Here is a 72,089-nt window from a genome sequence, read left to right as displayed (position 1 = left end):
TGTAGGAAAATATGCAAAATAATCGAAAATATGAAAAGGCTACTACTGTGGAAGGGTTATCATTTATTAATTTACTTGTATTGATCCTATAAACAATTTAATATAGGGTATAGTTTGCCCACCAATTTTGGAGCTCTGGCTCATGGACTAAAAACCAAAAAGAACTGAACCAGTTCCCATTGGGAACCACCCGGTGGAAAAGGGGTCTCTGTGCAGACCCGAGGAGCCTCGTGCCCCCACGTACCGGACCTGCCCACCTAGAACTATAGCCTATAAACCCAGAACCCACCTCTCCATCCGAACCCGGGTACGAAGCGTGATGAATACCCACCACAGCTCTATAGGATATCTGATTGGCTCCCAGGCAGGGCATAGGCGTTAGGGTTATAGGGTTAAAGGGATATTTCACCTTCAAAAAAGCTTTTGGACATTTTATCGTCTACTCAGGCTTTTGTGAACACCCCAGACAGTTTTTAAGTTGTTTGATTCAGTATTTAGATATTTGATATTCATTTTAGCTGCCCCTCCCCCTTCCTATACAAACAATACAATTGTAACTTCAACCTCCATTTTAACCATAGATAGATTCATCAAAAACACCCACCCTTTTTTTTTGGTAACTGATACTCCCAATTACTTTTTTCATTTAAAAAAATCACACCAGTGTGAACCAAGTGGTGCAACTCCCGTCTATTGGTTCTCTGTATCGTTCCAATTTGTATCGTTCCAATTTCTTCTCTGTATCGTTCCAATTTCTTCTCTGTGCTCTGGTGCCCCCTATTGGTATAAATAAGTAACATACCCGTGGTAAATAAATGGTAAATGGTGCATTTATATAGCGCCTTTATCCAAGGCGCTTTACATAGATTGTGCATTACATTCACCCATTCATACACCGATTGCGGCGGAAGCCATGCAAGGTACCAACCAGCACATCGGGAGCAATTTGGGGTTCAGTGTCTTGCCCAAGGACACTTCGACATGTAGACAGGAGGAGCCGGGATTCGAACCGCCGACCCATGGATCATTGGACGACCTGCTCTACCTCCTGAGCCACAGTCGCCCCGTGCTCACTTATACAGGTACACATACAGGTACCTACCTACCTAGGTACATGGACGTTGCTGGATGTAGAAGTGGTTGCACCACTTAAAAAAATATATATAAAAAGAATGAATGCAAAAAGTAATTTAAATTATATTCTTAAAACGATAATAATTAAAAACCAAATGTAGGAAACCAAAAATAAAGGGACCCATAACAATGTGTCCATGACCCACAAATAATGGGACGCAGTGTTTGGGATTTGGGAACCAGTAGTGTAGTGTGTCTAGTGTCTGATGCAGGAGTTATCAGTAGAAAAATGGTGGAAACGGAAACATGGCTGGTGGGTGGGGGGGGGGGGGGGGGGGGTTGGCTGGCACTCATGGGCCCCAGGGGACATTGGGGATGTGTGTGCGTATGCGGCAGCAGCACCAATTAGACGTGACAGCTGATAGATCGTTATCGTACCAAACGACGAAAACAAACTAGTCAGCGAAACCACGGCGACGTTGACAAACTGCGCCACTAGCCCGGCTGGCCAATCAGAGCGGAGCTGGGGGAATTCTAACCAGCGAAAATGCCACCACACACCGACCCTCCCTGACCAATTACACTGCCCGGAAGGTAACCGAGTACTTGTACTCGCGAGTATACCGTACTTGTGTAACAAGTTTGAGGTCCTCTCATACTTTACATGAGTATTTCCTGCAGTGTTCTTCTACTACTATATCTCAGAGGCGATAGCTATATTCTCTTTTTTTACTCTACTACGATTATTAGAAATCTTCTATTACTTTGCATGATTTAGATTCAGATCTGAAACGGATAATGAGTCAGTGAACACACACACTACTGTGCCTATAAAAACATCCATGGTGTCGCACAGTGCTTCGCGCCGCTTTGCATGATCGGATATTTTCACATCTTAAAAAATTGTATTGTATTATTTCTTCGTGACATTACTTACTACTACAAATTTTGCTTTTTTGAAATAATAATTAAAAACTAAATGTAGGAAACCAAAAAAAAAATACAAAAATTAAGTGACCCACACATTGGTCCCGAGTCCCGACCCAGTGTTTGGGAACCAGTGCTTTATCCCATTCTGACCGGGCACCCATTTTGGTGTCAGCATCATGGTGTGCTTTAGCTATTGAAAAATAGCAGATCTACAATATACGAGCTTGTAGGTCTGCTATTTTTTGAAAAATCGAAGAACGACTGACATTTCTAGAATCTGATCTCAGGTCAGAATGGGTTAATACCTTGATGCCAACCGATACTTCTGTGCTTTAGTAAAATTCTGAATGCTGGCCTTTTTATACTTGAGTAGCTTTACTTCTACCTTGTGGTATTATCGCTACTTCCACTTCTTCCACCACGTCCCAATTAGAGCAGAACCCATGGATGTCATTGGGGACAGTGGTGTGTGTTTCAATGACTCGTTATCCGTTTCAGTCAAAGGTTTGAAAAAAGTATAAATGTCACCAAAATCCTGGAGCTCAATTCATGCTCCATGTACGTGTGCTTATTGTCGCTGCCAGCCTGGAAACCTTGCATGTCCAAATCACTGTTGATTTCGCCGACTACAATAATGACGAAAAATGTCCGTCGACTATACTGAAGAAAACGAAATAGAAATTAAATAAAAACTATGATGACAATTCCGTCAACCAGAATAAGTGGAGAAGAGATCCGGTAGAAGTAAAAGAAAAGTCATCTTATGCCCTCGCGTGTTAATTGCACTCTGAAAGAAGTATCTACAATAGATCTACAAGCTCACAATGCCTCACGCTGCGACGCGTTGTGAGCTTGTATCTGTTGTTTTCGGCACAAGGCCAAGTATATATACTGTAAATTGGGCATTACGATCAAGGACTGCCAAAAATATATTGTTTTGTTGACTAAATCAACTGTAGATTTAGACTAAAACTATACGAAAACTAAAACATTTCAGGTGACTTTAAAATGTGACTAAAACTAAATGGAATTTTGGAATTAAGACTATGACTAAAACAAAATCAAATCAATGTGCTGTCAAAGTCCGAATCGGTCCAGAAATGACAGAGTTACCGTGTCGTGGTTCCCTTGGGCAGGGGCCTTGTCCAGAGCCCGGGCAGAGGCCTTTTGTGGCGGTTCTGGACAACCGTGCAGCGCCCCAACCGGGGCACTGCACTCCCTGTAGGGGTGTGGAACGTGTGTCGAATTTGAAGTCGGTGGGGCGAACGGTTCTCGAATTACGTGCATTACAGCCGTACACATATACAGTACATACGTACAGACATGGTGCATTTATAGATAGATTATATATAAATGGTGCATTTATACAAAATACAAAATATAGAACCTTGATCTAAAACAAAATGTGCAATGCATTCGCCTCACACACGCCAATCTGGGTATGCACGCACGCACGCACGCACGCATGCACGCACACACACACACACACACACACACACACACACACACACACACACACACACACACACACACACACATTCGCCAACCTGGCATCATCGTCATATCTTGCTCAATGGCACTTCAACAACAATAACCCATGAATCGAACCGGGAACCTTTCCATTCATCTCCCTATACAAAAAAGGGAAAAAAGAAAGAAAAAACATCCATGAATTCAATCTATCAGAAGAGCAGATTTGAAGCGATACAGTTGTGGATTTGCATTTTCTGTGCGGGTCCTTGGCACAAACGAGGTTCTGCAGCCACCCACTGAGCAATAGTCGGCTATTAGACATCCGTCTAAAAATGTTTTTAGCGGTCTAGGCTTATAGCTTAGACGTTGATTAGCCATTTTTTTTAACTTGATATACTATAGACCAGTTATAACTTATAACCCATTATTAGATGGTAATTTAGATGTATTTTAGAGTCTAATAGCCTCAAAAATGCTCAGTGGGCTACATATCAATTGGGGGGTCCTTGACATGAAAAGGTTTGAGAAACAAGTGCCCTAGAAAAGATTTTGCTGCTTGAAATTTCCCTTGAGATGAAACACACTCATCTCATTAAGGACTAATTAAACCTAGCAACAAATCATTAACCCAAAACCACACTACATACGGAATCCACGGATCAATCAATTCCTTGTGCGTTTTGTTTAAATTGTGATAGTGATTTTCTGTCAACCAGAAGTAAAGCACTTTTGCAAGTTTTTGACCTTTCGAGGGAAAAGCTTCAATTTGACACAAAATACAGTATTCATGTTGTACTACACACCCAGTGGCGGAAGGTAACTAAGTACATGCAATTTTGTACTTTAATTGAGTATTTCCATTTTCCAATACTTCTACTCCACTATCTCAGAGGCAAATAATTGTACTTTTACTCAAACAATTATTGCGACCAAAGGTCGCAGTTTACTGTGAAAACCTGCATCTCCCGTCAGTTTGTCGGTTGGTTGGTGGGTCACGCCTCCTTATATGGTCATGCTAGGTGTCTTTTTCGATCCGGATATTTCTTTCAACACTCAAGTCACCAAAGTATAGTCTTGTTACCACCAGATCAGAAAAATCGCTAAAGTTTTTGTCATATATGCAGACCTGGAAACCGTCATACATTCATATCTTCACCACTGGATTACTGTAATTCACTAAACTCGGGTATAGAGCAAAAAAAAAGAACTCTGCGGCATGCCTACTCACCAACACTACAAAACGTGAGCATATCACACCTAATGGTAAATGGTGCATTTATATAGCGCCTTTATCCAAGGCGCTTTACAGAGATTGTGCATTACATTCACCCATTCACACACACATTCATACACCGATGGCAGCGGAAACCATGCAAGGCACCAACTAGCACATCGGGAGCAATTAGGGGTTCAGTGTCTTGCTCAAGGACACTTCGACAGTAACTCTGGGGGAGCCCGGGTTTGAACTGGCAACCTTACGGTTACCATCCAGGCACTCTACCCCTGAGCCACCGCCACCCCACCCCACCTATTCTAGCTACTCTTCATTGGCTCCCTGTGAGCTGGTATACAGAATTGATTTTAAGATCTTATTGATTACTTTTAAAGCTCTTGGTCTATAGCTCCCATATAACAGACTTGCTGGAACCCCATAATCCTGTCTGTGCACTGCCTCAGATCCTTGGATAGGGCCCTCCTAGTTCCTCCTGCAACACGTCTGGTCACTCGGGGTGACCGGGCCTTTGCGGCTCGAGCACCTTTGCTCTGGAACTCCCTGCCCTTAATTGGCTCTGAGGCTATAGCAGAGGCAGTGTCTTCTTTTAAAACGCTTTTAAGTGTTTTGCCTAATATTGTTCTTAAATCATTCTGACCGGGCACCCATTTTGGTCTCAGCATCACCACCGAGTGGCGCGATACGAGCTTGTAGGTCTGCTATTTTTGAAAAATCGAAGAGCGACTGACATTTTTAGAATCTGATCTCAGGTCAGAATGGGTTCATCAGACCAGTGTGTGTCCGGCGGAAACCTCGTATGAATCTGATCTCAGGTCAGAATGGGTTCATTGTTTTTGATGACCTGTTATTTTTTCATGTTTTATTGTTTCTGATGTCTTGATGTTTTGTTGTTTTGATGTCTTTTATGATTACTGTTTTATAACCTGTCTGTAAAGCACCTTGTAACTATATGTATGGAAAGGCGCTATATAAATAAAATTAAATCATTTATTCATGCGCCTCGTGACATCACGCCTCTATATGGTCACGCCTCCTGACATCACGCCTCGTGACACGTCACGCCATGCACCATATATGGCAATCTCCATATGAAGATCACGATATCCATGCATGGAAAAGACTGGATCATCACCTAGATCTGCATATATGGAGCCGGCCAGCAACTCTACAACTGACCTCAAACCTCAAATGCTTAGATATCTATATATGGAGCTGACCTGTTCTGACAATCCATATGTTGATCCTACCCCACCCGTCCATCCTCTTCGATGTCTCCCTTTTGACTGATACCTGATAATCAGATACATTCAGATAAATAGGCCTACTGAATCAAGCAACTTAAACATTGAAAGTGATATATGCAGTAGGCTACTTGATACAGACATACAGTACTTGAGTAAACATACTTAATTACTTCCAAACACTGTCCAGTAAGTTAAAGATAGGGTTGTAGGTGAAGATCAAATTTCAATTCAAAGGAGCTTTATTGGCACGAGAAGATCAACAGGAACAGCTCCACAAGTCGAACAATAAAACTTCTGGGAACTCAGATTAACGTTATACAGAATAGATCACTAGTGTTACTCTCTGCTGAGATCAGTGGGTTTATGAAGGGAAACAGCGCTCCTTGGTGGACATGCATTGTAATCACCAGAACGATATAGTTTTTTGATTGATTGAAATATTTATTAACAGTTTGTAGAATTTACAGTACATTTTAAGCACAAACTCAATACAAAGACTGTTAACTGTGAGTGGACGACCCAATTAAGCATTACACTTGTACAACTTACAACAGGGTCCACATTGTTCAATTCATCAAAACATTTAGAGACATACAAACATTTAGAGACATACAAATAGACATTTCTATGTAGCTAAAGAACAGAACAGGAATTCATCATCACGACAGTCATTGGGGTCATGTGATCAGTGACATCACGAAGATGTACTTTGTAAGCCAAAAAGTACATCTTTGTGATACCACTGATCACATGAGCCAAGGTTCTAGACCTCCAGCTCTAAGCTAAATAGAATGGGGGGACTTTTTATTATTTCCACACAACAATTTATATATATTATACACTCAATATAATGACATAGGTCAATGTTGAAAATGAGTGGTGTTGAGATGATCTGTATTGTATGTATATATTTATGCAATGCTTTTATACTGAAGGACTATACCGGAAGTACCGGATATGCCAATCAACTCACGAGTATATAATGACTAATAAAAAACACTCGTATTTTCATGGTTACGAGCTGAAGGTATTGCTGCCTCCTGAGTACTTATTTACGTTCCTCCATTATGAGTGTTTAGCCCGACTAGCTCCAGGCATATCTATACCTTACTGCTGCAATGGCAGCTCTGCCAACAAGTGGTATATTCCCCTTTAAGGGGGTCTTTGCACTGTGTTGGACTCCTAATGTGCCATATTGTCATGATTTGAGCCAAATTCCAATACCCAAAATCTCGGCCACTCGCTCACTCACACTCGGTCACTCCAGCATCGCAGTGTTACAGTGAAATTAGTGTCCTGCCGAAATATGTGACCATCTTGTGGACTTCACATAACGTGGCTTAAATACCACTAGGTTGAACTCTGCTAATAAACAAACGTCAATGATTTATGTTCGGACAGACGGACACTGACATAGATATGTGATTGTCTACACATGATGGTCACATATTTTAGCATGTCACCAATTTCACCGTAACACCACCATGCTGGGGTGGCCGAGTGTGAGTGAGCGAGTGGCCGAGATTTGGGGTATTGGAATTTGGCTATAGTCAATGCAGTGGTGTATGTACTTGTAGTGCTGCACATGCTCAGATGTCCTCTAGGCCGCACACAGAAGCCTGTGTGAACATAGATATTCCGTGCATAGATGTGCCACACGATGGTAGGCCTCAGGCCTCAGGTCTACCGTTCTGACATTTAATTTAATAATATTTGCACTACTGGGCAGCTGACAATATAGCTCTCCCTCTCTTTATACATACATTACAAACATACACACACACACACACACACACACACACACACACACACACACACACACACACACACACACACACACTACAGCATTACAGCATTTACTACACTACTTTTATTTGAAAACTTGATTTAGGCTAATTTATACACTATAACGGTTGAGGAATAGTAATGACAATTAAAAGAACAGTCTCAAGTGGTCTTTGTTACACGTGTACGTGGATGTTATTTGACAGATGTGCTCGGGTAGGATCTTCAAGCAACATAGAGATGAGAAAGGAGAACACAAGTATTATATTGTCTCAGTTCAACCCACGAGAGAGAGAGAGAGAGAGAGAGAGAGAGAGAGAGAGAGAGAGAGAGAGAGAGAGAGAGAGAGAAGAGGCGAAGAGGTGAGGGGGAGAATGAGGAGAGAGGAAGAAGAATGCAGGGAGCTATCTGTGTGCAAAGACCTTGACAAGTTTCCCAGAGTCAGAGAGAAAACATTAATATAATTGCACAGAATAATGATCAACCTTTATATGAAAGGAATGGTAAATCTTAGTGAATATAATTGGTTGAAGAAATGCACACTTTGACAGGCTGGAATGGTTTAGGCTTAGGGTTAGGGTTGACAAATGACGACAGAGTACAGCATCTTGCAATGCGTCGTCTGGTCCACAAGATTCGATACACCACCAAGATACCCATGTACCTGTCAACACCAGAGGGAATTAAACCCAGATTCGGCACAAACAAGGGACTAAATTACTCTTTTCGCTCCTATGCCACCAAAATATGGAACGCCCTACCAACAGTCAGTAAGACATGCGAATCCCTTGACTCCTTCAAAACCGCCCTCAAAGCGCACCTACGGACGGCTGCAATTCGAAACTGGCCCCCGTAAAATTTGAATCCCACCGACCCCTTTTTCCCCTCACTGTATTATGTTTTAATTTCCCTTTTCCCTCCTTCATGATGATTTCCTCTTTGGCTATATAGAAGTGTATATTTGTACGTCTCTAAATGGTATGAAGAATTGGTCGTCCACTCACTGTTAACAGTTTTTGTATTGAGTTGAGCTTGAAATGTATGTAATACTGCAAATTATGCAAATACTTAATAAATACTTCAATCAAAACAGAACCAACACAAAGTAAGACAGGCCCTCGAATAGCCATTCTCGGGTCAAGATAGATAGATCTTTATTTGTCATTGCAACGTGTACAACGAAATTAAAAGTGCCAACCAATCAGTGCATCATATCACAAAACAACATACTGTACAAGCTAAAACAAAAACACACATGCCTTCTTGTTATTGCACAACCCCAGCAGCACTAATGCACTTGTAAACATGTAATTTCAGCTGTTATCGCACAACAAACCCTTATTGTACTTAAGATAGCAGAGAAACATGAGTCAACATGACTTAATCTCAAGAGGCCCTGTGGGTGCTATATGAAATAAACACAGTAGTATAAAATGGAAATTATTACTTTGTAGATATGAATTAATATTACAAAACATTTCGACCATTTGAAAATAAGCGATCTACAAGCTCACGCAAGCATAGATCTGCTATATTCAAAAGATTTTAATACATTTTGAATACCTGAAATTGGACATTCTGCATAATTAGTAGTACTTTTTGGAACTTTAAGTAAATTTTTATGCCAATACCTTTTGTACTTTTACTCAAGTAAATGTATAATTCTACATTGCAGTATTGATTATTTTTACTTAACTCATTTAGACCTGAGATTCTACAAATGTCTTCTAAAACATGACAGTTTGTCAGTGGTTCTCAAAGTTTTTCACGTGGACCCCAAAAACTGTAAATGTAATTGGCCACCGACCCCATCTGAAAAGATGTTGTTCCAGGGACCCCTCCAGACCCCTCTAGCCACATTTTCGTGATTTTTCAAAAAATAGCAGATCTACAAGCTCGTAGCGCTGCACTCGGTGCTGCACTATGAGCTTGTAGATCTGCTATTTTTCAATACCTGCTTAAAACACCAACAGGGGTTCCCATCCAGAATGAAGGAAAACAATTGAGTACTTTTTTCCACCACTGTTAGTAAGAGTAACAAACTGATACTTCTTCCACCCCTGCTTATAGGAGACCAAACGGAAACCCTGCATGGAGGCCTGCCCGTTCTGGCCAAACGATTATGTAACACCTCACCGTTACCACGGAAACGCACCACAAAGGAGGCCTCTGTCAATCTGGGGTTTATTCAACTTCAATGTGATGAACAATTAAACAACTACAAACTCCGTCTTCCTGCAACTTTGTCCTTTCTCATTTAGTGTAGGCCAGTGGTTTTCAACCAGTGGTCCGGGGAACCACCAGTGGTCCTTGAGGAGGTTCCAGGTGGTCCCCAGCTAAATGATGGAGAGCTGGTATAACCAAATGGACCCAACTCTTGAGAGTGTAAAATAGAGTGTAAAACCCTTACGGGTCCATTATTTGGACCCTTGGACCCAAAGGGTCCATTTGGTTTAATTTTACACTCTCAAGAGTTAAACATCTGCATTACTTAATACAAGAAGTCTACACAATTTGGAGAATGTAAAATACTTGTTATTTTTAATGAACATTTGCCTGTTATCTCTACACATCAATACAGCATGGAATTGTGGACACAATCTTATCCAACAACAACAAAATATTCGTTCGTTTTTTTTGTTCTTCAAGGCTAAATGTCATCAAATGGTGGTTTGTGGCTCAAATGCTAAATAAATAATGGACCTTTAAGGGTTGAAAACCACTGGTGTAGGCTAATAGACAGCCAACATTTGAATGATTGTATTGCTTGGTTTTATTAAGCGTTCAAAACCAGCATTTCACAACACCAAATGAAAGCAGCACACCATGCATGCAAATGTCCACTTCTACTCCGGATTTGAATCTGGTTTCATGCTTAAGCACGGCTCAACCGGTTTCACCGTTCAGGTAATAGAGCCGGGCCTGCCCTGACCTGATATGGATCTTGACCAAATCAGGTCAAAATCTGTGTTAGATCCTGTGTCTTTGACACAAGCTAAATGTCTTAAAGGTATATTCAGTGATTTCACTTAATTCAAATATCACTTATTTTTTTGTTTTGTTGTGATAATCCTCCCTACTATAGAGTGTGCTGGCCATATAAGGAGTTCCTCCCTGTCCCCAGTTAACCCATGGGGGTCAAAAAACCTTAGGTTTCGTTTTTGACTCTCTATCCTGATTGGACGAAAGGCTGGGTCCCACAGCCAAAAACGAAACCTAAGGTTTTTTGAGTGAAATCACTGAATATAACTTTAATAGAAGAGCATGGAGACAAAATATAACCACCCCAAATTCTATTTAACATACACTGCATACAGATTGAACACATTTTAATTGTATTCATTAAACAAAAGTTACATAGTTAGACTTGAATACGTACTAGACCTGTACGTACGTGCCCATTGGCCACCGGCCTACTTGAGAAGTGGTTAAACTCATTTTAATGCTATATATTCTTTTTTTTCTCTTACACTTTTATCCCCAAATTGCAGTAGGCTATATTCGGACATGGACCCTTATGCACCAAACTGCAGTAATGACGCCCCCATCAACCCCCACCTGAATACAGTTGAATACTATAGGGACTCTCTCCAGAATATAAGATTTATGTTTTATTTTGTATGTCAAAATGATTCAAAACATTGTAATTTTTTTGAATATCCAATAGGTATAAATGGATCAAGTGGTTAAATGGTTTTCATGCTTGATTAACTAATTTAGCTGCACGGGGAAGCCCCTGGAACCCCCTCAAGAAACTCTGGTTTCCCCACCCTGCATTGAGAACCACTTTGCTTTGGCTATTTGATATGATATGATATGATATAGTACTTTATTGTCAGTTCACACTGAAATTTGTCTTGCGACACAGCAGCCAAGTATGCAGAACACATATACAAAACACAAATAACAAGACAATTTACATACATAAAGACATGAGCAATATCCACCGCCTAGATTATCCTGTGGCTACTACATCTCCTGATTAAGCCTCAAGGTCGACTGGTGGACAAAGGACCTCTTTAGTCTGACCTTATTGTATGCTGGTACACCATATCTCCTTCCTGAAGGTAGCAACCTATATTCTCCATACAACACATATTATATTATTAGTATTAGAGGTGATATTCCTTGCTAACCTTAGGATGCTGTTATCATACGTGGATGTATAAAGTTTCTGAAGTTGTTGTCCAACAATCTTTGAACAAATGTTCAGTTGTTGCAGCAGTTGTGACTTTAGGGCTGCAGACAAACATCCATACCAGGTGGTACTACAGAAGGTTTGACATTTGAGCAGTTTTACTTGGGCACTGTAGGTATATTTTGATGCCAATACTTCTGTCCTGGCTTTCACTCAAGTCAATATTTGGATTTAGAACTTTTACGTGTTAAGAGCCTATACTGCAGGACTATTACTTATTATGTAACATCATTTTTACATTGTGGTACTTTTACTATATAATTTGAATGGAATAAGTGGAACAACTGCTTGTGTATAGACTAGTCAGGATATTGTGCAATATTGCCTGACATGCTACATTCCTGTGCAAACATCTTTGAAAAGGAATGTTCCACAGAACTTATACACACCCACCCACACACACCACACACACACACACACACACACACACACACACACACACACACACACACACACACACACACACACACACACACACACACACACACACACACACACACACACACACACACACACACACACACACACACACACACACTTCACTGCATGCTGAGAACTCCCTGCATGACCTCACACCCAAATGCAGGCAAAACCTCACTTACTTTTCCATTTATTAAGAGACCCATAATATGACCAGACTTCAAACTATAGCCTATACTGGATTCAGTGGACTGATGGATTCTTATTTATCTATTTATATTGTGTTTCTTATTAGGCAATTTCCCTTTTTTCGGTGTCTACATTTTCTGGGTTGAAAACATGTACCTCGTTTGTAATGTAATGTAATGTAATGTAACATGTAATTATTTTCGCTCCTATGCCACCAAAATGTGGAACGCCCTACCAACAGTCATTAAGACATGTGAATCCCTTGACTCCTTCTTTCCCTTTTTGCTTCCTATATGATGAATTCCTGTTCTGTTCTTTAGCTACTTAGAAGTGTCTATTTGTACGTCTCTAAATGTTTTGATGAATTGAACAATGTGGACCCTGTTGTAAACAAGTGTAATGCTTAATTGGGTCGTCCACTCACAGTTAACAGTCTTGTATTGAGTTTGTGCTTAAAATGTACTGTAAATTCTACAAACTGTTAATAAATATTTCAATCAATCAATCAATTGCATTAGGCTATTCAAGTTTTTTTTTTTCTGTTCACAATTTTACAAACGAATTGAGCCTCCTTTTTTTGTCTTCTACAAAATAATAATAATAATAGACAGCATTTTTATTCCCCTTTTTTGACTGGAAAAGAAGCGTCCCGCCTTCTTTGTGCGTAATCTGCGTAATACACTTTTGCCGTACCACGGCGGTCGCGTGCGCCGCAAATAGCCGATCTGCAAGCTCACAACGCGTCGCGTTCGCGGCGCGTTGTGAGCTTGCAGATCTGCTATTTTCCTCCCCACCCCATCGCGCCACACCGATTTACGGCGAAGTGTTGCAGCGTGACACTGGACACCTTGCAGCGTTGAAGGAACCGGACTCGCTGTTTATCTAAAAAAAATGTGTTTGTTTTAAGACCGTGGGCGCCGAATGGACTGGGCGAAACTGATTTTTACAAGTTATAGCCTTCTGACCTTGTCATATTTGTATTGTATTCTTTTTTTTTATCAGGCTTTGACAAGAGTTAACTAGTCTTATTTAGGCTGCAGCGATGCCTGGGGGAGTTTATTACTACTCCATCTGTAAGAGAAGAGTCAGAAGACACAAGTAGAGATTTAAACCCAACTAAAGAGGATATACTTCATTTAAAAGGTAAACTTATCTCTTAAATGTTTTTGTATTTTTTGTGATTTGTAATTAAAGTTTGTCATTTGTATAATGACAATGATGGTATGTTGCCTGGTGGCTGGTTTTTTGATTGATTGATTGAAATATTTATTAACAGTTTGTAGAATTGACAGTAGGCTACATTTTAAGCACAAACTCAATACAAAGACTGTTAACTGTGAGTGGACGACCCAATTAAGCATTACACTTGTTTACAACAGGGTCCACATTGTTCAATTCATCAAAACATTTAGAGACATACAAATAGACATTTCTATGTAGCTAAAGAACAGAACAGGAATTCATCATATAGGAAGCAAAAAGGGAAAAGATACATATACAGTGAGGGGAGCGGTGGGGGGGGGGATTCAGATTCTACAGAGGCCAGTTTCGAATTGCAGCCATCCGTAGGTGCCCTTTGAGAGCGGTTTTGAAGGAGTCAAGCTGGATTCACATGTCTTAATGACTGTTGGTAGGGCGTTCCACATTTTGGTGGCAGGAATTAAGGTCCACATCAGGGTACGTGGGCTGCGCAACTTTGATGATGGAGAGGGCAACTGTATGAACTTGAACATTAAAAAGACAATATAATAAAATATAGAACTATATTATAAAAGACTGAAGTAACTAAAGCAGGCCATGTTTGGAGTTGTAACAGCTGAAATCAGTATACATCAGTATTGGGAGATAACCACATTAAGTGAAAGTGCGGGCCGCTATAGTTGCCCATATATTATGGTCCACTCACATGGACTGACACGTTGCTTAATTTAACGTTGTTTTTCTTTTGCCTTTTTCCTTCTTGCCAATTATTTTGTACCTCTTTTTCTCCCCAATTTAGTCGTTTAAGCCAATTCATTCCTGAGTCCCCACACACATTTCTGTTTTGTCACTGACCGCATGCTGTCATACCCTACTCTGACCTATACTCAGTGGCGTGCACAAACATTTAGAGGGGCAGGTGCTCAAGTGAAAAAAGGGCACCTTGTGCTGCGCATTTTGGGGCGGGAACCCATTTTGGTGCTTTAGCTATTGAAAAATAGCAGATCTACAAGCTCATAGCGCGAGTGGCGAATGGCGCGCTATGAGCTTGTAGGTCTGCTATTTATTTTTTATCGAAGAACCACTGACATAGAAACATAGTTTTAGATTGTGGGGGCCTAAATAATATAGTAGAAGCGTTTTTTATCAAGATAAAAAGTAAGAAAAAAAAGAAAACGTTTTTTTTTTTTTTTTTTTTTTTTTAAGAGCACATTGCCAAAAGGGCAGGGGGTGCTCTAGCACCCCCTAGTGTCTATCTGTGCATGCCACTGCCTATACTGCACCTGCCAGAGGAGCCCCCACCACGAGAGCCTCCGTCTTACTCCTCCCGCCCAACACTCCCCCATAGGAGTACATGCAACGACAAATATCACCCCTCATGTGCCCGGCTTCCCTCCCCGACAAAGCCGGATGCACCACGCTGGATTAGAACCCACAACCTCCGTGGTGGTGGGCAGGGGAGGGGTCATCGTGGTGGACATTTTTGACAAGATTCCATTTTTTGCCATGGACATAGCCTACAAAATGAGTGGACAATAATAATTATGACCAGACCAGAAAGAAACACATAAAGAGATATAGCCTCGAATGAAGGTTTGTAACTCTGAGTGTATATACAGATGGAACCAAATGGACCCTTATACGGATCCATTTGGCTCCAACACTCTCAGAGTGAAGGGGGGGGTCCTTGCAAATAGAACTTTTGAGAACCACTATTGAACTCCTAATATAGTGTCGGACTCGTAGTATGCGGCAGCGGTGGCCGAACGGTTTGCGGAGCGGTCTTGATATCGGAAGGTCGCTATAGTTCGTATCCCTGGACCGGCACGTTAAAATTACCACCGCTGAAGTGCCCTTTATGGACAAGGCATTGAACCCCTACCATGAAATGTTCTATGAGCAGGGCCTGGCTGTAAACACGTTCTTGAGCTTAGTCCAGTTACCCTGGGTAAACATAGTACCTTTCCTTTCCTTTAGTAAATAAGTGTCATATTCTATAGAAAACCTGGAGACTGACATTCAGTAATTGTGTCTTATATGATCGAAACGAGAACATCATAATGGTGAAGAAAATGTATAATTTGCCACAGACAAGACCAAGTCTTTGCCACGAACACATTTATCGGACATATTGATAACCCCTGCGCCATTATTGTCTCCACCAGCCGAAGGCATGGGGAGAGTATGTTTTGCACTCCGTCCGTCCGTCCGTCCGTGTGTCCGTGTGTCCGTCCGTCCGTGACCAGCTAATCTCAGCCACCGTTAACCCGGTCGATGCCAAATTTTGCACACACACTCCCTGGATGCCAACCATGAACCTCTGCCCCAAACTTTCCAGAACGGCCTGTTATAGCGCCACCAGGAGGCCGCTTTGTGCAAAACAAGTTTTTTCACAGTACACCTACAGATTTTGTCCAAACATCATGCAAATTAGTACACAGTCTCTCTAGAGCCATTCAACGAAACGGGTCTTTCAGATTTCTCAGACTCCATCCTGATTGGTTAAGATTGGCTTCCAAAGTTCACAGGAGTGCTCAGTTTCAAACAAAATGCTGCAAATCATGAACACATTGCGTGATTTCCCTGAAATTGTGCACCCACATTCCCACTAGGCCGAGGACGAAATGCCACATGAACAATTTCAACTCAGCCTCAAGGTGGCGCTATAACTGGCCCAAAAGTGTTTTTACCTCTAACTGCACGGATCTGTGGATAACCTGGTGGAGACCTGTGCCCAGAAGGGCACTTTTTCTAGTTGTTATTTGAATTTGAATGACACGCCCAAAATAGAGAAGCAAATTTGAAACTTGTTAATCCACTGTTAACATTTGTGGTTTTTCCAGTTCCACAATGAGTGACATAACAATGCTTTTATTTTCTTGACAGCAGTCGACTGGCCCCCAGGGGCCCTTCCTATACGCCCCTCCCCCATTCCTTCGGGCCCCTCCAGCAGGCAACTGGCCCCTGGCCTCAGCTAGGGGCCCCTCCTCCTCCTGCTCTCCATCATGGCTACAATCTTCATGGAGAGAATCAGCCGTCTCTTCATCAATGTTCAGCAGGTAACAAGAGTTATTAGATAGTTATTATCAGGGGAGGCCCGTTTCAAGACCAAATATGAGGCCTCCATATACCTATGACATCATTATTTTGTTGATACAGCCGTATATTTATACGAATAGCTTGACTGTTCAATATCACACGCAGCCATTGCTCTCGACAATTAGCAACAACACCTTTCCTCATCCTGTCGTCCCTTCACAATTAAAGTGTTTCCCCTTTACCTCCCAATGCTGCACATTTTACCATGTTATTTACATAAAATAGGTGTAACTTTACTAACTTAACATTAACATTGTGGGAGAGAGCAAGGCAGTGAGAGAGAGAGAGAGAGAGAGAGAGAGAGAGAGAGAGAGAGAGAGAGAGAGAGAGAGAGAGAGAGAGCCAAGAGTGGTGGGGGTTGACTGACACCTGACGTTCAGTTGGAGCTTTGAGGCCCCCCTGAGGGTGGAGGCCCGTTTCAATTGAAACTGGTGAAACATACTTAAGGCCTCCCATGGTTATTATTATATAGTTATTATATTCTGAATGTAAACAAAGCAATGCCGGATGGCGGACGCACGTCTTGTATTCCATCAACATCACTTCTCCACCTGTCACCTGACCTCACACCTGACCTCACACCTTCTCCACCTGTCACCTGACCTCACACCTGACCTCACACATGACCTCACACCTGACCTCACACCTTCTCCACCTGTCACCTGACCTCACACGGCCCAGTGAGCCCAACTCACCGTAAACCACATCCATCTAGCGCATTGTTGCTGCTTTACACAAAATGACACTTTCCAGCTGCATTCTCACCAACAATGAAACACACATTTTGACCTTTGGTTTTAGACATAATTTATTCAATTCTGTTTTTTTTGGGGGGTTTTTTAGGGCCCCCTGATGTCCAAGGGCCCCTGGACAGATCCGGCCCCTGGTAGATCCGGCCCATAGTTTTTCTAAAAAAAAAAAAAAAAAAAAATCTTTGTATTGTAAAGCGACTTTGATTACCTAGAAAAGCGCTATTATTTGCTTTATGACCGTGTCCAATCTCGCATCTGATTATTAACAATAATAATAAATAAATAAAAACTCATAAAACCAATAAATAACCAAATACTAAATGAATTAACTAAACTGATTTACAAACTAAAAGTAAAAAAGCTAATTAAAACTAGTAAGGTGCAATTCTGGGAAATTGCAAGTGTAGTTGCTCCATAGACTAAGGGCTGTATTTTGCGTGTCTTAAGTACCAGGTCTTATTCCCTATAACTTGAGTAAACTAAAGACCTGGAGGCGTGATCAATGCCATTTGGCTATTCTGAGTGGCCAAAGAGCATTGATCACGCCTCCAGGTCTTTAGTTTACTCAAGTTAGGGAATAAGACCTGGTACTTAACTTAACCCATTCTGACTGGGCACCCATTTTGGTGTTGGCATCATGTTATGCTTTAGCTATTGAAAAATAGCAGATCTACAAGCTCGTATCGCGCCACCGAGTGGCGCGATACGAGCTTGTAGGTCTGCTATTTTTTGAAAAATCGAAGAACGACTGACATTTTTTAGAATCTGATCTCAGGTCAGAATGGGTTGATCAGACCCAGTGTGTGTCCGGCGGAAACCTCGTTATGAATCTGATCTCAGGTCAGAATGGGTTAAGACACGCAAAACACAGCCCTAATGGGCGAAATGCACATTTTGCAGGTGAGGCAGGTGCCCCGCATGCTGACCGAGGCGGTGCCCTCCTCCTCCATGCCCGGGACGCTGCCGGACACCGAGGTGCCGCCGTTCTTCCGGGAGCGCCACATCCACGGCGGGTACCGCCCGCTCCACCGGCGCTGGCGCTACTACTTCCTGTCGCTGTTCCAGCGCCACAACGAGACCCTCAACATCTGGAGCCACCTGATCGGGCTGCTGGCGGTGGCCCTCAGGCTGTGCCACCTCGCCGAGACGGTGGACTTCTTGGCGGACGCCCACTCGTGGCCGCTGGCCATCCTCCTGGCGTCCTCGGGGGGCTACATGGCGTGCAGCGTCACGGCCCACCTCCTGGCGGGCAAGTCGGAGCTGTGCCACTACATGTTCTTCTTCCTGGACTATGTGGGCGTGGCACAGTACCAGGTAAGTGGTAAATGGTGCATTTATATAGCGCCTTTATCCAAGGCGCTTTACAGAGATTGTGCATTACATTCACCCATTCACACACATTCATACACCGATGGCAGCGGAAACCATGCAAGGCACCAACTAGCACATCGGGAGCAATTAGGGGTTCAGTGTCTTGCTCAAGGACACTTCGACAGTAACTCTGGGGGAGCCCGGGTTCGAACTGGCAACCTTACGGTTACCATCCAGGCACTCTACCCCTGAGCCACCGCCGTATACAACAACGTTGTAATAGTTTGGGATATTTTTTTTTTTCATTTCATTTTAGTTTTAATTACCGGTATAGTTTTGAATATTTCAATTAGGTCGTTTTTAGGTCGTGGATTTGATCGATCTATTTAGTTTTAATTTTTTGAAAATTACTAATAGTTTTAGTTCGTTTTTTAATAGTTTTAGCATTAGTTTTAGTTTAACTTATATATTAGCCTATATATATTATTTGTCAGGTCCAGGACTGAAAAGGTAAGTATTGAAAACTTAACAAAAGATAGCATTTAAAATGTATTCAGTTACAGATGAACCCCCCCCCCCCATCATGTTATGCATCATGTTATGCTTTATCTATTGAAAAACAGCAGATCTACAAGCTCATAGCGCGCCACCGAGTGGCGCGATACGAGCTTGTAGGTCTGCTATTTTTGAAAAATCGAGTGTGTGTCCAGTGGAAAACCTCGTATGAATCTGATCTCAGGTCAGAATGGGTTAATGTTAATACAGTCATCCTGGTTGTGGTTCCCAGTACGGCAGTGCGGTGGTGCATTTCTACTACGCTGTAGAGGAGAGCTGGCACCGGCGCGTCGTGGACGTCTTCATGCCGGCCGCCAGCGCCCTCTGCTGCCTGAGCTGCCTGGGCTGCTGCTACGGGAAGTACCGCAACCACAGCCTGCCGCCATGGGTGCGCAAGGTGGGTGTCAATAAGTGCTTTTACTCAAGTACTCAGTGGCGTGCACAGATAGACACTAGGGGGTGCTACATCACCCCCTGCCCTTTTTGGCAATGTGCTCTTAAAAAAAGAAGAAGAAAAAAAAAGGTTTATTTTTTTTCTTAATTTGTAGTGTGTGGACCATGCGGTGACATTGATCAAATCTTGATAAAAAACGCTTCCACTATATTATTTAGGCCCCCACAATCTAAAGCTATGTTTCTATGTCAGTGCACTGGTTCTTCGATAAATAAATAAAATAGCAGACCTACAAGCTCGTAGCGCGCCACTCGGTGGCGCGCTATGAGCTTGTAGATCTGCTATTTTTCAATAGCTTAAGCACCAAAATGCGCTGCACAAGGTGCCCTTTTTTTTCACTTGAGCACCTGCCCCTCTAAATGTCTGTGCACGCCACTGCAAGTACTGTTACTTACTCTCAAGTGGACATGAACCACTTTGACCCCAGCATTACTTATTGTGGTTAATACTAGATCAACAAGCTCACAACATGTCACGTAGCTTTGCTTTCCCCACGATAACATATTATACTGTATATATATTTCTTTGGAAATAAATATTTGTACATTGGTGACTATAACTATAATCTACCTGATTTTGATGCCTACAAAATAAAAAAAAACAAAAAAAGGAAATAAACTTTTGTTTTCTTTTTTCTTATAACTAGTCAACTAGTACCAGCAAGGTCGACTAGTGGATTTACTAGCCGACTAGTAAACTAGTCGACTAGTTGCTTAATGCCCTATAGCAGGGGTACTCAACTGGCGGACCGCGGTCCGCGACCGGACCGCGGACCACCCATGCTTTGCTCTGGATCGCATTAATATCTTGAACTGAAAAATAGCCGATCTACAAGCTCACAATGAGTCGCAATCTGATATTTTCTGCGAAAGGTTTCCCCACAATACGGATGGTGGGTCAGTGTCTCAGTCAGAGGAGGGCTGTGGGTAGTTCAGAAGCCTGCTTAGTCAGTGATAGAGAGGACCAATTATATGAACATAGGTTTAAAATGGTTGAAGTGCTCCTTTAAAGGAGAATTCCAGAGTAGCCATTTTCTTTTTTCTTCTTCCGAATTCTGATGATAATATATCCACAAGTAAGACGCGCAAACGCGGGAAGCGAACGCAGCTCGTGTGTGTGTGTGGTTGTTTGTGTGTGTGTGTGTGTGTGTGTGTGTGTGTGTGTGTGTGTGTGTGTGTGTGTGTGTGCTACAGCTGCACCCTGTGTGTGTGTGTGTGTGTGTGTGTGTGTGTGTGTGTGTGCTACAGCTGCGCCCTCTGGTGGTGGGCGGGTGGTGTCACAGCCGGACAGACAGACAGACAGACAGACAGACAGACAGACAGACAGACAGACAGACAGACAGACAGACAGACAGACAGACAGACAGACAGACACACACACACACACACAGACAGACATGATCTGCAGGGTCTCATAGTTAGTGCTCACTGCGTTCGCAATTAACCACTGGTAGAGGTGAGGTTTTAGTAAAAAGAATAAAAGTCATACTTTCTTCCACTAGGTGGGGCAGGTGGTTCCGTCTGCATTGGCATACGTGTGGGACACCAGCCCCGTCTTCCAACGGCTCCTAAACTCCTGGAACGCACCACGCCACCAAGACCACGCCCACCACCACCAAGACCACGCCCACCAGGAACAAGACCCCGCCCTGCTTTTCCACTTCGGACAAATCAGTTTTTTCCTGCTGTGTGCGTTCTTCTTCACCAACCCACTGCCGGAGCGCTGCTTCCCCGGTCGCTGCGATTTCATAGGTCTGAATTTTTTTGTTTTGTGTTTATTTTCTTTAATAGCAAGCTGAGGACTTTCACTACATTTCAAATATAAATATGGTACTGTTGAGTTGATTCCACTACTGTCTGTAGGAAGAGGAGGACAAGTATTAACCATATTTAAATTAGAGTGAAAAGATCTATAAGCTAACGTGTCATTTAAAATAAAAATACATTTCAGATTTTCTTTTTTTAACAGTTTGACTGTTTTTCACGCTTAACCCGCATTTTAATCAACCCCCCTTCACTGCCGAGATTGTTGTATTACCTTTAGAGCATACGCTGAATTATTTGGGCTTTTAATCCGCGAAAATCCAGCAAAAAAAGCTCCCGTGGTTTGTTATGATTCGAGCGTATCATCCACCATCTTGGTGCACCCGGAAGACGCACACAAGACTGGTCTCAATGAGGCGTTGCACCCCATGCATTTCCATTGGCCTCAATTTCCCAGAAGCCCTAGCAGCCCACAGCATGTGACGATTTCCGGTTTCGTCATCAAAGCGAATGCATCTAGTATCTTTCTCCGCGACGAAGACGGATTTTCTATTTATTTATTACAATACAGCGGATTAAACACATAAAACAAAAGGCGCGATTAGCGAGGTTGGCAGCGACAGTAACCTGGAGTAATCCATTCCCGGCACGGAAACTTCTACACAGCAATATATATATATACTGTATATATTGCACTTTTATCTGATTTGAAAACACTTGAATACTATATGCACTTTGTTGTCCACGGCTGCAGGTCAGGGTCACCAGTTGTTCCATGTGCTGCTGGTTCTGTGTACCATGTGTCAGATACACGCCTCCTACCTGGACTACACCGGACGCCGGGCGATCTACACCCGTCTCCACGCCGATGACCAGGCGGCCACCCTCGTCGTTTTGTACGCCGCAACGGTGGTGGCGTGCGCGCTCATCGCGACCTTCATGATCGGCAAGGTCAAACGAGTGCTGGACAACAAGGTCAAAACCAAGTGAGGGGATTGCAAGACTGTGGTACGATGCTCACTGTTGTTGGGGTCAGCGTGGGGTCTGGGGATCACTTTGGGTCCAAATGGACCTGTAACGGGTCTGTAACTCTGTGAGTGTACGAATGGAACCAAGCGCACTGGCCTGTAGACTCTCAAAAAAGGTACTGTAAGTGATATTTATTGGTTGAAAGGTAGTTATATTCAGATTATAGAGGGTTTGTCATAGGCGGAGCTTGAACTTGACGCCTGGGGGTGCGACTGCTTGGCCAACGACACCCGATTTTTTTGACCTTTATTTTATTATTTTAGCGTTTTTACAATGCCCTAACCCCTAAAAATGAGTTATTTAGGTAGTACAGCAGCTCACACACATACACACATGCACTACAGCCATACAGCGAGTCATCATATCATGATAAGAGAGATGATTACAAACTACAGTCAGAAGTTAACCCCCTGAACCCCCTCAAGCTCCACCCATGGGGTTTGTTCAGTAACAGAAGTCTCCCCGTCTCTCCAGCTCTTCAATAAACAGAAAATACATCAATCAGGAGAAAGTGCCCATTTATGAGCATCAATTTAATAGTGTTCCACTTCCAATTTCACTTTCACTTTATCTTGTATTATATGTTATGAGTTCCTCTCCTGATTGGATACAATTGGTATCCCTGACCTAAAAATGCAATTTCAGTTTGCTAAATGTTGAGAGACTGGTAGACCCGACTGAACATGAACAAACACTCTATAGCAATGATGCTTACTATCAGAATATAGAGATATTTAAAGGAGAATTCCATACTAAAAGGCTTTCTTACCTTTCTTTGTAGTTGTTACGTCTCCCCACCAAAGAGGTCCAGGTGTTATTTTGTGCAAAAGCTCCTTATTGGCTATTTCCCCTACCATAAGCCCTAAATGAATTGCATTGCATTGAATGGGAATTGAATGGGGCTATGGGGTGTTGTGCTAATTCGCTTATTTCCATCGCTCAAAATTATAATTTCTTTGTATATATCCTCTCTTCATAATGTAAATAATATCCCAAGCGGCACACTTTACTACTTCTTTCGATGGAAATAAGCGAACTAGCATAACACCCCATAGCCCCATTCAATTCCCATTCAATGCAATGCAATTCATTGAGGGCTTATGGTAGGGAAAATAGCCAATAAGGAGTTTTTGCACAAACAAAACACCTGGACCTCTTTGGTGGGGACGTAACAACTACAAAGAAAGGTAAGAAAGATAAGAAAGCATTCTAGCATGGAATTCTCCTTTAACATCAAGTGATACTAAAAGGTGTCCAATGGGGGTCCATGGACAATGCATATCAAAATGGGGTCCTTGCAATGAAAAAGTTTGAGAGTCACTGAACTAGCTTATTCATATTATGTCTATGTGATATAGTCAGATGCCTGTAACTTTAATGCTCATTTTGTACATTTGTATTTTGTGTGAATTCTCTCACAGTAGCTTTCAAAGTTGGACTAGCTTTTCATACTACAGATTTGCATCCTTCACCTAAAATTATATTTTTCTATAATAGCAAAATGCTAGACACTACTAGAGGGCTAATACTACTATATGTATATGTATTTTAATAGAAAGTCTGTATGTATTTTGATAACTGGTTGTAATGTAATTAAGAGTTTCGTACATTCAGCTGTGACCTTTTCTAGAAAAGTAACCACTTAAGCCCCACAAATCCATAATGGTTGAGCGGACACCCTCAGGGCTCTTTACAAGAGCTGTTATTGTGGGGAAACTAAACGTGCTCTCAAATTTGATGCAATCTGCATCAAATAGAGGAAATGAAGCAAACAATGTGGCGGGTGAGGAGGAGCTAAACACAGTTGGAGACGGAGAAGGCATATTTTACGCAGTGCAAAGATGTCCCGTTTCCGTGGATAGACGTGGTCGAATGAGAAGACCGAAGCCCATGGTCGAAATGAGGACGAGTACATTAATCAATTCTGACCTGAGATCAGATTCATACGAGGTTTCCGCCGGACACACACTGGTCTGATGAACCCATTCTGACCTGAGATCAGATTCTAAAAATGTCAGTCGCTCTTCGATTTTTTCAAAAATAGCAGACCTACAAGCTCGTATCGCGCCACTCGGTGGCGCGATATGAGCTTGTAGATCTGCTATTTTTAAATAGCTAAAGCATAACATGATGCCAACACCAAAATGGGTGCCCGGTCAGAATGGGTTAAGGAGAATATTCTGTCTGTCTGTCTGTGCGTGCCGTAAACATGGAGTGCTGTCACTGTGTGGAGACTTAGGCCAGGGACTTTTTGTCTCCACCAGGCCAAAGGCATGTGGGGAGAGTATGTTTTGCACTCCGTCCGTCCGCGTGTCCGTCCGTGTGTCCGTCCGTGTGTCCGTGTGTCCGTGAACAGCTAATCTCGGCCACCGTTAACCCGGTCGATGCCATATTTTGCACACACACTCCCTGGATGCCAACCATGAACCTCTGCCCCAAACTTTCCAGAACGGCCTGTTATAGCGCCACCAGGAGGCCGCTTTGTGCAAAACAAGTTTTTCCATGCCATATTTTGCACACACACTCCCTGGATGCCAACCATGAACCTCTGCCCCAAACTTTCCAGAACGGCCTGTTATAGCGCCACCAGGAGGCCGCTTTGTGCAAAACAAGTTTTTGCACAGTACACCTACAGATTTTGTCCAAACATCACGCAAATTGGTACACAGTCTCTCTAGAGCCATTCAACGAAACGGGTCTTTCAGATTTATCAGACTCCATCCTGATTGGTTAAGATTGGCTTCCAAAGTTCACAGGAGTGCTCAGTTTCAAACAAAATGCTGCAAATCATGAACACATCGCGTGATTTCCGTGAAATTGTGCACCCACATTCCCACTAGGCCGAGGACGAAATGCCACATGAACAATTTCAACTCAGCCTCAAGGTGGCGCTATAACTGGCCGAAAAGTGTTTTTACCTCTAACTGCACGGATCTGTGGATAACCTGGTGGAGACCTGTGCCCAGAAGGGCACTTTTTCTAGTTCTTTCTGTGCTGTGCCTCTATGCCCAAAGCAACAACGTGTGCAGAGGGGGAGAGAGAGAGAGAGAGAGAGAGAGAGAGAGAGAGAGGTCCTCCAGTCCCCGAAGGCACGAAACATGCACGTTATGAGTATAATTTTAACACCATAGATCTAACTGTGTAGGCTATAGTTTATGAATTGAATACATTGATAAAATTCCCCTGCTGCGTTTCCTTGCTGTGCTTGACACAGCCAGTGTGAAGGCAAACCGCACTAAATTAAATATGTAAGAATCCCATCTTCTCCGCCCGTTCGCATCGAGTCTACCGAATCTACCGAGTCTAGTCTCACCGGTGAGAATGTGACCTTAAAGTGACCTCCAATTCACTTAAGCTTTACACCAGTCAGATTACGACATTCACTCAAGTGAATATTGTGCTAAATACACAGAGGACTTCAAATTGGCATTTCAACCATTCTGTAGTTTTACAAATCACCTACAGTAGGCCTACCAGTTTTTTCACCTGTCTATATCTGCTGCAACATTACCTGTCTATCTGCTACATACAACATACAGTATGCCTGTCTATCTGCTACAACATTACCTGTCTATCTGCTACATACAACATACAGTATGCCTGTCTATCTGCTACAACATTACCTGTGTATCTGCTTCTAATTACGGTTCGTCTAATGAATGTTACTCATCAACAACACACACATCCCTGCTTCTGGTGACTGATATTGTCCTAATGAAGACACATTGAAAACACACGTCCCTGCTTCTGCTGGTTCTGGTGAGGTGATTGATATTGTCCTAATGCTACTCATCTAAAAATGGTAAATGGTGCATTTATATAGCGCCTTTATCCAAGGCGCTTTACAGAGATTGTGCATTACATTCACCCATTCACACACACATTCATACACCGATGGCAGCGGAAACCATGCAAGGCACCAACTAGCACATCGGGAGCAATTAGGGGTTCAGTGTCTTGCTCAAGGACACTTCGACAGTAACTCTGGGGGAGCCTGGGTTCGAACTGGCAACCTTACGGTTACCATCCAGGCACTCTACCCCTGAGCCACCGCCGCCCCGATTCTAAACCACACATCCCTGCTTCTGGTGACTGATATTGTCCTAATGAGTAATCGAAACATTGATAGACAGTAGACACACATCCCTGCTTCTGGTGACTCTGATATTGTCCTTCTAATCCTGGTGATTTAGGGCAGATTCACACTATGATTCCGTGTGCGCACTGGCGGCCACTTGGGCAGCTATTTTAATCTTGGTAATTTAAGTATAGTTTGATACCAATACACATACATAAGGTATTGCTACTTTTACTTATACTGTAGGTAAATAATACATAAGCACATAATTCCACCCCTGCTTTGTCTGTCTATCTGTTTGGAGTTTCTAATCACCTCTGCTTTGTCCAGCTGTTGGAGTTTCTAATCTTTCCCTTTTGTATGTGTGTTGGACTCTGACGCAAGCGACACCCAACACTAACTCTGATTGGCTCCTATACTCACTTGCAGGTTGCCATGGTGATCCCTAAAGTAAACACCCATTCTGCCAGTAGGTTTCAACATGTGTGAGAAGAGTGTACTACATAAATGCACATGTATGTATATATACATATTCTCCCCAGATAGTTATTCAATACAGTTACAGTAACATGCAGGCCTTCTGTCCAAATACTTCATTGATGTGACTGTGCAAGCTGTACCGAACAATTTGGACAATCTGGAAATTGTATTCAATTGATTTGTAATTTATTTATTTGTAATGTTATGAAGTAGCTAGGCTATATTGTAAAAAAAAACAAATGTAATAAATATAGGTCATATTTGAAATAGAATCCAGTAAGCAAAATAAAGGAGTTTTTTTTTAATGCAATCAACACCACCGTTAGTGTGTGTTTTTTTTGGTTGATCACAGAAACTCTAATCTACATCCTGTCTGAAGTGAACTGTAGCTGTTATCAGTTTTGGAAAGTACGTAGGTACATTTATAGCCTACACAAGTACTGTATATGTTGTGATTTGGGTGACCATCTATAAGGTCTCTAGAAGTCTCCATCTAAACCTTGGAGTGATGGGTGAGGTGAGGATCCGTCGAGTCGCGGAATAACTTCTTACGTTTATTACACACACAGAAATATATACAGTAAGAACAGTGGATCTATGACGTCCCTAGCAGATTATGGAAACAAAGATAACAGAATGAGCAGGAACTAGCATGCATCTCATATCATATTGCACATACAGTCAGTACCTCCGATACAGTAGTGAACAGTCATCATGCCATGGTTATTTATGCTCATGCAGATACATGTTTTGTCACTGAGTCAGGAAGCAGAGGTCATAAATCATAACACCGTACTCAAGTACAAATTTGAGGTACTGCTACTTTACTTGAGTATTTCCATTGTGTTTATACTTTATCTAGCCTACTTCACTTTATCTCAGAGGCATATTGTGGTATTTTAAGTATATTTTGATGCCAATACTTTTGTACATAAGTCAAATTAGTTTAACCGAGTACATCTTCCAGCACTGGATGTTAAAATAAGTTGATCACATGCGTCCAAAGTGAAGTTTGGTCCGATACTGCCCTCAAGTGGACATTAAGTCAACTTCATGTTGGACAGTCAGAAGAAGCAGAGATATACCATATTTAACTAAGCAATGGTGGAAAGTTGGAAACCAACCTAGTACTTGAGTCAAAGAATACTCCTGGTCAAATATTACTGAAAGTTGCAGTGTCACATTTTCTGTCTTTTGGAAAGACCTGAAGTACTTGCTTTTTATCAATGCATTAATGCATTTGATCAATGCATTAATGCATTTGATCAATGCATTAATGCATTAACGTGAGGAATTACCCCCTAAAGTGGCACAATAAAATGTAATTTGGTCCAATCTGTACGGTAGAGTATTCAATAGAATTGGGGTGGTTGTATTTCGTCTCCCTGCTCTTCTATTGAGACATTTAGATCATGTCTCACCTAGACACATCTGACACAACTTTTGACTCAGATTAAATTTATCCCCTTAGGCTGAGCAAGCAGGCGGGCTCTATTAGCGCAATGGTAATGGTCAATGGTTCACATCCGGGCTAGAAGAGGAAAGTTGCATAGTGCAGATTTAACATATATATTTTTTTGAATAGAAAAAGTGTTTCCCCTAAAATAAACAAATAAGGTCAAATATCAATTTTCACTATATTTGAAACAGAACTAAGTGGATATTTCATGGTCCCTTCCTAGAAATGTACAATATTTTGTCTTTTAAATATTGGTAGAGTGTAAGTCCTAATCTTAAAACAAACACATGAATGAATGAATGAATGGATGGATGGATGGATGAATGAACAATTAAAATGTACAGATACTCAAAACATATATTTAAGTACAGTACTCAGAAATGCATTACTTAGATGACTGTCCACTGTATGCAGTGAGCAGGCATACAGTGTGCAGACTGGTAGAGTATTCATAGTAAGTCATGATGACTGTCCACTGCATGAAGTGAGCAGGCATACAGTGTGCAGACTGGTAGAGTATTCATAGTACAGTAAGTCATGTGCCTCACGCCTCAGTTCCTCAATAAAAAAGCTGATTCAGCACAATAATATTGGACGCCGTCCCACATTCTCTGCTTCCTGCAGAGAAACAATGGACCTGTTTCTCCGTCCACAATAAAAGTCACGCGCAATGAATCTATTAACCAGTGAACAGTGTTAACAAGACTAAATAACTAGTAAATACATCTTTTCTACGTTTCCTGAAAAGTACGAGTTTTGAACATAAGATAATTCTGACCGACATGACAAATGCATAGTCATAGAAGGTAATAGGAAAAGTGGGCACCAAATTATTCTGGATTATTCTATTACCTCAGAAGAATGGGCACTAGGGGAAATCTAGGCACCAACACAGGAATACTTTGAACTCCAACAACCTTTATAGTTTGAGGTTAAGGTTAGGCATATTCTGTGAGGTTAAAACTAAAATGGTAAATGGTAAATGGTGCATTTATATAGCGCCTTTATCCAAGGCGCTTTACATAGATTGTGCATTACATTCACCCATTCATACACACATTCATACACCGATTGCAGCGGAAGCCATGCAAGGTACCAACCAGCACATCGGGAGCAATTTGGGGTCCAGTGTCTTTGCCCAAGGACACTTCGACATGTAGACAGGAGGAGCCGGGATTCGAACCGCCGACCCATGGATCATTGGACGACCTGCTCTACCTCTTGAGCCACAGTCGCCCCAAACTAGGTTTAGGCATACATTTACTGAGGTTAGGGATAGGATTAAGGTTAGGCCGCTTCATATTTTACTAAAAGGTGCCCAGTCTTGCAAGGTCTGGTGCCTATCTGTATTGGTGCCCACATTTCTCTGGTGCCCAGTCCTCTGAGGCCTATAGTACTGCACACTATTCCTGGTGCGCACTATTCTATAGTGACCATGTCTTCCCAACAAAATGGTGCCTTTACATCGGAGTATTCAGGAGTACTAGTGTCAGGGTTGACGTCACGCCTACCTAGTCGTGACGTCACCCCACCCCTTTATAAGGCATTTCGCCAGCACTAGTTCTCTGTCCGATTATCATTTCATTAATAGTCTGTTGAGAATCTAAAACTAAGCTTTGCATCTTAATAACTTAACTTGCCCATTTAGCCAAAGATATCGCCAAAGACCTAATCATCCCATTACACCGGCAGGTCAGCACTTTCCGCTCCTGTGACGAAGAACGCCTCTACCAATCCTTACAACTAGCTATACAGTACGTATAAGGCCAAGGGGCCAAACAAGGGTCTCTTCTTTGAACTAGTCTTACAGTGATTAAGCTAGCGGTTCTCAACAAGGGTCATCAATATGTCCGTACCGTACACAGACAAATGTGTCCGTGGCAAAGACTTGGTCTTGTCTGTGGCAAAATTCCATGTTTTACCCATGACCATTATGTTCTTATTTTGATCATATTCATAGCACCCACTTACTGAATGTTAAGACTCTTGGAGTATATGTTTTCTTCAGAATATGTCTCTAAACCTTATTTAGTATAAATGGTAAATGGTGCATTTATATAGTGCCTTTTATCCAAGGCGCTTTACAGAGATTGTGCATTACATTCACCCATTCACACACACATTCATACACCAATGGCAGCGGAAGCCATGCAAGGTACCAACCAGCACATCGGGAGCAATTTGGGGTCCAGTGTCTTGCCCAAGGACACTTCGACATGTAGACAGGAGGAGCCGGGATTCGAACCGCCGGCCCATGGATCATTGGACGACCTGCTCTACCTCTTGAGCCACAGTCGCCCCAAACTAGGTTTAGGCATACATTTACTGAGGTTAGGGATAGGATTAAGGTTAGGGCCCGCTTCATATTTTTCTAAAAGGTGCCCAGTCTTGCCTAAGGTCTGGTGCCTATCTGTATTGGTGCCCACATTTCTCTAGTGCCCACTGCCCAGTCCTCTGAGGCCTATAGTACTGCACACTATTCCTGGTGCGCACTATTCTAGTGACCATGATGTCTTCCCAACAAAATGGTGCCTTTACATCGGAGTATTCAGGAGTACTAGCTATACAGTACGTACAGTATAAGGCCAAGGGGCCAAACAAGGGTCTCTTCTTTGAACTAGTCTTACAGTGATTATGCTAGCGGTTCTCAACAAGGGTCATCAATATGTCCGTACCAGGGGGGCAGTCAGACAGATATTTTGTGAAGCCTGAAACTCCTGAAAGTTCATATAATGGCCTGTTGTGGCGCTGTCACTGGACCCAAAAAAACCCATAGCCCATGTATTTGGGCCCAACTTCACCTAGACTGTATTACCTTAATAAACATGGTCATGAATACTTTCTGCTTCCAGTCACTAGTTTAAAGTCTCATTACTATTATTACATAATATTCTTTTTGGAAAATTATGGTCCCATTTATTAAAAAAATGACCATAAAGTCACGCATGTTCTGAGGGGCGTGGCTACCGTTACAGTCTATGATCGGGATTCCCCTCCCACTCGAGTCAAAATAAAAACCAACGGAGAAGAAGGGGGGAAGTCCCGCCTCGTTGTCTGGGCCAGCCAATGGCCAGCTGGGCCAAAACGGAGCCAGCCAATGGCCAGCTGGACCCAAACGGAGCCAGCCAATGGCCAGCTGGGCCCAAACGGATCTAGAAAGATGGCGACTTACAGTGCAGGAATAACAGGCTTCATTTTACGTCCATGTTAGACCCGGGGAACGCTTTGTCCATATTTTTTTACAGTCTATGGTCCGTACACAGACAAATGTGTCTGTGGCAAAGACTTGGTCTTGTCTGTGGCAAAATTCCATGTTTTGCCCATGACCATTATGTTCTTATTTTTGATCATATTCATAGCACCCACTTACTGAATGTTAAGAAGACTCTTGGAGTATGTTTTCTTCAGAATATGTCTAATTAAACCTTATTTAGTATGACACCATGGCATATTTGGAGAACAACAAGTACTAGTGGTTGTTTAAATGTTTTATTCGCAAGACACTCCCTTAACTCTGAGAGTGTACATAAGGTCTGTAACACTCAGAGTAGCCTCGATACCCAGGCTTTCATTTCGTCTGCGCGAAAGATGAAAGCCTGGAAAAAGCCGTGGGCTGAACCAGTCTAAAAGTGGGAGTCAACCCTTCCGGGTGGGCGTCGCTCTAAATGATGTGACGTAGCGCTGCACTAGGGGGAGAGGAGGGGCCGGGGGTGACGGACAGATCGATGAGATCCAATCAGGGTGCGCGCATTTCTGAGGCGCGACCCGCCCCTCTAGACCAGAAATGTCTCTGCTTAGGTCAGGCTACACTCAGAGTTACGAGACCTGTTATGGTCATTCAGGGCTAGCTCATTATTGTGTTTTTGGTCATATTACTGTCCACTCATTTGATATTTCCTTGGCAAAAAAATTAATTTTGACAAAAATGTCCACTATAAGCCAGCATGGCGATGACCCCTGGTTCTCTACCTGGGGGTTGGGGCCCAACTTTAGGAAAAGTGAGTAAGTAAGTAAGCCTTGCAGAGCCATGGGGCCCATAGGGGCAGGAGCCTATCTCCTGTTTGAGTACACCCTCTGGTACTGGACAGGATCCTATGTCGCAAGGACTTACCACCCCAATCTATCTTTTAAAGCCGAGTGCCAAGTCTTTAGTATGACCCGGTCCCTCCCAACTTGAGGGACCCTCAAGTTGGGAGGTCCCCCAAATAATTCGCAAAACACTGAGATTTGAATGATGAAATAATATTCATATTTTGCATCTGACCACATTGAGCTCAATGTCTTTGAGATTTTCAAGAGGGCCCCTGCCCCTAACCTGACGCTGCCAGATGGGGGCGGTGTTGGGTAACCATGTTCCCCAACACAGCACTCATCTGGGATCTCTCAGGGAGTTGAGCTGACAAAAATCCGTTCCGTACCGAACCAATCAGCGTGAGCTAAGGGCGGGATATGTGCGAAACCGGATGTGAAGCTATATAGACACGTCAATATGATTGGTTGTGTTTGCACGCCCACACGGTGATAGACAGACGGTCCCATTTAATCATCTACCAAGTATCTTGAAAAAAAGGAACAGCCCCGTCATTGAATTTGCTTCCGCGATCCCAGATCCCAATAAGCTGTGAAACAAATTTGTGTAGCAAGCTTCTTGGATCTGGCAGCGTCAGGTTACCCAGAAAAGGTTGGGAACTCACTGTGTTATGCAAGACAGTCAAATCAAATAGAACATTCCACATAAATACTATGAAAACCAGATTTTCCCGTCAGTGTATCGTGTCACACCTCCATATATGGTCACGCCTCGTGACATCACGCCTCGTGACACGTCACGCCACCATATATGGCTGTCTAAGCTATATGAAGATCACGACACTGACCTCAAACCCTGGATAGCCATACATGGAGAACATACAATGGATCATTACCTAGAATCCAGTGTTCTCAGATGTCTTTTGACTGATACCTGTCCATTCAAACTCTAGACAGCCCCACCACAAAGTTATTAGTAGAGTTCTCAACAGGCCCGAAAATTAAGCCCCCGCCCTACTTGGACCCTCATCAAACCCTGTACACTCAAGACCCTTCCCCCGCTGCCACCCTTAGATCTCCATATATGGTGCTGACCTGTTCTGACATTCCATATGATGATCTGACCTCATCAAACCCTGTACACTCAATGACACGCTCCATATACAGACCTCATCAAACCCTGACACTCCCCCCCGCTGCCACCCTTAGATCTATATTGGGCTGACATGTTCTGACATTCTATGTTGAGCTGGGGTCCCACAGGGATCTGTACTTGGTCCCCTCCTTTTCTCACTGTACACTAAATCCCTTGGCACTATCATCTCTGCCCACAATATATCCTATCACTGCTACGCCGATGACACACAACTGTTCCTATCCTTCCCCCCCTCTACCACTCAGGTGGAAGAGCGCATCACTGCATGCCTGGCTGACATCTCACAGTGGATGTCCTCCAACCATCTCAAGCTGAACCCAGACAAGACTGAGCTTCTCTTCTTCCCAGCTAAGTCCTGCCCTATGCGGGAGCTAACTATTTCCGTAGACAACGCCCTGGTAACGTCTGTCCCAACAGCCAGGAATCTTGGTGTTGTCCTGGACAGTCAGCTCTCGTTCAAACCTCACATCACAGCTGTCACTCGATCCTGTAGGTTCACACTCTATAACATACGACGAATTAGACCGTTCCTCACCCAGGAATCAGCCCAGCTCCTAATCCAGACAACAGTCTTATCAAAACTCGACTACTGTAACTCCCTCCTTACTGGCCTACCAGCATGTGCACTTAAGCCTCTCCAGCTGATCCAAAATGCAGCAGCTCGCTTGGTCTTCAACCAGCCAAAATTCTCACATGTCTCCCCCCTGCTCCGCTCCCTCCACTGGCTCCCGGTCGCTGCCCGCACAGAATACAAAACTCTGATGCTGGCATTCAAAGCAACCAAAGGTATGGCTCCCCCATATCTTACAAGTATGATTGAACCCTACAAACCCTCCCGCGCACTCAGATCAGCCAACGCAGGGAAGCTGGAAGTACCCTCACTAAAAACGCCGGGACAACGCTCCACACGTCCCAAACTCTTCTCCCTTCTGGCTCCAAAACTGTGGAATGCACTTCCCATTGCAGTCAGAACTGCAGCATCACTCCCAATCTTCCGCCGTAGCCTGAAAACCCACCTTTTCAGACTCCATCATGGCCCTTAGCACTTACCCTAAACCCTTAGATAGCATTTCTGTTGGATTATATAGCATTTGATACAGACTTATAGCATGTTATGTAGACAGCACTGTAATTGTATTGTATGTAGTCATAGCACGCCATAGTACACATATATAGCATAGTAGTAAAGATGTATAGTTTATATGTATAGTGTATGTATAGTTTCACTATATAAATATTCCACTGTTACTTTCTTAGCTTACGCATGTTTCATGATAAATGCTTTTTATGTGATGTATTCCCATGCTTTGTTCTTGCTTAAATGTAAGTCGCTCTGGATTAAGAGCGTCTGCTAAATGCCTAAATTGTATCTGACCTCATCAAACCCTGTACACTCAAGACACTCCCCCCCCCGCTGCCACCCTTAGATCTCCATATATGGAGCTGACATGTTCTGACATTCTATGTTGATCTGACCTCATCAAACCCTGTACACTCAAGACACTCCCCCCCCCGCTGCCACCCTTAGATCTCCATATATGGAGCTGACATGTTCTGACATTCTATGTTGATCTGACCTCATCAGACCCTGTACACTCAAGACACTCCCCCCCCCCCGCTGCCACCCTTAGATCTCCATATATGGAGCTGACATGTTCTGACAGTCTATGTTGATCTGATTCTGACCTCATCAAACCCTGTACACTCAAGACACGCACCATATATGGCCAGTAGTACAGAATTAATTCCATTATGTTGATCTCACCCCCCCATGCCAAAGAAGAAGAAGAAGAAGAAACAATAAGTGACCAAAGTCACTTCGTGACTTCTTGGTCCCTTAAAGAAAGAAAGAAAGATGCAAACCCAACCATTTTCAGGGACCGTCGCTGGCCGTTTGGTCACCCACATTTAATGGTACTGTCTCTTTAAATGTACGCAGCCAGCGTTGGTTTAGTAGAGTCAGAGAGAAAGAGAGACAGAGAGAGCTGCTGTGTGTTTAGCGACACAAACATCCACAACAAAACCCTGCGTAAAAAATAAACAAGACCATGGGAATCAAAATCTACTACACCACCGTTACTGCCAGCAGAGAGGTGAGTGCACACACTTATGAACGCACTTATTGATTCTGATCAGCTTGTGATCACATCTTCTATTGAAGCCTACAGACACACCCATAGCTTGAATGAATGCCCTACAGTAGGCTATTCTATAAATGCTTGGCCTGTCTCAGTGCCTTGAACACTGCATGCATACACAGCTGACCATGACCACTGCCTTTATTGTTGTAGAAAGATATCATTATAATGTATCTTAAATTATAGATCGCATCATGCTTTATATAGTAGCCTGCCCTGCATGGTCTGTAAGTTGGTGCAGAACACACTCACAGTCACACTGATCTGAGACCAGCAGGTCCATCCAGCATCCAGGAAAAGGAAGGGGAAGTCATGTTGTTTTGTTCCGCGATTGGGTTTGAGATATGATTTCCTACATATATGCAAGATAGCAATAGCCTTTCTCTCACGGTCTGGTTGGTTCAATATTAATGGTGCTCCAGCAGCATTTAGAAGTTAGAAACATTTTTGTAATTATGTCATTGTATATATGGATAAGAAGTAGCATATTGTAGCATTATGTGAGTCTGCATGGTGGCAGCAATAAGCTGATATCGCTTCCATTAAGAGGATGTGTTTACTATATTTCACTGACATAATATATTTATTAAAATATGATATGACATCTATAGCTTTGGACCTTAAGACTAGAAAGTTTGTTTGTGTTGTTTGTTTGTTTGTGTTTGTTTGTTTGTGCAATGTGCATCTCTGTCAGTCTTACTCGAAACCTCCCATATATTCATTTGTACGTCAGGCCTATATACTCAGTCCACAGACGAAGTAAAAATACATTTTAAAGGACCAACCTTAAAGCAACGGACGTTACCCGACCGTACGGGCCCTTTATGCTCGGTAATGTCCCGTGGTCTAATAAAGAAGTGTTTTAATCCCGCCTGTGACTGCATGAATATCACCGACGTATCCTCAATACTGTACTGTGGCGCTGTTTCAACCGGCGAAAGCCCGTATTACACCCAATGGAAACGAGGAAATACAGTGACACCCAGATTTAAAACACGTATTTATTAGTCTATATGGAATATTACAAAACACACAAAGAACCCGATATAACGGGTAACATCCATGTATTTCAAGTGAATACTGTATTTATTAGGCTACATTAAAACATGATATATCTGAGTGGTCTGCGAATGATACCTATGTGTGTTTCTGGTTTCAATGGTGAGCTACAAGCAGAAAGCAGACTGTGTTTGAGAGGGGGAAAAACACTGCAGTTTGTGTGTGTGTGTGTGTGTGTGTGTAACAAACATGTGGCATCAATTATGTGGAATCCATTGAGATCATATGAGTATATTATGACCAGTCATGGAAAGAAGAACTCAGGTTGCAATAATACCACCATATATTATGAAACACGATACTTGCAAGTAGGCCTATGAGTCCAGTATGTTTGTTTGTAATAATAATCTTATTTACAATCTACAAAAATAAATAGGAACTAAAGTCGTTAGTGGAGTAAAATGTTCAATAAACCTTTTCTTAGCTGTTAGTGGAGTAGAAGTACTTGTAAAGTATTTAAACACTCGAGTAAAGTATCATTCAACCACTGTTGACTACAGTACACATGGAAATGTATCGCAATAATCTTATGTAGGGCTGTCACGATTACACATTTAACCCATTCTGACCTGAGATCAGATTCACACGAGGTTTCCACTGGACACACACTGGTCTGATTAACCCATTCTGACCCGAGATCAGATTCTAAAAATGTCAGTCGTTCTTCGATTTTTTTCAAAAATAGCAGACCTACAAGCTCATATCGCGCCACTCGGTGGCGCGATATGAGCTTGTAGATCTGCTATTTTTCAATAGCTAAAGCATAACATGATGCTGACACCAAAATGGGTGCCCGGTCAGAATGGGTTAAACACTCGAGTAAAGTATCTCAAATTGTACTTACAGTAAGTACAGCACATGAGTAAATGTAGCCTACTTGGTTACATTCAACCACTGTTGACTGACTACACATGGAAATGTATCACAATAATCTTATGTAGGGCTGTCACGATTACACATTTAAATTGATGATTAATTGTCACACACGTAATTTGCGATTATCGATTTAATTGTGTTTTTGGCATTGGAAATTGGAGAATAGAAATATATGTTGGTCTTTTAGGCTTCGTAATAAAAGTGCACAGGGCACAGATATGACAAATAAAATACCAATAATTAACTGGCATTTTAATATATTCTTTACTTTTAAAGGAAAGTTTACAACGCGTCACAAAGTGACGTATTGTCAACTTGTAGATCTGCTATTTCTGCTTTTTTTTATATATAATTGTTTTTCAACATGAACACGATCATGACAAAATAATTGCGAATGATCTCAAATAATTGTGATTATAGATGATTAATATGTAATAATTGTGACAACCCTAATCTTATATGTGCCAGAATGTATTATTACAATAGTGTGCCATGTTCCCACGTAGCCTCTGAATGCCAGCTGATACCGTTAGTGCCATGCCCATGGGTGTGGCGACTTCCTCAACACAGCCCTGGCAGATAACAGTGGAGGAAAAAGTACAAACATCATGTTTTACTTAAGTAAAAGTGTCAATAGTACTGCAATATAGAAATACTCTGTTACGTAAAGTAAAAGTCCGGAATTCAAAATGTACTTTGGTAAAAGCACAAAAGTATTGGCATCAAAATGTACCTAAAGTAGAAGTAAAAATGACTGTAAATCGGATATGTGTTCAAGTAAGGTACAAACACCTCAAAATTGTACTTAACCCATTCTGACCTGAGATCAGATTCATACGAGGTTTTCCACTGGACACACACTGGTCTGATTGACCCATTCTGACCTGAGATCAGATTCATACGAGGTTTCCACCGGACACACACTGGTCTGATGAACCCATTCTGACCTGAGATCAGATTCTAAAAAATGTCAAAAAATTAAAAAAATAGCAGACCTACAAGCTCGTAGGTCTAGGAAAAATAGCAGATCTACAAGCTCATATCGCGCCACCGAGTGGCGCGATATGAGCTTGTAGATCTGCTATTTTTCAATAGATAAAGCATAACATGATGCTGACACCAAAATGGGTTCCCGTTCAGAATGGGTTAATTACAGTAAATGTACTATACTGTACTTGCTTTCCACTACTGGCAGATAGCATTGAGCTAAATGGGACGTATCAATCATTAAACCACACGGTAAGATAACGAGACATTAGTGTTTACTTTAAACAAAGGCACAGACAGTCACTGACCTCTAATATGAACCCAGTAGGTTAAAGTTCATGATTACTTTGGTTAACCCATTAAGACCTGAGGCCGATTCTACAAATTCCTTCTAAATCGCTATATGCTATATATATACATGATATGATATATATATATATATATATATATATATATATATTTGGCCGCGGACCCCCCCATCGGAAGAAAAGATTCATGTAAAAATGAATTTACATATATATATATTTTTTTTCTTTCTTTTAAATGGCACATGTACAAGCTTGCAGCGCGGCATGAAGTGAAGCAGGGATCCCCCACTACATATTATATACAATGAATTGTGTTGCAGATTAAACTTTTTCAATTCATATATAAAATATAGACTTGAACTTGAACCCATTCTGACCGGGCACCCATTTTGGTGTTGGCATCATGTTATGCTTTAGCTATTGAAAAATAGCAGATCTACAAGCTCATATCGCGCCACCGAGTGGCGCGATACGAGCTTGTAGGTCTGCTATTTTTGTAAAAATCGAAGAACGACTGACATTTTTTAGAATCTGATCTCAGGTCAGAATGGGTTCATCAGACCAGTGTGTGTCCAGTGGAAAACCTCGTATGAATCTGATCTCAGGTCAGAATGGGTTAATTGGCTCTGTGACTGACTTTTCCCCTCTATATCAAACATTTTTGCCAAAAGTAGCTGATCTACACGCTGTCACGCTCATAACGTGCGTTGAGAGCCTGTAGATCAGCTGTTTTTGGTAAATGTCAGCCCTTCCCAGAATTCTATAGGGTTCAAATGGTCTTTCAGCGCCACCTGGTGGACACCAGTTTAGGCTCTGAGTGACAATTCTCCCATTTATAAAGAGAGAAAGAATTTGTAATTCTATTATGCATGTAATGTGCATGTCATCACCTGTACACCAGATTAGAGGCATTTTCCAAATATATATTTTTGAATTCCCAAGGGAAGACGTCTTGTCGTCCAGTGGCATCCCGGTACATAATTGGCAATTAGACGTCTTGACGTTTATGGCTCTTAAACTGTTTTAATAAATATTTAAATTTTTGTTTTTGTTTTTAAATCAGTCTTCCTATCCCACAAAGATTTGGTGGCCCCCTTTTAGTAACTGAGACCACCCTAGTCCAAGGGGTCGCGGACTATACTACAGTACAGTACAGTACTATACTATGCTATACTATACTATACTATACTATATTATACTATACTATACTATAAATACTATGCCTACATAAAATGCAATTCTAGTGCTGTCTACGTAACATGCTATAAGTCTGTATAAAATGCTATCTAAGTCTATATAAAGTGCTATCTAAGGGGCTAGGGTAAGTGCTATGGGCCATGATGGCGTCTGAAAAGGTGGGTTTTCAGACTACGGCGGAAGATTGGGAGTGATGCTGCAGTTCTGACTGCAATGGGAAGTGCATTCCACAGTTTTGGAGCCAGAAGGGAGAAGAGTTTTGGACGTGTGGAGCGTTGTCCCAGCGTTTTTAAGTGAAGATACTGCCAGCTTCCCTGCATTGGCTGATCTGAGTGTGCATGAGGGTTTGTAGGTTTCGATCATACTTGCAAGATATGGGGGGAGCCATACCTTTTGGTTGCTTTGAATGCCAGAGTTTTGTATTCTGTGCGGGCAGCGACCGGGAGCCAATGGAGGGAATGGACAAGGGGAGAGACTTTGTGAGAATTTTGGCTGGTTGAAGACCAAGCGAGCTGTGGCATTTTACAGGACAGTTTCACCTCTCCTATGAGTTCTAAATGTTTCAGGTTGAGACATTAGATGTTTGCCAAACTAGCTCTACAAGCACACAACGCGTCGCTTCACTCCATGTTGCAAGTTTGGAGATCGGCTATTTTCGCTATGAAATTATTTTACAAAAAATAGTCTTTTGAAATATATATATATATATACAGTATATAGGCCTATATTTTTTAAATGTAGGAAAATAAAATAGGATTTGTGATACAAAATGGTCTGTGATCCATAAATGGGTCCCGACTCGTGCCACTGTTTGGGAAACATTTCTTTAAAGGTAAATGTTCAATTTCTCCTGTATGGGTCCTGTAAACCAGCACCCAGGGCAGGGGGTCCTTGAGGGAGGTCCCCAGCAACATTAGTTAATAATGCATCACAATCTGTTTAACCACTTTCGTACCAAGGTGACTATTGACGCAAGGGGAGAAATGTCTCTCTCCCTCCCTTGCTTAGGGGCTTCCTACGTTCGTCTCTGTAAAGCACTTAACCCTATAGTACGTCAGGGGTGGGAAACTTTGATGATGTAGAGGGCCACTGTACTTCCACACTCACTCCAGAGGGACGCATTGCATAGGCTATACTGTCGGGCAGAAACCTCTTTCTGCTACAAAGCCCCATTCGATTGGAACAACCTCCCTCTATATCTTAGATCCATCTCATCATATAGTAGCTTCAGGACCTCCTTACATTCACGCCTAGACTCAACTTGTCTATGCTTCTAACCTGACTGTAACCTTTTATGACCCTGAAATATTTGCGCTGTGACCTTATCTACACTGTGTATTATGTGGTGGTTGGTGGTGTAGGTGGAAGATGGTGAGCAAGCTATTTGTGTATATATGTATGCATTTGTATATCTGTATGTATCTGTGTACTGCATATTTTGTGTATTTGTGTACAGTATGCTTTTCTGTATTTTGTTTTTTATGGGTCCCTCTTGAAAATGAGATGCTGCATCTCAAGGGGCTGTCCCTTCAATAAAAAAATCTGAAATCTTATCTCCGTATTTTAACACAAAAGTAGTATGATGCACTGTCACTGTGACTGTCCCATTATTTATTGATTGATTGATTTCAGATCAAGTCTCAGCAGGCCGAGGTACTCAGGATACTGGAGAGTAAAAGTATCCAGTATGAGCTGATCGACATCTCGCTGGGAGGAGAGATCAGGGACGAGATGAGAGCCAAGTCTGGGAACCCCAAAGCCATTCCCCCACAGCTGTTCAACGAGGACCAATACTGCGGGGTAAGAACACAAATTAACCCATTCTGACCTGAGATCAGATTCATACGAGGTTTCCACTGGACACACACTGGTCTGATTTACCCATTCTGACCTGGGAAGCGTACTATCATCCGACAGAGCATTGCTCCGAAGGAGCAATGCTCCGAGGTGCGCTGCGGGTCGGGAGAGGGTTGCGGTTAGGTTTAGGTGTCTGCCCCGGGGGAGGTTAGGGTTAGGGTGAGGGAGGAGGTAGGTTGTCGTTCGGACCAATGCTCCGTCGGATGAAAGGCATGCACTCTTCTGACCTGAGATCAGATTGTAGAAATGTCAGTCGTTCTTCGATTCTTAAAAAAATAGCAGACCTACAAGCTCCTATCGCGCCACTCGGTGGCGCGATATGAGCTTGTAGATCTGCTATTTTTCAATAGCTAAAGCATAACATGATGCCAACACCAAAATGGGTGCCCGGTCAGAATGGGTTAAATGAAAATAAACGATGGTTTTAGTGAGAATCAATACTGCAGCGTAAGACAAAACGCTCACTATCATATTTCATTCAATACAATCATAGACTGTAAAAAATATGGACAAAGCGTTCCCCGGGTCTAACATGGACGTAAAATGAAGCCTGTTATTCCTGCACTGTAAGTCGCCATCTTTCTAGATCCGTTTGGGCCCAGCTGGCCATTGGCTGGCTCCATTTGGGTCCAGCTGGCCATTGGCTGGCTCCGTTTGGGCCCAGCTGGCCATTGGCTGGCTCCGTTTGGGTCCAGCTGGCCATTGGCTGGCCCAGACAACGAGGCGGGACTTCCCCCCTTCTTCTCCGTTGGTTTTTATTTTGACTCGAGTGGGAGGGGAATCCCGATCATAGACTGTAACGGTAGCCACGCCCCTCAGAACATACGCGACTTTATGGTAATTTCTTTAATAAATGGGACCATAATTTTCCAAAAAGAATATTATGACATTAGAAATGAGACTTTAAACTAGTGACTGGAAGCAGAAAGTATTCATGACCATGTTTATTAAGGTAATACAGTCTAGGTGAAGTTGGGCCCAAATACATGGACTTGACTTACCGTGTGGGACATTCCCGCACAACATCGGTGAATCTGTTTGTAGGGATTAATCTCCTCTCCAGAGTGTTTGCTGCCTCTCTTTCTGCATGCAGCAAAGCTAAAGCACTAAAGCGAGCCACGCTGGCCTGCACACACCAGAGCGACCAGCAGGGGTCAGTAAGGCCCAGTTCAGTTCCCAAATCTCATTTGTGGTCTATCCAGATTGGAATCACATTGTTTTGTCTGAACAGCAAAAACAAACAAGCAAACAAATAGGTTTTTTACAACTCCTTTCCTTTTTATATAGCAGATCTACAAGCTCACAGCACGAATGTAAGGCAATGTAAGCTGATTATAGAGGGTTTAAGCAGCTAAAGCGATTTGATCCCATGGTGTTAGTGACAATTTCACGATAAATTAGAATCCCCACGATACGATTGCTGTGAGAGCTTTTATTTATCATCATGATGAACGCTAATAATGTTTATGGTCCCATCAGTATGTCTGTACGGTCAACAAATGTGTCCGTGGCGAATTTTGATCATATGACGCAATTACAATTATTGAAAGTCAAGTCTGCAGGTTTTCTTCAGAATATGCATGACATTTATTTACTGCGACACTAAGGCATAACGAGTCCACTGGTACTAGTGGTTCATTTGCAAGCACCCACTTGACTCAGAGTGTACAAATGGAACCACATGGATTTGTTACAGATCTGTTAACCCATTCTGACCTGAGATCAGATTCATACAAGGTTTCCGCCGGACACACACTGGTCTGATGAACCCATTCTGACCTGAGATCAGATTAAAAAAATGTCAGTCGTTCTTCGATTTAAAAAAAAATAGCAGACCTACAAGCTCGTATCGCGCCACTCGGTGGCGCGATATGAGCTTGTAGATCTGCTATTTTTCAATAGCTAAAGCATGACATGATGCTGACACCAAAATGGGTGCCCGTTCAGAATGGGTTAACCATTGTCATTTAGGGAAAGCTCTGTATGTGTTTCTGATTATCGTACGTCAAGTGGCATGTATATATCCATGGCAGAAATTGAATTGACAAAACTGTCCACCACAAGCAGCCAGCATGGTGATGACCACCATGGTCCCAACCCTGGACAAACTGAAGCTGACTGTTGCTCTCTCTTCCTCCCAACAGGACTACGAGATGCTCTCGGAGGCCGTGGAAGAAGACGCAGTGGACCAGTTTTTGAAGCTGGCATGAAGAGGGGTTTCTCTCTGTCCCCCTCCCCTCCCCTCCCCACACCACCACCACCATTTGCCGACCTGGAAACCTGTTCACCTCTCCCCTCCTCTCCTCTCGGCCAGGCTGGCACTATACCCACCTGCCCTCCATGCCATGACAAATGCCAAACACGCTCAACTATCAACCTGAATCACAACACACACATTCCCTAACTATAGGCTCTCGAAAACTTAAAAGGGGGTCTTTCACTTTAAAATACGTATGGGGTCATTCTGTGGGTCTACTCTGGCTTGTGTGTGCTTCCCCCCCCAGATAGTTTTTAACCCATTCTGACCTGAGATCAGATTCATACGAGGTTTCCACTGGACACACGCTGGTCTGACGAACCCATTCTGACCTGAGGTCAAATTCTAAAAATGTCAGTCGTTCTTCGATTTTTTTCAAAAATAGCAGACCTACAAGCTCGTATCGCGCCACTCGGTGGCGCGATATGAGCTTGTAGATCTGCTATTTTTCAATAGCTAAAGCACGACATGATGCCAACACCAAAATGGGTGCCCGGTCAGAATGGGTTAAGTTGCTTGTTTCAATATTTGATATATTCATTCCATCAGACATGACCCCATTCCTATATAAACCCATTGTAACTTCAACTTCACATTATTCAAGTAGACGTTAAAATGACCTCAGAAGTGTTTTTAAGTGAAAAAGGCCTTTAACCACTGTTTGCCTCCCAAAAAACTCTTAACCACTGTAACTGCAAAATGGCACTTGGGTAGAGGTCTGGGTTGAGTAGTTACCTTGCCGTGAGGTAACTCTAAATATTAGTGAGATATCTTCAGTTGCTAGTGTATGTTGATTAGAAATTGAAATTTCCTCATTGACAGCGAACAGTTCTGAAAGTCACTCTTTATTTTGTTTTTTTAAGCACATAAACGAATGCAAACAAAGTCAACAACACAACTAGGTACGGCTTTTTATATATTGTCAGAATCGGTTTGTTTATGTATTAAATGAGTTACCTTAAGAGTTCTTTCAGTGTACAATGCAAGTCAATGAGGAGAGGTGTTATTGATTTCCCCTCAACGGAGCAACTAATTGGAAGATATCGCACTGATTTGGAGTAACGCCATGACAAACCTCTACCAAAGTCGCATTGCGCTTTAAGTTTTGTTTTAGTTTCATGTGTTATACAATGTATTTTTTTTTATTTCCTGTGCTGAATGTTGTCTTTTCTGTCATGCTAATCACTTATCAGTCTTAATGTAACTAATCGCTCGTTAGGCCTTGTTAGGAATCAACAGGGCGACTAGATAACGAGGTCAGCTAATCTGGGCTCGCTGTGACCACATGATCAGATCAGAGTAATCTATTACATTCACACGGAATGTCACTGATGTGACGTCCCTGCAAGACTGATAATCAGCGGTTTTACTTAAGTAAAAGTAGCAATAATCAAAGATTTTCCAACTACAAAATGTATTGACATCAAAATGTACTTGTGATACTTTTCCACCGCTTGGAAAAACCCTGTGTTCTCTTCTGGTCTTCAACCTCATACGGTATGTTCAAAAACTGTTACTTTTTCAGGAAACAGAACGAAAATATTCAGAAATAGTTAAAACAGCCAATCTACAAGCTCGCGGCGCATCCTATCGCGACACCTTGTGAGCTTGTAGATCGGTTATTCTCATCACTTTCGCTTGAAGATGACGTATAGGGCATTAAGTGAAGAGAAAGAATGTATTGAAGTATGGATATACGAGGTTTCTGCCTGACAGTGATATAATATTGTATCTATACAGGACAGAGAGTTGACGGTCCTGGAGCTAATTCCATAGGCTAATTAAGGGCCGATTCATACTCCTATTTTACCGCTGTTTCGGCGCTGTATTGCCGAAATGATTTCGGCTCGTCAGAAATTTTCAGTAGCACCGAAGAGCCGACTTTAGGACGGTAGACGCCCCCCCGAACCTCAAATGACGTCAAATTGTAGGCTCTACAGCGCCGAACCGACTTTTATTCGGCTCTAAAATAGGAGTATGAATCGGCCCTAATTCTATAGAGCACTGTTTACCAAACACTGGAATCGTGGACATAAAAAACTTATACTCAAAACATACTCAAAAAGCATAACATTTCATGAATTAAAAACAATTGTATTCTTGTTTCCAGTATTTTCATGTCGAAATAAACGGGGAAAAAAATCAAAGAATTCTATATATTAGAAATAAAAATAAATTAATAGACAACACTGAGCTATGTTCACTATAGTCTTCGGTCTCGGGCAAACGTCTAATTTCCCTGTTGTGTCTTGAGCTAAAAGTTTGGGAACCACTGCTATAGAGGTCTAGACATCTGAGGATCAGAGGATGAGGACCTCATTAGATTGCATCCATCATAAGAAACGAGCAGAGCGTGATCAAAAGCATTGATTATTATAAGGTTAAAACTCGGTGCCAATACATACATACCTGTGACAACGTTTGAGAGATAATCTGTAGCATATCTTAACGTTCTTAATGTTTCACTGTTACACGTCTTAAAGATATCAGATACTTAAAACGTCATGCCCTACAAAGCCCAAGTGCAGTAGCTACGTTTTTTTGGATTCACCGACTTATTATTTTGTGTATCCCAATTAAAGGTCACATTAGATTTTGGGGGGATGAACGATTACCTCACGAACATATTTACAATTAGTGTAGCCTAATATCACTTATTTTCCGATATCTCATTTGGCTGAATATTTAAACCCAATATTATTAGCAATTTTTCCCGGGGTGTAGTTACTGCACTTTTATCTTTGTAGGGCGGCGTATAGCCTCTTAAGGTTCATGACGATTTCAAAAGAAGAGTTTGGAAAGCTAGGAAGTACAAAAGAATAGTGTATTTTAGAAGGTTAAAAAAAAGAACTGGAGCTGACATGTTTGCAAATCACATTCACGGTCCAAATCTCACGTTTTATTGTGGTCCTGTATCATTTCATAAAAGATGCACTGCACCTACGCACTGTCCAGAACCCTGCGGAGAACTGTGAGCACCTTTTTTTTTTTTTTTTTGATCGATCGACTGATTAAACTTTTTCAGTGCATAATGTGTTTGCAAACAGTTAATTGTTCCCATGATGGGTATATATATATCCAGTTAACTTGTTTATGTTTAATGTCGTTCCCATGTTTTATCCTCCTGTGACTGTCATTTCATCATTTGATATTGTTGAGCACATCTATGCAGTAGAATCCTGTGTTAGGTTAAAGTTGTTCACCCAAAAAAAATATATTTTTTTCTATCAATTAGACAATTACACACAAGCCTTGAATTCATGAAGATGTTTTTGTCACATTTCACATGCCAATAATTTCATGACCAGACCAGAGACTCCACCGGTCATCAAAGTATTGGCTTAGGAATGTGACAAAAACAAATAAATCTCCATGAATTCAAGTGTGTAAACGAAATAAGAAATGTTTGGGGGTCAACTACTCAGAGTCCGAGACTTAAAGCTAGCACAGAGGATTTTAAAGTGTACCAATAGTATGCGGGGAACTTTCAGAAAAACACAAAGTTTTGTGCACTGTTTTTGTAAGTTGACGCTAGTCGATGTGTTTGCTGGTTAATTAGCGACGCGTATCCACTATAAAGCAACGTCATTTAGACATTCCATAACAGTATATTATGTCTTTCTTTGAGCCTTTCTCTGCTTTGCTTTTTGGACCAAGCCCCCCTTGGCCAAAAATAAGATAAGAATAAAGGAATTAAGATGCTGTTGTCTTCCAAGAAGATTGTGAAAAGTGATTTAAAGGTTGAATAAAAATTGAACTGAGTCGAAAGTCTTGGATTATTATTATTATTGTTATCGTTATCATTTTATTATTCAGTCTAGGAGACAGTTGTTGCTGTTACACTTTAACCCATTCTGACCGGGCACCCATTTTGGTGTCAGCATCATGTTATGCTTTATCTATTTAAAAATAGCAGATCTACAAGCTCATATCGCGCCACCGAGTGGCGCGATACGAGCTTGTAGGTCTGCTATTTTTGAAAAATCGAAGAGCGACTGACATTTTTAGAATCTGATCTCAGGTCAGAATGGGTTCATCAGACCAGTGTGTGTCCGGCGGAAACCTCGTATGAATCTGATCTCAGGTCAGAATGGGTTCATGAGAGAAAAGAAGATGGGTAGATACACTTCTAAGACAAATTAAGATTTTGGTCACATTCCCACCTAAGGTCACATTCCCACCTAATATTTCGGTAGACTCAATGCGACTCAAGGACGGAGAAATTGGGATTCTTGCATATTTAATCTGCTGCGGTTTGCCTTCACACTCATCCGCAGCACTAGAGGGTATGCGTGTGAAATCATCATGAAATCCGGAAGTTATGCAGGAAAAACTACTTTTTGGCCTTGACAGCCCATGCACCCAGACAGAAAAGTCCTATCTGATTGCATTAAACAACATTAAACAAGGTTAAACTCACTGTGAGAGGGAGGATGACTGATTTAAGCAGTCACACCTGGCCTGAGTCAAACTAGAACTGGACTCAGAGCTGGGTGTGGCTGCGCACCTGTGGTGCATCATGGACTTGATCAAGGCACAACAGGATAAATCAGTCACCTCCACAAACACTCAGGAGAGAGCCTCTGTCTGGACAGTGGAGAGATCGCCTCTCCTGTGTAAAAGGATATTATTGTGTATAATTCCCTGCACATGAGGAATAAAGACAAAGTTAAGGAAGCTGCCCTGTGTTGTGTCCTTCCTTGCCCTGGGTAGTGACTATACTCTGTCACACTCACTTTGCATGTTGCTTTGCCACTCCATGTGCCATTCACTACTATACACATTCAATACCCTCTATTGGAAACGCAGCAGGGGGGACCTTTATCAATGTGTTCCATTCATAAACTAGCCTACAACACAGTGAAATCTAAGGTGATAGAATTATACTCATAACATGCATGTGTTCATTTCCTTTATTTACTGCGGATTGCATTCACACCTGCACCGAATCGTAATCAAGTGCGATTGGAAGCGAAGCGAACCCCCCGTTTTTGCTCGGAGTAGAATGCGGTTCTTTGATACGCATTAGGATTCGAATGAGCCTTCACACCTGCCAAACGAAGTGCACTTTCTGAAAATGCGCAGCAGGATTCGAGAAGCAAAACAAAGTGGTGCATGTATTCAGTCCCCACACACATTAAAAATACAGTTTTATTTCAAAGACAGCGCATCAAAGTACATTTGGCAGTTCTCTGTTCTGGCATGGACCCATATTTCAGTTAATCTATTAGCAGAGTAAGTAAGTAGCCTTGCCGAGCCATGAGGCCCATAGGGCAAGAGCCTATCTCCTGTTTCTGTAGCGTGAGGCAGCTTGATGTACAAGTACACCCCCTGGACATGACGCTAGTATGTCGCAGGGACTTACCCCCCCAATCCAACCCTTGATGCTGAGTGTCAAGCAGGGAGGCACTGGGTCCCATTTTTACAGTCTTTGGTATGACCCGGCCGGGGATTGAACCCCGACCTCCCAGTCTCAGGACGGACACTCTAACCACAAGGCCACTATTAGCGAGGGGTCCACTTAACTTCAAAAGGAATGCGAGCACTATACCAAGGAACGTACATGTAGAAGTAATCAGAAAGTAATCCACTAAAACAACAGTCTTACCAGGAACGTGTAGAAGTGATCAGAAAGTAATCCACTAAAATAAAAAGTATCACTGCAATTCAACTCGTTTTAGGTCAGGGGTCTTCAATGTCGTTTAGTTTTTTCGGCCATTAGCCGAGAGAGAGAGAGAGAGAGAGAGAGAGAGAGAGAGAGAGAGAGATAGAGATGAAGCATCCCCCCACCTATAATGTGTTGCAGATTCAACTTTTTCCATAGATTTCATAATCATGAACTTGTTCGACAGCACTGGCATGAGTTTGTTTACACATGTTTTCTATTATGTTGAATTCAGATACATAAATCCTCAATACTTAGTAAACTTGACCTTTGACCCTCCTCGTTTGGCTTAATGTGAGCTTCCACATTGCTACACTTTGGTGATCGATAAATGTGTGGAATCTCTGTTCTGTAAAGGTGCAAGTTTTGTCCATTATGTGTTCATATTAAATGTTTATGTTAAAACTGCCTCCCCCTGGCCAGCCGGGACGCCTGATGGAGGGGAAAGGAACTGGTCTCTATACTGCCTCCCCCTGGCCAGCCGGGACGCCTGATGGAGGGGAAAGGAACTGGTCTCTATACTGCCTCCCCCTGGCCAGCCGGGACGCCTGATGGAGGGGAAAGGAACTGGTCTCTATACTGCCTCCCCCTGGCCAGCCGGGACGCCTGATGGAGGGGAAAGGAACTGGTCTCTATACTGCCTCCCCCTGGCCAGCCGGGACGCCTGATGGAGGGGAAAGGAACTGGTCTCTATACTGCCTCCCCCTGGCCAGCCGGGACGCCTGATGGAGGGGAAAGGAACTGGTCTCTATACTGCCTCCCCCTGGCCAGCCGGGGCGCCTGATGGAGGGGAAAGGAACTGGTCTCTAAACTGCCTCCCCCTGGCCAGCCGGGACGCCTGATGGAGGGGAAAGGAACTGGTCTCTATACTGCCTCCCCCTGGCCAGCCGGGACGCCTGATGGAGGGGAAAGGAACTGGTCTCTATACTGCCTCCCCCTGGCCAGCCGGGACGCCTGATGGAGGGGAAAGGAACTGGTCTCTATACTGCCTCCCCCTGGCCAGCCGGGACGCCTGATGGAGGGGAAAGGAACTGGTCTCTATACTGCCTCCCCCTGGCCAGCCGGGACGCCTGATGGAGGGGAAAGGAACTGGTCTCTATACTGGTTGGAATAACGTGTTCCTTCCACGCGCTACGTTCAACCAGGGAAACTCCCCCCTGTCAGGTGTAAAGGAGCAACTTGGACACTCAAGCATGAAGGAAGCTCCCTAGGTTGGCGGAGGGTGTGTAGAGCCCAGGATCACAGGATGATTGACACAGGGGTGAAAAATGGGTTACAAAATCGTGGGACAAAAAATATAAATAAAAAATAAAAAAATGTCTATGTATTTGCCAATGTGCTAATTTATATCCATAATAATAAAACTTTACCTTAAATGAAAAAAATGCTGCACACACAAGCTTCACACTGATTTATTTTGGCTAAAGTTACAGTATTGATTTCAATTAAATTAATCGTATATCTTATCAATGCAACATGTATTGTCCATCGGCTTCATCACCCATGCATTGTGATGCATTTCGTATCACTGTTAAATGGCATCGTTACAACCCTTGTTTATTATTATTATTATTATTATTATTATTATTATTATCATTGTTGTTGTTGTTGTTATGATTATCAGGTACAACATTGTCCCCTACTTTGATCAGTTGGCAACCTTAAAGGGACACTTTTGCAAAAAGATATATGTTAATGACGTTTAGAAGCTTTAGATCACTTTCCTGGGGGTCTTTATGTGTGTAATATGTGGTTTTAGATATTTTAGATTGTAGCAGTGAGCCCAGTGTCTCTGATGTCATGGACACTGGGCTCACTTCCTTCCTGGACTACATGTTGTCTCAGTAAGACAGCTCTCCCCCTATCCACAAGGAGGAGCAGTGCACCAAATAATTATGGGAATTGTAGTCCAGGAAGGTAGTGAGACCAGTGTCCATGACATCAGAGACAACAGGCTCACTGCTGCAATCTAAAATAACTAAAACCACATATTACACACATAAATACCCCCAGGAAAGTGATCTAAAGCTTCTAAACGTCATTAACATATATATTTTTGCAAAAAGGGTGAAGTGTCCCTTTATCCCATTCTGACCGGGCACCCATTTTGGTGTCAGCATCATGTTATGCTTTAGCTATTTAAAAATAGCAGATCTACAAGCTCATATCGCGCCACCGAGTGGCGCGATACGAGCTTGTAGGTCTGCTATTTTTGAAAAATCGAAGAGCGACTGACATTTTTAGAATCTGATCTCAGGTCAGAATGGGTTCATCAGACCAGTGTGTGTCCGGCGGAAACCTCGTATGAATCTGATCTCAGGTCAGAATGGGTTAATGCTTCACACAGAAATACATCTCTCTATTGTTCCTGCATAATGCAATAATAATTGTTCCTAAAAGGACTTGAAGTGAGTACGGGTTGATCTTTTGCTCGTCATTTTGACAGTAAATATGATGTAATGTTGGATCGTTTTGACACCATGATGAGAGTGAACCGCTAGTTCCTTAGCAACGACCAGGGACCGATCTGCTTTGTAGGAGCACTGCAATGGACTGGTTCTGGCTCTGTGTGTGTGTGTGTGTGTGTGTGTGTGTGTGTGTGTGTGTGTGTGTGTGTGTGTGTGTGTGTGTGTGTGTGTGTGTGTGTGTGTGTGTGTGTGTGTGTGTGTGTGTGTGTGTGTGTGTGTGTGTGTGTGTGTGTGTGTGTGTGTGTGCGTTTTATTGTTTTATTCAGACTAATGCCTCGGATATCAATTGTGTGCGTCTACGTAGGTCATTCATATTGTCACCTTACTCTTGAGTCTTCATATCATCAAAGGAAAGGTACTATGTTGACCCAGGGTAACCACATATAGGTATAGCTAGACCACAGAAGACATGTAATGAAATAAATGCTTAAACATGTAGCTAGGTGTATAATGTTAGAGACCACAGAAGTGGACCTTTCAGCTAGGCCTGTTTTCTCAACTCGCTGTTTCTCTGCAAGACATTTCTCTATAAGCCATATCTCCAAAACTGGTGGGTCAAACTGAACAACCAATATGTCGATTTGAAGCTATGATTCCCTGCTTTGACACTCAGTCAAAATTTGTCACCAATATTAAACAAGAGTAAGTCAAGTTGCCATGTATTGCTGTACTTCAATATATCTTGATGAGAAATATTTTTTTATGGAATATTTTATATTGGGTAAAATATACCCGTGTTCAGTGATGGTGTAACAAAAAATATATTTTGTGTTCTTTTTCACTTATAAACTATAAACGACGATTTCATCAACACATAAAAACTAGACTAAAATGTTTGGAAGGGACTAGTGGAAAAGAGATCCAGTGTAAGTTAAAGACACAAGTCATTTTACACTTGATTGTGCTCTGAATGAATATATATTCAAAGATTTGAATTTAAAACGTGAGCTCTGAAAGAATATATATTCAAAGATTTGAATTTAAAACGTGTGCTCTGAAAGAATATATATTCAAAGATTTGAATTTAAAACGTGAGCTCTGAAAGAATATATATTCAAAGATTTGAATTTAAAACGTGAGCTCTGAAAGAATATATATTCAAAGATTTGAATTTAAAACGTGAGCTCTGAAAGAATATATATTCAAAGATTTGAATTTAAAACGTGTGCTCTGAAAGAATATATATTCAAAGATTTGAATTTAAAACGTGAGCTCTGAAAGAATATATATTCAAAGATTTGAATTTAAAACGTGTGCTCTGAAAGAATATATATTCAAAGATTTGAATTTAAAACGTGAGCTCTGAAAGAATATATATTCAAAGATTTGAATTTAAAATGTGTGCTCTGAATGAATATATATTCAAAGATTTGCGCCACCCCCCAAAAAATAGCAGATACAGTATGTGCTACATCTACATAAATTGCTAACTCATACATCTGCAACACATTCTCACTAACAAAATGCTACATTATGAATCTAAATGACAGCCTTTGATACGCCTGTAAGGTCGTCGAGGTTACAGTGCAAGTGCAACAGCAGAGCAGTGGGTGTGGCTTTTCTGGCACCACTGAAAAATCTGCCATTAAAGGACCACTTCACCACTTTTCAACCTATCTTCATATAATAGGTCCTCACTAATAATCATGATAAAATGGCACGATCAATCTGTGTCTCATAGGAGGACTGTGGGCTTCCAGTGACATCATCATTAGGCAGATTATTTTTTAAACAAGATTTTTTTACAAAAATGTTTAGATTAGGTAGGCACTCTACCCCTGAGCCACCGCCGCCCCCCCTCAGTGGCTGCCGTCTCAGTGGCTGTCGTATCGGTGGCTGTCGTATCGGTGGCTGTCGTATCAGTGGCTGTCGTATCGGTGGCTGTCGTATCAGTGGCTGTCGTATCGGTGGCTGTCGTATCGGTGGCTGTCGTATCGGTGGCTGTCGTATCGGTGGCTGTCGTATCGGTGGCTGTCGTATCGGTGGCTGTCGTATCGGTGGCTGTCGTATCGGTGGCTGTCGTATCGGTGGCTGTCGTATCGGTGGCTGTCGTATCAGTGGCTGTCGTATCGGTGGCTGTCGTATCGGTGGCTGTCGTATCGGTGGCTGTCGTATCGGTGGCTGTCGTATCGGTGGCTGTCGTATCAGTGGCTGTCGTATCAGTGGCTGTCGTATCAGTGGCTGTCGTATCGGTGGCTGTCGTATCGGTGGCTGTCGTATCGGTGGCTGTCGTATCGGTGGCTGTCGTATCGGTGGCTGTCGTATCGGTGGCTGTCGTATCGGTGGCTGTCGTATCGGTGGCTGTCGTATCGGTGGCTGTCGTATCAGTGGCTGTCGTATCGGTGGCTGTCGTATCGGTGGCTGTCGTATCGGTGGCTGTCGTATCGGTGGCTGTCGTATCAGTGGCTGTCGTATCGGTGGCTGTCGTATCGGTGGCTGTCGTATCGGTGGCTGTCGTATCGGTGGCTGTCGTATCAGTGGCTGTCGTATCGGTGGCTGTCGTATCGGTGGCTGTCGTATCGGTGGCTGTCGTATCAGTGGCTGTCGTATCAGTGGCTGCCGTCTCCAACGGCAATTACCGCTGTGGCAGTTGCGCCCAATGCAACAATACATAGCCTACAAAACGTATCATTTTGGCCACCCACACTCTAGCAAAGTGTTTCCCATCAACCGTGTCATTACTTGCGCTTCCACGCACGTCATTTACATGCTGCGCTCAGTGCGCTGTCCTTGTGGTCTAGCCTATGTGGGCAAAACCACTAGGAAACTGAAGCTAAGGATAAGCGAGCACAAAAGCTCTATTAGAAGAAATGATAGAGTACCCATGGCGGTACATTTCAATGATCACAATTAAGCATGACTGACATATCTTCTTTACGTTTCTGCGGCATTGAACAAGTTGATCCGCCACACAGAGGTGGCGATCATCTTCACACTCCAAACATTGGCACCTAGAGGCCTTAATGATGAACTTTCATTAAATGTCATGCTTTGATCTTTGTTTTTTATCCTTCAGTTTGCTCCATATAGTTTTTAACTTATTGTATTGTTGATGATTTGATTTTGTACCTGGTTTTAACCTCTTGTAAGCTGTTCCCTTTTCTCTTTCACAGGGAAAGTTTTTCATGAAGTTTCAACCTGCAATATGTTTCTCGATCATGTTTTTTGTATACTTCATTTAACAATATTACCATTTGTATACTGTCATGATTAATATGGATTATTATGATTTTTTTCGTATTACTTTGCACGGGTGTATTGAGTTGTTTATATGACTTTCTTGTTCTCATTTAACCACATGAGTACCTGTCACCTTAAGTTGAGTGATGTCATGTCATTTCGTTTGTTCTGATAGGCTTACCTTTAGGCCAGACAGCCTACAAAAAGGATGCTTTCTCATTTGTGTTCATAAAGATAGCCTCATGAATGGAATACGTTTGGGCTGGCGTGTATTAATTTTACCCATTCGTGCGCAGTGGCGTGGCCGTGGCGTGAGACTGCGCACTGCTGTGATATTAAAGTCCTGTGGGTGAGTGTCAGTGATGCCTGCATGAGAGATAGGCTATCATGTCGTCAAGGCAGTCATAATCAACGTTTATTTCCAAGTGACAATGACAAGCATACAGCTTGCCTATTTGCAATTGTATAGGCTATAGGCGTAAGGGGCTTAATCATTCACCATTTAAATAAGTGCTTTGACAGTATAGGCTACATTCAGATAAAAGCGAGATCATTTTCGGGAGTCTCTCCAGACTCCCGGAAATGAGTTAAAAACAATGTCAATATATATTAGAATGGGTTATACAAATGCAAAAGGATTCGTTCATCAATGATCAAATCCATGCAATGAAATTTGCAATGAAAATCCTTCAATCTGGTGCACTTTGAGATCAAAATTAAAGGGCAACTTTAGTTTTTTTTCAACCAAGGTTCATGTTTTAGGTGTTTATTAGAGAAAGTAAAAGATGAGTGTTAATTTTCTTTAATTTGCTGCTTTCTTTTGTTTTAGGGATTTTAGCTCTTTTTGACAGGGGGGGGGGGGGGGGGGGGGGCATTTGAGCATGGGGCTAAATATGAATTTTTTAACAACATTTTATGGTGATTTATTTTTGTATTATTTACTATAGTCCTAATAAACCCCAGGAAATTACATCTGACCACAGAAGATCACAGGATCTACTGAATGTGATCTACCTACTGGGGGGAAGCCACACTTTGTGTCATAGGCTCAATATGTCAGTTTGTCACATTCAATAGATCCTGCAGTGATCTTTTGTCAGATGTAATTTCTTGGGGTTTATTAGGACTATAGTAAATAATAATTAAAAAAATCGCCATGCTCGAATGCCCCCGCCCCCCTGTCAAAAACTGCTAAAATCCCCAAAACAAAATAAAGCAGCAAATTAAAGAAAATTAACACTCAACTTTTAGTTTCTCTAATAACAACCTAAAACATGAACCTTGGTTGAAAAAAACTAAAGTTGTCGGCACCCATTTTGGTGTCAGCATCATGTTATGCTTTAACTTGACAAACAGGTCAATGCGGTATAGTTGGCTCTAGTTTCTATCATCTAAGGCTGCTGGCGATTTTGAGTGGGTTATCCAGTTATCCACGCTGGTTTAAACCAAGCTTTATACATTTTAGGAGTGAAAACATAAGTCTAGATGCCTGTGACATGCATGTCAGCAGTTCAGACAATGCTGCTCCGCTTGCGTACGACAGCTCCCGACCTGGCGTACGACAGCTCCCGACCTGGCGTACGACAGCTCCCGACCTGGTGTACGACAGCTCCCGACCTGGCGTACGACAGCTCCCGACCTGGCGTATACGACAGCTCCCGACCTGGCGTACGACAGCTCCCGACCTGGCGTACGACAGCTCCCGACCTGGCGTACGACAGCTCCCGACCTGGCGTACGACAGCTCCCGACCTGGCGTACGACAGCTCCCGACCTGGCGTACGACAGCTCCCGACCTGGCGTATACGACAGCTCCCGACCTGGCGTACGACAGCTCCCGACCTGGCGTACGACAGCTCCCGACCTGGCGTACGACAGCTCCCGACCTGGCGTACGACAGCTCCCGACCTGGCGTACGACAGCTCCCGACCTGGCGTACGACAGCTCCCGACCTGGCGTACGACAGCTCCCGACCTGGCGTACGACAGCTCCCGACCTGGCGTACGACAGCTCCCGACCTGGCGTACGACAGCTCCCGACCTGGCGTGCACCCATATTTTGGCGTACGCCGATTTGATAAATGAGGGCCTATACCTATTATATTTGTAGGCTATCGTCTAAATGTTGTGATGATGCATTGAACATGCTGGACCCTATTGTAAACGAGTGTAATGCTTTACGGTGTCGTCCACAGTCAACCGTTTTTGTATTGAGTTGTACTTGAAATGTACTGTAATTCTCCAATCTGTATACACTTCAATCAATCAATCAATCAATCAAAGAATATTATTTATGATGAATTCCTGTTCTGTTCTTTAGCTACATAGAAAGTGTCTATTTGTATGTCTCTAAATGTTTTGATGAATTGCACAATGTGGACCCTGTTGTAAACAAGTGTAATGCTTTAATTGGGTCGTCCTCCACTCACAGTTAACAGTCTTTGTATTGAGTTTGTGCTTGAAATGTACTGTAAATAGAGCACCGAAGTCTGACGTCACTTTCAGTAGAGGGCGTCAGTCCCCAGGTTCATGTATATATTTTTTAGTTGCATTGAAATCCCCATTGAGGCGATTTTAGATCGCCTCATATAACAACTGTGTTTGAAAAATAAACATGTCACCCCGGCCGCTTCACTCATATGGATATGAAGAATCAACTGACTGAGAGAAAACGCTAATGTTACTGCTGCTGAATTAGTTAGATTTTCGCTAGAAGCAGACTGTATCATATATGAGTGACTGACTGTCGCAAACGATACAGAGACACCTCCCTGACAATATAACGATACAGAGACACCTCCCTGACAATATAACGATACAGAGACACCTCCCTGACAATATAACGATACAGAGACACCTCCCTGACAATATAACGATACAGAGACACCTCCCTGACAATATAACGATACAGAGACACCTCCCTGACAATAACGATACAGAGACACCTCCCTGACAATATAACGATACAGAGACACCTCCCTGACAATATAACGATACAGAGACACCTCCCCGACAATATAACGATACAGAGACACCTCCCTGACAATATAACGATACAGAGACACCTCCCTGACAATATAACGATACAGAGACACCTCCCTGACAATAACGCAGAGACAGCTTGTTTATTTTTGGACCACAACGCTTATAGTACACGACATTAAGATCACCCCATGTTATTCTCCATAGAGAAATTACTTCCGCGAACCAGGGGAATCGTCGGGATGAGCGAGTTACGTCAGGACTTTAGAACCAGGGGAATCGTCGGGATGAGCGAGTTACGTCAGGACTTCGGTGCTCTATTCTACAAACTGTTAATAAATATTTCAATCAATCAATCAGAATCAAGGGCTTACCTGTTGTTGTTCTGTAGCGGTCTGTCGTAGATCAGTGCAGGCTGGCAGGGTTGAACTGTGTTATTCTGTAGCGGTCTATGGTCTGTAGTAGATCAGTGCAGGCTGGCAGGGTTGAACTGTGTTGTTCTGTAGCTGTCTGTAGGTCTGTAGTAGATCAGTGCAGGCTGGCAGGGTTGAACTGTGTTATTCTGTAGCTGTCTGTAGGTCTGTAGTAGATCAGTGCAGGCTGGCAGGGTTGAACTGTGTTATTCTGTAGCTGTCTGTAGGTCTGTAGTAGATCAGTGCAGGCTGGCAGGGTTGAACTGTGTTGTTCTGTAGCTGTCTGTAGGTCTGTAGTAGATCAGTGCAGGCTGGCAGGGTTGAACTGTGTTGTTCTGTAGCGGTCTATGGTCTGTACTCTGTAGTGTCTCAGTGCAGGGCTGGCAGGGTTGACCTGTGTTGTTGTTGTTCTGTAGCTGTCTGTACAGGAACTGGAACCTGCCAAACGGCCAGGCTGCATTCAGCAGTGTGGGAGCTTAAACCCCAGGGGAGGGCCCTCGTGCAGGGGAGGGCCCTCGTGCAGGGGAGGGCCCTCGTGCAGGGGAGGGCCCTCGTGCAGGGGAGGGCCCTGCATGAGGGAATGTCCAAACATTTGTTTGATTGCATGCGTTTGATATGCGTGTGTGAATGAGGCCCGAATAGTTTTTATTTAGTTTTAATCTAGTTGATTTAGTCGAACAAAGTGTTTTGGCGGGCCTTGATGCCGTCGTAATGACTATTTGTGTCACTTGCTGAAAATAGCCGATCTACAAGCCTGCAAGCTTGTAAATCGTCTATTTTTTTTTTACTATTTGTAAAATGACTTATACTGGATCTCTTGTCCACTAGTCCCTAACATTTTAGTTTAGTTTTTGTTTGTTGACAAAATTGTCAGTATATTTAGTCTTATAGTTTTAGTCATCACATCTTAGTTTCCATTTAGTTTTCCTCAGTGAAAAAAGGTCGTCGATGAACATTTCTTTCCAACCCTATAGGTGAGTTCTGTTTGTTTCAAAATAAGTCTGTATCAAATGCTATCTATAAGTCTAGCATCTTTGTAGACTTGGATAGCATTTGATACAGACTTATAGCATGTTATGTAGACAGCACTATAATTGCATTGTATGTAGTCATAGCATGTCATAGTACATATGTATAGCATACTGTAGTAGTATATATGTATAGTTTATATGTATAGTTTCATTATATAGATATTCCACTGTTACTTTCTTAGCTCACGCATGTTTCATGATAAATGTTTTTTATGTGATGTATTCCCATGCTTTTTTTGTTCTTGCTTAACGTAAATCGCTCTGGATTAAGAGCGTCTGCCAAATGCCTAAATTGTAAATTATTGTGATTTGTGATTGTAATGTAATACTCACAACAGATTCACGTGCTAAACATTACATTATCATTTAAAATCCAAAATCCAACCCTGACACATTCACTAAACCAGTGGTCCCCAAACCAAATGGACCCCTATGGGTCTGTAACTCTGAGTGTAACATATGATTTTACAATATAAATCAGGGGTCCCAGAGATAGAAATGCCATTAAATGGGGGTCTGTAGACTAATAATGCATGTCAAACTGGGGGGTCCTTGAAATTAAACAGGGTTGAGAATCTGTGCTAAAAATAAATCTTCTCTTATGGGGGTCCCTAAACGTATTTGCCATTTTTGTACCATTTTAAAACATTTAACCCATTCTGAACGGGAACCCATTTTGGTGTTAGCATCATGTTATGCTTTAGCTATTGAAAAATAGCAGATCTACAAGCTCATAGGAGGAGCTAGTATCAAAAAGGGGAATTCGTCAGTCCTTCGTGAACTGGGTAGAAGGAACACACAAGGAATTATCCCTCACACTGGATGAAAGACTAACAATACTTTACACCAAATACCTGATCGATATTATTAGGACAATAACAATAGTCTTTTAATTAATGTAATCTAAGTTTTTGTCCGGTGAAAAATAGCCCATCTACACAATAGGGATTGTGAATGCTCCGGTTTAGCAGCCAGGGCATTGTGGAGTAGGGTGAAATTATACAATATATATACACTGCACTGGGAATGCACTTTGTGAAGCCTGTACAACTAGGCTAAACAGCAGGGCAACTGGGTTGTACTGAGTTTGACGCGTGCAGTGATTAATTCAATGTCCAGAGAGTTGTGTTACTTTCGGATATGTCAATCCATTTATTGATATCTACCTTCTTTCATCAGTAGTATTCAAACGTAAATAAACTGTGTAAACTTTCAAACAAACAAACAACTGAACCTGTCGACCACGCACGGTCGAAAACTGTGTCGTCTTCCCCTGTCGCACCTGAGTGCCATCACACTGACAGGTAATGAGTGTTTCTATGTCAACCACCCACCATTCTGACTGACTGATTCCCATGACGTCATCGTAAAGAAGGACATCATTAATTAGGTTCAAATAAACAAAACAAAATAAACAAAAAGCATTTTGGCTCCAACACATATATAAAAACAGTGAATTACCGAATAAAGAGCTATACTAAACTACAATACTACAAATACCCAGCCAGGGGGTACCACGGTGTCGTTGCTGACAGGGGGGAGGCAGGGAGTGAGGGGGGGGGGGGGGGGGCGCACATACCTCACACATCAAAGCACACGTCCATCTCTAGCCTGGGTGTAAACCCACTCTACCTGCTGGACCACATTTCACATGCAAATCTGGTGAGGGGGGGGGGGGGGGGGGGGGGAGGGGTTTACCCAGGCAGTGTTGTTTTCGTCGACTAAAACTAAGACGAAAAATGTTCGTCGACTACCTTTTTTCACTGACTAAAACGAAATAAAAACGAAATAAAAACGAATCTATGATGACTATTGATTGATTGATTGATTGAAATATTTATTAACAGTTTGTAGAATTTACAGTACATTTTAAGCACAAACTCAATACAGAGACTGTCAACTGTGAGTTGGACGACCCAATTAAGCATTACACTTGTTTACAACAGGGTCCACATTGTTCAATTCATCAAAACATTTAAAGACATACAAACATTTAGAGACATACAAATAGACATTTCTATGTAGCTAAAGAACAGAACAGGAATTCATCATATGGGAAGCAAAAAAGGGAAAAGATACAATATACAGTGAGGGAAAATGGGGGGGGGGGGGGGGGGATTCAGATTTTACAGAGGCCAGTTTCGAATTGCAGCCATCCGTAGGTGCCCTTTGAGAGCGGTTTTGAAGGAGTCAAGGGATTCACATGTCTAAAACTAAGACTAAATGTAGCTGCCCTCGATGTAAAAGAATAGAAGAGGATTGGTCTCAACGGGTGTTTTTATTTCCTTTGGAAGTATGGATTTTACACCGTGAAAACTGGAAAAATAGAGAATAAATACTTTAACATTTCATAGTTTTCATTCAACAATAAAAGCAGTGCATTTGCATAATCACGTTAGTACAATCCAACAATAAGATACTTTATAGTCAGTTATAATTCAGTGATTCAATCCGTAGTAAAAGGCATCAACATAGAGACCCAGACATGAATAAAGTAAAGTGAACCAAAACAAATCATCATAGACCCAAACAAAACCAAACACAAGCAATAAAGCCCAAAGTAAATAACAAACGAAAACCCAAAACAAACAATCCTAACCTTGCTCCGGCTATCGAGGGGCTAACATGCTGTTTGGACGCCGCCTGGAACCTTCAATACACCGTCACCCATCATTATATGTCAACACTGCGTGAAGCAGGCGGGCACTGTGGAAAACATAAACTGCTCAATCTACTGAAAGTGCAAATGTCGCGGTTCAACATTTACCGCATTAACGTGTGAGAAGCGTTTCCAAACAAACATACCGTAGGGTGGCCACGTATACGCACACGCCGTATAGTCTCTCTCTCCTGTCACTGTCTGACTGAGTGTGAATGAATGGGGCGTGCGTGAAGCGAGCGGTTTTAGGTGCGTGCCCGTGCGGTGACAGGGCACTTCAAAATAAAAGTGAATCGAAATACAGGAGACTTCAAAATAAGAAGAACAAAATAAGAAAAGTAAACAACAAATTAACTTCAACTTAGGAAATGATAGAACTAGTATCCCGGCAGTTACACTAAATATACTGACAATTTCGTCAACAAATAAAAACTAAAATGTTAGTAAGGGACTAGTTGACAAGAGATCCAGTTTTATGCTGGGTTGCATGCTGAAAATAGCAGATCTACAATCTCACAACGCGTCGCGCTGCGACGCGTTGTGAGATTGTACATCTGCTATTTTCAGCATGCAACCAAATTGTAAAATATGTCATTACAACGACATTGTCACGCCTCGCTCCTCTGTCTGTGTATTTGAGCTTTGACTTAGGTCCAAACCACTGGACTAATATGTGGCTTGATCTTTTTGGTTATGTGGTTGTTTTATGTTCAGTATTTTGCCATGTCTTGTTCTGTTTGGTTTCTGTTACCCTGTTGGTTTTGTGTATCTTATTTTGTAGTATGGTCCCTTGTGTTTCCCGTCTGCCTAGTTGCTGTTCCCTACCTTGTCTCACCTACCTTGTGATGTGTCAGTGTTTTCACCTGTGTCCTCTTTGTCCTGTTAGCCTATCCTGTGTTTGATTGTATTTTGAGTTCACCTGTGTCTAGTTAGTCTTTGTCTATTTATATACCCCAGTTTGTTCAGTCCCTTGTCAGTTCGTCATTTCATGTCAGAGTGTCTACCGTGTTTTGCCTGCCCCATTTTATGGGAAGTTTAAGTTATTGTTTAATAAACATCCTGAACTGTGAATCCTGCCTTTTGGTCGTACTGCTTTTGGGTCCTCTGAACTCACCCTGACAGACATCAAGGCCTGTCAAAACACATTTTAGTCGACTAAATCAACTGTAGATTTAGTCGACTAAAACCGCATGACATTTAGTCGACTAAAACTAGACTACACACTAGAACATTCCAGGTGACTAAAATGTGACTAAAACTAAGTGAAAACTATTCAAGAGACTAAATGACTAAAAACTAAAATATAAATTTGCTGCCAAAAACAACAGTGTACCCAGGCTACAGTACCGTCTCGGTCACTCGCACTGCAAGGAAATAGAATGAAGTTATACACGTCACTTAATTAACCCTCTAAGACCCAGCGTTGCTTTTTAGCAACAATTTTATTTTAATTCATTACTAAATTATTAATATTTTTTTCTGTCCTTTTTTCACCTAAACGTCATCAGTGATGTTCATTGCAATGCCATTGGTCATGATATTTGCATATAAATACCCCCCACAGAGGCTGAAATTCACACAAATAAAAAATGTCTGGACTCGAATTGATTTTTTTTAACCTAAGACTTTTGACCTTTTACCCTAATAAAAGAAGGTACAATAATTGTAATATATGTTTTTTTGTGATCATTAGAATGTCTATAGAACATGTTTTATTCATTATTGTGAAAGATATCCCCCAAATGTAAATTATTCATTTATTATATTATTATATAATTATTATATACTTATTATATATGTTTCATCAAACTTTATTTTCCTAGTAGTACAAAGTAGTAGTAAGGTTGAAATCTATTTTTTGCAAGTAGAAATTAATGCGGGTCTTAGAGGGTTAAAAAGTATCATAAGTAAAATAAAATAAAAACGAGACAGCCTCAGGGTTCCCCAATTAGCGGCCCGCGGGCCATCTGCGGCCCGCGGAGCGCCCCCTTGTGGCCCACGGAAGAATAAAAATAAAAAAAAGGCATTAAATGGGGGTCAGTAGCCTCTGCATGTCAAACTGGGGGTCCTTTTCAAATGGGGTCTTTTGCCCTGAACATTAATTTCAGGGCAAGACCTCGACCTTGCGCGTGTCGACTCGGCCCCCAGCCTGGTACCGTAGTCCAGTGTTTCTCAACCTATGTACCGCGGCACTTTACTGTGCCTTTGAAATCTCCAGGTGTGCCTCGAGATTTTGACCAAAAGTAACACTAGCCCTCCCCCGAAAGCGATAGATAGGCGTCCTATTGTTGCGTCGTTGTTGTTGTCACACGTCTAAATAGACATGCGAAAACAACATGACGACAGAACAATAGACTCTTCACTCTTAACGACCATCGGCCGTAGAAATGTTAATCGCCTGGCAACTTTACTGTATAAATGGGGCACAGCACAGACATTTCGCTCCCTCCAGAAAGACACCACCAGAACCCGACAGCAGCACACACAGCGCCGCCGAGTCACCTCCACCTGACGACGGCACAGCAACAACAGCAACAACGGCGGCTACTAATGCAACGCCTACAAAGAAAGCCCCTGCCAGACTGTACCGCGATGATTACATGAAGTTTGGATTCACGTTTACTGGGGATAAAACGTACCCGATTCCGCTGTGTATAGTTTGTGGATTCAAGCTTGCAAACAGCGCATGGTTCCGAGTAAACTGAAGCGCCACCTTCATACCAATCATGATGAACTCGCTACAACAAACACTTTTTCGTGAGCTTGAAAGAAAAAAAGGAGAAAGACACAACGAAGCAGGCAAGTCTCTTGATACTTGAAAGAATATCCAGCCATCACAGCCAGCGCAATGGCAGTGCTGCTCCCCTTTTCCACAACCTACCTGTGAGCTTATAGCTTTTCAAGCCTGACTTGAAAATGAAGAGCTCCGTGTCTGTTTGTCCAGCATCCAGCCAGGATAAAAACTCTTTGTTCAGGAAAACAAGCTCAATGTTCACACTAAGACAGAACTTGTCAAAAATATTTACTTTTCTTTTTATCAATTGTTTTTTACGATTTTCTTTGTACAAAAGTGCTCAAGTTTAAGACCATTGTATTGTGGCAAAAGATTTTTGTTCTTGTTTTTACAACTCCTTTTTTTATTTAGAAGTATTACTTTGCATTGACAAATTGAACATGTGTGTTATACATTTTGTATGAGTTTTCAAAAATAAATTGGTGAAACTGAGGCACTGTCTCTGTCCTTTTCTTTCTCTTTAAAGTAATTTGACGAGTGCTGTCATGTGTGTTTTTAAAAGTATATTGGGTTCATATATATATATATATATATATATATATATATCGTATATTATATATACAGTATATACACACACACCATATATCTAGGTGTGCCCCGAGATTTTTAGGCTATGAAAAGTGTGCCCCGGGACAAAAAAGGTTGAGAGACACTGCCGTAGTCAAAACATGGCCCTTGAGGAAAATGAATTGGGGAACCCATTGAGTGAGAATTGAGTGGACGACCCAATTAAGCATTACACTTGTTTACAACAGGGTCCACATTGTTCAATTCATCAAAACATTTAGAGACGTACAAATAGACATTTCTATGTAGCTAAAGAACAGAACAGGAATTCATCATATAGGAAGCAAAAAGGGAAAAGATACATATACAGTGAGGGGAAAGGGGGGGTGCTTAAAATGTAGCCTAGCAGAACTGCCTTACCTCTGTTAAACGGTTCAACACACACACTCACATATGCTCACATATTGGGCAGACGTGCCCAGGGGGGGGGGGGGGGGGGGGCGTGGTGTTGCTAGGGGCAACCTGTCAAGTGCAACCCCATATATAACATGATATATATATATAGATGTATGTACATATAATACAACACATCGTAAAATATTTATAATGGTCAAAATATCAAATACAAGATCATAAGACGTGTCTATACTTATTCATCATCTTGTTTTTAAACATTGTTTTAAACACATGGATTGAACTACATGTCCTCAGTTCAGTGGCGTGCACAGATAGCCACTAGGGGGGCGCTAGAGCACCCCCTGCCCTTTTGGCAATTTTGCTCTTAATTTGTAGTGTGTGGACCATGCGGTGACATTGATTAAATCTTGATCAAAAAACGCTTCTATATTATTTAGGCCCCCCACAATCTAAAGCTATGTTTCTGTGTCAGTGGTTCTTCGATTAAAGAAAAATAGCAGACCTACAAGCTCATAGCGCGCCACCTATGAGCTTGTAGATCTGCTATTTTTCAATATCTATATAAAGCACCAAAATGGGTTCCCGGGCCCAAAATGTGCTGCACAAGGTGCCCTTTTTTTTCACTTGAGCACCTGCCCCTCTAAATGTCTGTGCACGCCACTGCCTCAGTTCCTTGTCACAGCATTTCCACAGCCTTTACCCCTTTCACAGATAGACACACAGTGACAGTGTTGCTTTGTATTTGTTCTTGCAAAAGTTGCATCAAACATGCCAGCATTTCGAAGTTCATATTTGATTGATTTTGTCCCGAACAGCTTTTTTGAAGACATGTACAGTCAGTATGATACTGTACATGTCTTCAAAAAAGCTAAACAACACGCTGGACAGTGAGAGCTGCGTCGTTACAAGCGGTGCTTTCCAACTACAGTGCAATCATGGACTTTCTCGATGCTATGCGTCACTGATCACAACAAGACAACGCAGCCTCGAAGGCTGGCGGCCTGTTTTCGCTGCTATAGAGAAGTTTACCACCTTTTTCTCCCTGCAAATGATGGTGACTTTTCTTTCACGAGTGGAAACAGTCAACGCTTCTCTCCAAAGCCACGATGTGCACCTCCATCAAGCTGCAGACAATTGAATGTGTTCGTTGTGAACTGAAACACCGTGTTCATTAGCAAACTGTAAATAAAGTACCAACCGAAAAAACAAAACTCGGCCAGCGTAATATTAACCAGTGGATGCACCCCCCCCCCCCGGCTCATTCTCCACTGCTGACTAATATGTTATTATGTTGGAGGAGGCTCTCTGGACGAGAATATTTAATATATAACTTTATCAATTTATTTACTTTGACTATTGTAGCCTATTTGATAGCATGGTTTGGTTAACATGACGAACTATAATTTATATGGGCAGCGTTTCTACTTTCGATCGAGAGAGAGAGAGAGAGAGAGAGAGAGAGAGAGAGAGAGAGAGAGAGAGAGACAGAGAGAGAGAGAGAGACAGAGATCTGAGAGAGAGAGAGAGAGAGAGAGAGAGAGAGAAAAAGTGTGTGTTGTGTCTGGTCTTTTGGTTGGTAAGAGTGAACCCGTTAATTGGGATTTATTTTTCCAAAAGTTAACCCATTAGTTGGGATCTCACCTGGTTTTTGGCTTTTCAAAAGTACCCATGTTAAGTGCATATTGTTAAGTGTTTGTCAGTTTTCCAAAAGAAAGTTGAGCTTGTACTGTGTTCACTCGGTCTCTCTTTCTTGTTTGGTTGTTGCTAAAACTGAGCCCATACTCCTATATGGTGTCTTTTTTTTTAGTAATATTTGTTTGGTGAACCTGTATTTGTTAAAGGAAAGTAACATGGTGTTTTTTCTTTTTCTCGGTCCTGTTTGCGATCGGCTGGAGTTGCTGTGGTAGGTATGTGGCTCGTATTTTGTGCACCTTTAAGTTTGGTTAGTTTAGTATAGGTGAATTGGAAAAACTAAAAGATGTTAGACTACCAAATCTCTTAATTAGAATCTCTGTAGTGGGGCTGCTAAGAGGCAGAGTTAAGAGTGGTGGCAGAGCTGTTGGTTCTGACCTACGTGGCGTTCTATGGAAAGCGGGCCAGTACAGATCTGGTTCTGGAGGGTCGGGTCCCCGGAGCCGTGCTGGCCTACCGAGAGTGACTGTCACCACCCTGGGGGCTTGGGAGCATCCATCGTCTCCGGGAGGTGGAACTCAAGGTGACTCTGGCTATGACAGCGGGAGAGAGAACTTGGGTGACACCACCTGTCTGACGGGGTGCCTCCTATCGGCATAACCACCGCTCCCCCAGTCTGAAGATGCAGCCACGGGAGAGAAATGCCGGTCTGGAGCGCGGTGCTCCTGCTCTAAGCCCACCACTCAATGAGTGCCTCGGTCCCATATGCTGCAGAGAAGGTGAGGTTGAAATTCTGCTTTTCAGCGTTTATGTTGAATGTGTTGCTGCCACGGGAAGATTGGCTTAACCCGTGAGGAGCTTGTTGTACTAAATAATGGTGCAGGAAATCCAGTCATATAGCTGCTTTTGTCCTCCGTTCAGTTGTGCTGGTATCGCACTAATTTTGATATAATGCAGTGGTGCTGTGATGGCACCGTTCGTATTTCTGTAATCCATAACCTTATACGGACGAGGGTGGACAAGAAATGTAGTGAAATGTTTTGTTTGGCCGTGTTGTGGTGTGTGCAAACTCCGGAGGCTGGCAGCCTGGCACCCATGGCAGCAGTCAAACCTCTTAGCGTTTCAGTCAGACAACTCAAGGAGGATGTAATATATATATTTATTGATATAGGATAGTCAATGCAATATATTTATTATGGTTTGGCGATGTATTGGATCTGCTTTTTAGGTACTCAGGTCAAGCGCATCAGTCCCGACCATAGGGACTCTGAATCCCCCGTACCTAAACAGTAGATCCAAAACGACAGGTGGTAGCTGGGGTGGAGGTGGGTGAGCACTTTGTATACAGCAGCGCACAGTATACAAAAAGCAGCAGCAAGCAAGCAAGCAGGAGGATGAATGCAAAACCTTCAGTTAAAGTAGCCGGTATAAGAGATTGGGTGAGCGTGTGATTGGCTGAGTGAATCATGTGGATGAGAGCGCCGGCGCGCTGACTGAGGTTCCCTGACTGAACTTGCTCTGCGCATGTCTACGACAGGCGCAAATGCTCATTTCAGTCAGACAACTCAAGGAGGATGTAATATATATATTTATTGATATAGGATAGTCAATGCAATATATTTATTATGGTTTGGCGATGTATTGGATCTGCTTTTTAGGTACTCAGGTCAAGCGCATCATAGGGACTCTGAATCCCCCAACAGCGCGAAACATCCGAAACCCCCAAAAAGCAGATCATCACCAACCCTAAGCTATACATGTGTACAACAGAGCACCTGTTGTTTCCTGAAACAGGAAGACCATACCGATATCCATTCCACGCAGAGACATGGGTCATAGATCAGGCATAGGTCATGCTAGCATTATGTGATGACTAGTCAATGTGTTCAACAGTACAGCGCCTGTTGATCCCTGAAATCCAGGAGTCCTAAACGGTGTCCTGGTTCACTGCGCAAATAACCCAACCCGACCAGGATCACCGAAAGGGACATTCTATCGTTATCATTAATATCTGAAATCAGTACCCAGTAGTCTACCACCTGGAGCTGCAAATTTTAGCGTGCAACATGATCGCATGCATGATCATGATGCGGCAACGCTGCAAGTTCTGCCACAGTAATATGCAAAATACAGTTTTAAGAATTAATTGTACTTCTGTAGTAAGTAAGAAAAAATCTGTAGCAAATAACACACTATTCGCGACTAGTTAGTATTTTAGCCTGTAAAATATCTTTCAAGACTAGTCTAACATAGCTTTCGTAAGCAGCAGAGACCACCGGCCTAAGAAACAGAAAGATCATGCAGAAAAACTGTTTTAAGAGTATTAATAAGATCCTGCAGCATAAGGAGCAAAATAATGAATACATGTAGCAGCAGCAACGTAACCAACATAATTCAGAGCTCATTAGTTCTGAGCCTGAAAAAAGCATTCAAGTTTAGCAGAGCATAGCTTTCATCAGCTGCAGAAGACCACCAGCCCAAGCTTGTAGAGTGTAGCATTTGGAACTTTTGGTGCTGCTGTGCCGATCCTAAAGAGTGTGACGTGTAGCGATTAGGAGGCAGCCCACAGCCTTGACGCAGAAGAAGCAGCTTTTGCAGGACCGGCCATGGCTTCCCGGAATCCATCATGAATAGGGGCTCATGACATTGCGGATGGACAGCATGGCAGAAAATGAGGCATGGAAGAGAGAGGACAAGACTAGTGTTAGTTGCTGTCACAAATGAAATGAGTTGTTTGAGTGATTTTATGGTGGGCATCCAAGCAAAGTCAGAAGTGGAAATATCATGCATAGGATTCACCACATAGAAGGTATTAAACAAATAATCACTGAAAATCTGGAGTAAAGCTGAACGCCAGTTATAATGCCTTTGAGATTTAAAACAATTAACTAAAAGCACTACTATGATAGGATACACAGAAAGCAACTTGGAAAGATGAATAGGACCCTGCAACATACTGTAACCTCATGAGCTTGCAGCTGCAATTAAGAGAAGGCAGGAATAATTTACCATGGTTTGATTTAAGGTTACCAGGCAGCTTCGAAACCATCAGCATGGCCTCTGAGCTAGAACATGAAATTAAACAGGACAAGCATCTCTACGTTGACGAACCTGGAATTAGACAGCTCTTAGAATGAAATAATCCATAACACAGATCCAAGTTATACCACTGAGTAACGTGTCGATAGATGGAACAGAGGAGCGTCCTTATTGATGGGTGATGCAGATCCCTTCATTATGACTGATCCGTTTCCCATCCCAGGTTTTTATCCGACCAAAGCATGCTACCGCTGCTTATAAGGTAGCTCAAATAACACGGAAGACTTGCATCTGCCGGCAAGTATTAAATTCAGCCATTTATCTGCAACCCATCTCCCTTCATACTCTTCCCCCAAGACCGTAGAAGGAGCTGCGTCCATGTCAACATATCAAGGATACAGATGTTTCAACCGAAACACTACTTAGGTGGCTGAGCGACTGCATGTGAATATAGAATTAATAGAACAAAAGCAGCCTAGGTGAAGATGCGGATTGATTAACTGATGACCTGCCTCATGTATGGAGCCAAATCCATGCCGATATTATGTGTGTGTTCGTAAAAGAAAATGCGTAAAAAAGAAATCTGTAAAAGAAAAATGCGTAAAAAAACAATCCGTAAAAAGAAAATGCGTAAAAAAACAATCTGTAAAAGAAAAATGCGTAAAAAAACAATCTGTAAAAGAAAAATGCGTAAAAAAACAATCCGTAAAAAG

At 42.4% G+C, this 72,089-nt stretch overlaps 2 protein-coding genes across 2 annotated transcripts; both read left to right on the top strand.

Moving 5' to 3' along the window:
- The first annotated feature begins 16,687 nt into the window (after nucleotides 1-16,687).
- Nucleotides 16,688-22,879, top strand: LOC310872407 (membrane progestin receptor alpha-B-like). Its single transcript, XM_083784279.1, has 5 exons — nucleotides 16,688-16,806; nucleotides 18,499-18,912; nucleotides 19,697-19,861; nucleotides 21,420-21,669; nucleotides 22,436-22,879. The coding sequence occupies exons 1-5, from the start codon at nucleotides 16,753-16,755 to the stop codon at nucleotides 22,669-22,671; spliced, it is 1,119 nt and encodes a 372-aa protein (XP_083640405.1). The 5' UTR covers nucleotides 16,688-16,752; the 3' UTR covers nucleotides 22,672-22,879.
- A 12,997-nt stretch (nucleotides 22,880-35,876) lies between these two features.
- LOC310861814 (SH3 domain-binding glutamic acid-rich-like protein 3) lies at nucleotides 35,877-44,836 on the top strand. The gene is made up of 3 exons (XM_083769457.1): nucleotides 35,877-36,005; nucleotides 42,110-42,277; nucleotides 44,479-44,836. The coding sequence occupies exons 1-3, from the start codon at nucleotides 35,961-35,963 to the stop codon at nucleotides 44,542-44,544; spliced, it is 279 nt and encodes a 92-aa protein (XP_083625583.1). The 5' UTR covers nucleotides 35,877-35,960; the 3' UTR covers nucleotides 44,545-44,836.
- Nucleotides 44,837-72,089: the final 27,253 nt, after the last annotated feature.

This window comes from Protomyctophum parallelum (assembly GCF_964188405.1).
Source record: "Protomyctophum parallelum genome assembly, chromosome: 1".
NCBI lineage: Eukaryota > Metazoa > Chordata > Actinopteri > Myctophiformes > Myctophidae > Protomyctophum > Protomyctophum parallelum.
The sequence above is the reverse complement of the archived record's forward strand: the minus strand, read 5'-3'. Positions and strand labels throughout refer to the sequence as shown.

Excerpts from the sequence above, each read along its gene's own strand:
- LOC310861814 (XM_083769457.1), top strand. The coding sequence starts at position 35,961 with ATGGGAATCAAAATCTACTACACCACCGTTACTGCCAGCAGAGAG. Across the intron at positions 36,006-42,109 it reads CCGTTACTGCCAGCAGAGAG|ATCAAGTCTCAGCAGGCCGA; the intron begins GTGAGTGCACAC and ends GATTGATTTCAG. Across the intron at positions 42,278-44,478 it reads ACGAGGACCAATACTGCGGG|GACTACGAGATGCTCTCGGA; the intron begins GTAAGAACACAA and ends TCCTCCCAACAG.
- LOC310872407 (XM_083784279.1), top strand. The coding sequence starts at position 16,753 with ATGGCTACAATCTTCATGGAGAGAATCAGCCGTCTCTTCATCAATGTT. Across the intron at positions 18,913-19,696 it reads TGGGCGTGGCACAGTACCAG|TACGGCAGTGCGGTGGTGCA; the intron begins GTAAGTGGTAAA and ends TGTGGTTCCCAG. Across the intron at positions 21,670-22,435 it reads CGGTCGCTGCGATTTCATAG|GTCAGGGTCACCAGTTGTTC; the intron begins GTCTGAATTTTT and ends CCACGGCTGCAG.